At 48.2% G+C, this 60,704-nt stretch overlaps 1 protein-coding gene across 1 annotated transcript; it reads left to right on the top strand.

Moving 5' to 3' along the window:
* The first annotated feature begins 28,618 nt into the window (after positions 1–28,618).
* LOC149346781 (uncharacterized) lies at positions 28,619–58,739 on the top strand. The gene is made up of 11 exons (XM_089541423.1): positions 28,619–28,640; positions 28,707–28,823; positions 32,148–32,194; positions 32,722–32,760; positions 34,888–34,926; positions 37,683–37,779; positions 38,904–39,037; positions 48,071–48,118; positions 51,325–51,360; positions 52,363–52,525; positions 58,681–58,739. Exons 1-11 carry the CDS (start codon positions 28,619–28,621, stop codon positions 58,737–58,739), a joined length of 801 nt encoding a protein of 266 aa, XP_089397549.1.
* The last annotated feature ends 1,965 nt before the right edge of the window (positions 58,740–60,704 follow it).

Here is a 60,704-nt window from a genome sequence, read left to right as displayed (position 1 = left end):
TTGGGGCTCTCCGGGGCTCCGCGAAATCGCTGACGCCTAGCATAGTGTTGCTTCCGCAACAAAAAAATTAGCAGTGGTTTAGCTCTAGTTAAACCAGGTAAATTGCGTAAGCAATGGTGTGCTCGTTCTTCTGTCGATTCTTCGGGGCGTTGCCTTCGCCTGGTAGCATAGCGGCGTTCCTGAGCAGTCAGGTGTTGATATTCATCATCATCATCAGCAGCAGCCTGACTACACCCACTGCAGGGCAAAGGCCTCTCCCATGTCTCTCCAATTAACCCTCTCCTTTGCTAGTTGCCGCCACTGTATCCCCGCAAACTTCTTAATCTCATCCACCCACCTAACTTTCTGCCGTCCCCTGCTACGTTTGCTTTCTCTTGGAATCCACTCCGTTACCCTTAAGGACGAGCGGTTATCTTGCCTTCGCATGACATTGCCTGCCCAAGCCCACTTCTTCCTCTTGATTTCAACTAGGATGTCATTAACCCGCGTTTGTTCCCTCACCCACTCCGCCCTCTTCCGATCTCTTAACGTTACACCTATCATTTTCCTTTCCATAGCTCGCTGCGCTGTTCTTAACTTAAGCTGAACCCTCTTTGTTAGCCTCCACGTTGCTGCCCCATAGGTGAGTACCGGTAGGATACAGCTGTTGTATACTTTTCTCTTCAGGGATATTGGTAAGCTACCATTCATGATCTGAGAGAACCTGCCATATGCGCTCCACGTCATTCTTATTCTTCTAGTTATTTCCCTCTCATGATCCGGATCTGCGGTCACTACCTGCCCTAAGTAGACATATTCTCTTACGACTTCCAGCACCTCGCTGCCAATTGCGAACTGCTGTTCCCTTGCAAGGCTATTGAACATAACTTTGGTTTTCTGCATGTTAATTCTTAGCCCCACCGTTCTACTCTGCCTGTCTAGCTAATTGATCATGCATTGCAGTTCTTGTCCCGTGTGGCTTAGCAAGGCAATGTCATCAGCGAATCGCAAATTACTCAGGTATTCTCCATTAACTCTTATCCCCAACTCTTCCCATTCCAGTCCCCGGAACACCTCCTGTAAGCAGGCAGTGACGAACATTGGCGAGATCGTGTCTCCCTGCCTGACACCTTTCCGTATTGGAATTTTATTGCTGACTTTATGGAGAACTATAGTAGCTGTGCAATCGTTATAAATATCTTCCAATATTTTCACAGAATGACATTGATATTCATCGGTGACCTATGACGTGGAGCCGCTCTGTGAGGTAGAACATTTTCGCAGAGCTACATCCTTAGCACGACGCTTTGCAAGACGTCCTTCACGCTGTTCTGGCGTCTCATGTGCATGTTGTCGCTTTCTCGCTTCTTCCTGCCGTTGTCACTTCTCCTTAGAGGACTGCATGGAAAAGCATTCACCCCAAGGCAAGCGCGCATTTATAGACGCTTAACAGCGTGGAACCATGGGCGCCGCCATATTTGGTCACATAACCATTGCGCGACGCTGCCAGGGAGTCCACAGATTGCCATCGCCCGTTCGGCTGTACGGCTTGCTCGTCGGTAAATTTGTTTTTGAGGAAAGGAAATGTATCTCTCTCACATATATCGGTGGACACCTGAACCTCGCCGTAACGGGAAAGGAGTAAGATGGGAGTGAACGAAGACACCATATTCACTAGACGCGCCTTTATTCTTTTCAAACTATGGAGCTGGCATCGCAGAGTGGTTAGCGTGCTCGTCTGTGACTCCGGAGACCCTGGTTCGATTCCGCTACTCGCGTTTAATTTTTATTTATGTGGTGTGACTAGAAATGAGGCTAATTGCTTAACCGATATTATTCGAATGCCATCGATGCAATGCGCGCCAATGCTGCTAACGCCGGCTTCGAAGCCCAAAAGTGCCGGTCCTCCTAGTGGCGTCATCTGTCGTAGACAGAGCAAACTGCTCGGCGCCGCTGCCGCGTGGCGCGCCGACGGCGCTGCCATCTGCCGGAGCGCGGCTGAAGCAACGTTGTTCAAGGTCAACCGTCGCCACCGCCAGGGCCAACGCAATGGCTCGAAACCTGGCGCAGTATTGCTTACGCAATATAAGCAAATGAGCATGAACTTTGCTTGGATTTGCTCATTCACGCTTTCCGGAGGCGTGGGGAAGAAAGGGTGTGCCATTCTGAGCTCTGCTGCTTGCTCTCCGGGTCGTATTCAAACACCTACGTCTCGTCAAAGGTCACTACATTGTCCGAAAAATCGGGGCACTCATTCACATGATGAACATCCTGGCAGGTCGCTTCCCGGTTCGCCTTCTGCACCTCTAACAACACTCGCGGCATGAACTTCGCGCACACTTTCCTCATATCGCGTCCCTCATAGCCTGAGTCACTTTGGGCAGCTAAACCCCGGTAAACCAAACCAACCATAAATCTTTGAAAACCTTTGCAACTCATACTATATTCTTCCCCTCACTGTACGTACATAATCTCTTTGCCTCTAACTCTTTCCCCAGGTTGCCCCGCCGCGGTGGCTCACTGGTTACGGCGCTCGGCTGCTGGCCCGAAAGACGCGGGTTCGATCCCGGCCGCGGCGGCTGAATTTCGATGAAGGCGAAATTGTAGAGGCCCATCTGCTGTGCGATGTCAGTGCACGTTAAAGAACACCAGGTGGTCGAAATTTCCTGTGCCCTTCACTACGGCGTCCCTCACAGCCTGAGTTGTTTCGGGACGTTAAACCTTAATAAAGCAAACCAATCTTTCCCCATGTAATATTTCATGCAAGACAAGAGACGCTCCAGCGGACCATCCTAGTCAAAGTCGGTGCAAGCCTGTTCTCCACCGGCCCCCCAACCCTGTGTCTCCTGGGACGATTAGACGTGAACAAGCTGGTAAAAGGCAGCTCCGCTGCCTATCCCGGTGCCATGGCGTGTCTGTCAGATGTGGACGTTGACTACGAACCAGAAGAACAGCAACCGCGAGACAAGGATCCTGACGGGACAGTGGCCTCAGCTGGAGCCACTCTGCAATATTAAATACTTTTTTGCTGTCGTCTCATAACGTGTTCGATCCGTCCTGCGAAGTGCTGTCACAGTGACGGGTGTATAGAGGAGTATCTTCAGGGTACATAGGATAGCCTAATGCTGCCGTGGCCACATGCTGGCTGGTAAGAATGCTCTTCAGCTTCGCCGGTTTGTGGGCGCTTTCACTCGACGTCATCCGCGTGTGGGTTGTTCTCGTGGACCATGATCACGAAGGCCGTGAATTGGACTCTGTCTTGTCGGAAATGAGGGAGATTCTGGAAGACGTCCGAAGTTTGAGGGTTGTATTCATGATCCGATTTCCAAATACGTCTGCAAGTGGTAAGGGACTTCACTTGGGGTTTCGTTCGTATCACTACATTCAATAACGGACTCATGGCAAGAATCAATTTTAGACGGATTAAAGCCGCTGCAGCGATAGTTCGAGGGGATGCACACTTAAAGTTCGAGCCTTTAAAGCAGTTTCCAATTGGACGAATGATCGACATGCTTTGTATAGGCGTTCCACCGAGTTTCTCCCTTTACTGCGAGAACGCACAGCTTTCTCGAGTAGCTGTAGCCTTGCCACGAGTTGCCGGGGGATTTTAACGCGATACCGTTAATGGCCCCGTGCGGCAGCGTTGGACGTAAACGAAAAATCCCAGAAGCATTAATAAGTCTTTCTGGCCATAGCATGGATTAGTCTACAAGGTTTTAACTGATCTGGTGTGTTTACTACCAGGACGTCCTGTCATAGTCAAAGCCATGCAGGCTTTCGTCGGTACGGAAATGCGGCTATCGCGTTCGTGGGTGCCTCCACTTTGATCCGAACACAGATGGGCGCTGCCCGCACTGTGGAGAGATCTGCGATATCTTTCACATGGTGTGCGCATGTACTCAGAATCCTCACCTTCCCCCCTCCCCCACCCCCACCCGAGAGGCATGGGAGACTGCCCTCCTCAACTGCTCCACACTGGAGTCCCAAAGGGTTCTAGTAAAGCGGGCGCGAGACGGGGCCTCATCGTGCGGTGCCCCGGACTAAGGATGCCGACCATGTAGCGGAGTCTTCTGATTCCCAAACTCTCTCTGAGTATTAAAGTTTTTCACCACCACCACCATTTGCAAGTTTCCAAGTACACACATGGGGGGAAGAGGGGGTGGAAAAAGCGATGCAAGCACACAGCCGAACAAACATGACACACTGCGGCTTCAACCACTTGCTTTCACACAATCGCGCCCCTGAGACATGAAGTAAAGCACGCGTGAGTGCCCCAGCCATGTTTTAATTTATACTTCCACTGCTCATCTGCATCCTTGAGCCCGAAGGCCAGCACTCCACGCTCGCGTGCGCTGCCTCAACCCGCATATCTCTTACTCTTGCAATTAAGGTTAAAAAAAATTGGCAGTGGCTTAGCTGTGGTTAAGCCTGGATATACAAGCGGAAAGGTTCAGTTACGATTGGATTGACGTCATGGCTGTCGCAGTTCGCGCACAATGCACTGGGAGCACTATGATAACGGTGGAGGCGTTCGGCCGTCCACAGACTGCCCGTACGGAGTCAGAGCAGGAGACGCGCGTGAAACCAATACGTTGCTGTCTTAGAAGGTTGCTTTATAGATGCCGAGACAGTTACTGAGGCATTTCTTTTCCTGAAATACGATTTTCATATTCATCATTACGGCTCCTCTTCCTCTTCTTTCACTCCAACAACCATCCTCTACTGTGCGGTTCAGGTGTCCACCGCGATGACAGAGAATTACTGCGCCATTTGCTTTCCTCAAAAAGCGTTGCGTTCAAAGGGCAAGGCATAGCACCGAACGGGTGGTGGCGTTCCCGTGGACTAGAGCACTGCACGGGCCTCAATCTGATGCCCAAGCCCGGTCCGGGCCCGAGACCTGAAACACGAGCCCGGCCCATGCCCGTGGCTTCAAGCCCAGGCCCGGCCCAGGCCCTCTAAATTATCGCTCTAGCGAACCCGGCCTGGCCCGTGAATCCCGGAGTGAAGCCCAGCCCGGGCCCGGCCCGGCCCGTTTCACAGTAACGCTTGAGATATACTGCTCACTCTGAGCAAGTAGACTGCTACTAGACGGATAAGGAACTGGCCACAAAGGTTCTGAAACCACAGCTTGGCTTGCAGAAGGTTGGTTCTTTCTTCCCGTCTTCTGGACAGTGATCTCGTGTAGGTGCGCAAAGATAAACTAGGAAGTTCCGAAATCCAAATAAAAAGGGCTGCATACGCGCGCAATAGACTACCTAGCAAGCCGTGGGATGACATTTTTTTAGTGAACGCTATCTCACAGGTTGAACTCATAGCCGAACTGGTCGCCTTTCAGCAAAAACGAAAAGCTAAAAGGCTTGAGTATTTTATGGTGTGTGTTTGAAGACTATAAGTGTCCTAAAATTATATGTCTATCCCCAATGCATTTCTAATAGATATGCTTTGGGATGACGAACGATCAATGGCTAATTAATACCGGTTGAATTTTACTCTTACTGGTGGAACAGAAGATAACGCGCGAACCACGTGATAGCTTTCAGGGCAAAACACTTGCCATGACAACCAGGCTGAAGAAGCGAGGAGGGATAGATGTAGTTATGAGATGAGATTTAGAAACTCTCGCGAGCTTTTGTGGCTATTTAATTTACGAGACGTTCCCGTCAGCTGATCAAAAAGAAAACTAAACGCGTTTTAGTTTGTGAATTTTCTCACATGAGAAAAATATAGCTATAAAATAAAAGCTATGTTTTCGGGGCTTATGGGCGCAAGGGGAGTCAGGCTGTGAGAGACACCGAAGCAGAAGGCTCCGGATCATTTCGACCACCTGGGTTTCTTCAATGAGTAATGATACTGCAAAGTACACCGGGCCAAATCTTAAGCTTGCGTGCGTGACGGCCGCTTTTTCTGCGCTCCTGCGCTTTTCTACGAAGCAAAATTGCGGAAAGCTCAATATTACGCACGGGCTTAGTGAGCCTCTGATAAGATTTGATGTTTTCGTAAGTTTGCTACATCATAAGCTGCAGGAGCACGGAAAACGCGGCCATCACGCACGCCAGCTAAAGATTTGGCCGGGTGTACATGGCTGTCATGCTTGCCGTCCAAATATAAATGCGGTCGCCGAGGCTAGGAGCAAACCCTGGTTCCCCGGCTCAGTAACCAAGCGCCTGGACCACTAAGCCACCGCGGCGTGGAAATAGGGAAATAAATGAGTCAATGAATAAAGCTTAGTTTTTTTCTCAGTGCGTACTATAACCCATAGCTCATCCGTGTCGCTGCTCCAATGCAGCAGTTGTGTACTTCACTCTGCAATAGTGAATTAATAGTCGGACACCAGCCGTTTCTGTACAGACCCAAGCCCGGCTGGGATCCGCAGCTTTAAGCCCGAGCCCGGCCCGGGCCCGCAACTTCAGGCCCGGGCCGAGCCCAGGCCCGGCAAAACAAACCATGTCCCGGCCCGGCCCGGCCCGCGGTCCGGGCCGGGGCTTTTAGGCCGGCCCGAGCCAGTGCACTGCACTACCGTGGACTCCCAGGCAGCGCTATAACACGCGGTCGCGTTTTTTTTTTATTTATTTATTTATCTTTTACCCACAGCGCCATTTGGCATTACAGTGGGGGGGGGGTTGATACAGCAACACAGCACATAAATGCAGGTAAATACAAAAAAAGAGAAACAGCAGCCCAAGCATTCACAAAGTAAGCAAAGAACAAAATTGACGCAATGCGCATCTATGTACAGAATTTGGGTACAAGAAAGTCAACTGTGTTGTTCACCCAATAAACGTGCATTTTAGGAGAAAGCACCAACGCAGTAGACATAAAAAAAAAAACTTCAAACGTATATTTCACGCAGGTATACTGCGCATTGACAGGAAGACACAGGTATACACAGTGGAACGCACGAAACGAAGAAGCAGCGCACAGATAACGACGCACCGTCTAGCTATGAAATGACGTGACGCTGTTCAAAGCGGTATAAAAGGATGCATTTGATGAGATGGAAGTAACAACGGCCGGCAAACGGTTCCATTGACGAATGGTTTTCGGAAAAAAAGAGTCGCTGTATGCTGCCGTCCTGCACTTGTATTCACGTACTTTTTGATCATGGTCAAGGCGTGCGGATACGCAATGTGGTATGAAGATGTATGTTTCGCGTGGAATGCCAATGTGGGAGTAGTATATGTTATGGAAGAGTTTGAGCCTCTGCTTAGTTCTCCGCTGTTCTGGCGATTTCCAAACAAGGACTTTTTTGCTATTGTTGCACTGAAGTTGCGTTCACATGACTTACCAAGTACGTATCGAGCCGCCAAGGACTGAACTTTCTCAAGTTTTTCTTTGTCACCTGTGGTAGGAGGATCCCACACTGTGCTAGCATACTCCAACACTGACCGCACATAAGTTTTGTAAAGGAGTTCTTTGGTAGCTTGCGGGAAGGAACGAGTGTTTCGGCGGAGAAATCCTAAGGATTTGGAGGCCTTTCCAACTATATAACCAACGTGCCGATGCCAGCAGAGTGATGACGTGAAATATACACCTAAATACTTAAATTCTTCAACTATTTTCAGATTTGCATTATTTATGGTATATGTGGGTACTAGCTTTGTGCGTTTCCTCGAAAACGCCATGCACACTGTTTTGTCCAAGTTTAGATTCATTTTCCATTTTTCGCACCACTTATGAACAGTGTCAAGGTCGTTTTGAAGGACATCACGGTCAGCATTACATGTTATAATTTTATACAGAACACAATCGTCTGCAAACATCCTCATGTGTGACGCTATATTTTCAGTGATATCATTGATGTAAAGTAAGAAAAGAAGAGGTCCCAAGACGGAACCCTGAGGGACGCCTGATGTTACATCAACAACATCAGATTCAGCTCCATGAACCATTACAAATTGACGTCTCGCGTGCAGATATTCACTTACCCAGGCAATTATGCGAGAATCAATATTATAAGAGTACAATTTCTGTATAAGCAAATCATGTGGAACGGTGTCAAAAGCTTTACGAAAGTCTAAAAAGATACAGTCGACAGTGGTGCTGGCATCTAAGGCTTTGGCAATGTCATGGGCGAATTCGGTCAGCTGTGTGACGCACGACAATCCTTTCCTAAAACCGTGCTGGTAGGGGTTTAACAAGCCATGGGTTTCAAGATGTTTTATAATACTTGAATACACCCCTAAAGGCAAAGCTTAAGTGTCATTGATTAGCAGATAGTTAGTATGTAATCGCTAATTAGCTATTAATTAGCAGTTTGTCATCACTTAGTAATTACTACTTACTTAAGTGTGACATCATCCAGTAGTGACGTCACCAGTGCCACAGAGGCAATGGAAGTGGTGCGGAATAAGCTTTCGCTCTAAGCATTTTAGACAGTCAAATTGCCCCCTCAATATTTTTTGTCTTTCTTGCAAGAGAAAACCCTCCCAGAGAGGGAAATCCCGAACATACTCATACCGCAAATGATCGGTCTTCTATGTACGAGCCCGCCATACCCCTGACCCTAACCACCATTTCAAACACAAAAATTGTCAGACAGATCCACACATGCATCACCATGATGGAGCACGCTAGGAGCACCTTAGAGTGCAGCATACACCCCCACACCCCCCTCCCGCCATCCCCCCCGCCCCCCTTCCCGAAGTGCTCTCTTCTCGGAACACACAGTTCGGTTTGGTTTATTGGGGTTTAACGTCCCAAAGCAACTCGGGCTGTGAGGGACGCCGTAGTGAAGCGCTCCGGAAATTTCGACCACCTGGGGTTCATACTCACCTACGCGGTATAAACATGCTGGACAACGATGTGAGCTGTGGACAGGAAAAAGATAATTTAATGTTAAGATGCAGCAAGAGGGCAGAGTGAGTACGGGAAGCAACGCGGCTTAATGACGTCCTAGTCGAAATCTAGAAATAAGTGTGGACAGGGCATGAAATGAGAAGGCAAGATAACCCATGGTCTTCAAGACTTTATTCGAAGTGAACGCAAGCGTAGCAAGGGGCAGCAGAAATATATGTCGTATTGTAATGATATTAAGAAGCTTGCGGGGGCAAAGTGGCCGCGGCTAGCACATTACAGCATTAATTAAGATACGCCCGAGGTCTTAGTCCTGCACTGGGCATAGTGTGTAAGATGATGGTGAACAATGGAGCCGCAGTAGAATACGCGCTCTTCTGTGTATTGAAGTGTGTGTCAGAAAGAAAGTAATTGATTTTATTCTCTAGTTCAACTACTGCTTCCCTCCCATTCCAAGTCTTCATTGATGCGTGCTCGTTAACTTGTGCTTTCAGCCTTTATTGTATTCCAAGTCGAAGAGGTCTCGGTTGATGAAAAATGTTACAGTCGTTTTACCCTACGGCGTATTTGAAACCGATAAATTTCATCACTTGGAACATCTATTGCAGTTGCATTTGTTTTAACGCGATGGCGGTCATGGCTCAGGGTCACGTCGTTGTCGTTGTCCGTGAGCGAAAAAAAGCACAGAAAATCCTCCGAGAAGCAATCTAGGTGGCGGACGGCTCAGCTTGGTCACGTGACCATGCGACATCATTCCAACGTGCCCGTCGGATAATGAGCAAGTTGTCCTCCCCGGCAGGTTCCAGATCAATTAATGGTTGCTGGTGAGAGGTCGATCGAGAACAGCATTCTGCGTCTCTCAAGTACCCGCCGCGGTGGCTTAGTGGTAAGGCGCTCGTCTACCGAGCCGGAGTACCCGGGTTCGAACCCGACCGCGGCGGCCGCGTTTCGATGGAAGCGAAACGCAAGAGGCGCCCGTGTGCTGTGCGATGTCAGTGCACGTTAAAGATCCCCAGGTGGTCGAAATTATTCCGGAGACCTCCACTTGGGAGCGACCACATGATCGTCGAAATATACGTCCAGACGCCAGACAAGGCGCAGGGCAGTAAGCGAAAGTTCCAATGGACCGACTGGGAAGACTTCAGAAAGAAACGAGACCAAAAAGAATCTGCAGGTGATACAATCACGGACATCGAAGCCTGGACCCGCTCGCTGGTTGCAGACGCCAAAGCGTCAACCAAGACCGTCGAAACTGAGGTTGAAACTGACAAGATGGACAGCCGCCTGGCGCATCTCATCGAGGCGAAGAATTCGATCCTGGCCAGGTGGAAGGGCCAGAGACTCAATCGGAGACTTAGAAAGAAAATAGCTGAGATCAACCGCAACATCGAGGAGCACTGCCGAACGCTCAACCGCCAGCAATGGGACGAGTTATGCAATGCAGTCGATGGACAACTGCACAACGGGAAATCGTGGAACCTGCTCAGGTATCTGTTGGACGAAACGAAGACCAAATCCCACCAGAGTGACTGCCTCGCACGTCTATTACACAGGGAGCTCGAGAAGTACGGTGAAGATGCAGTGACCGACCAGTTACTAGCCAAGTACTTGCCGCACACGTCGACTGCACAACACGGCCCTTATGATGGGGATCCGAATGTAGAATTGGATAAGGACTTTAGTGCAGAAGAGATCAGGACGGCGCTGCACAACCTACACAGCAGATCGGCGCCAGGCCCTGATGGTGTGTCGAATCGCGCCCTGAAGAATCTTGACGACAAATCCGTGGAACAGTTAACGGCATTTATCAATGACTGCTGGCAGCGCGGCACCCTCCCGCAACAATGGAAAACTGCGAAAATGATACTAATCCCGAAACCCGGAAAAGCACCGAGCCTCGAAAACCTTCGCCCCATATCGCTGACGTCCTGCGTCGGCAAGACCATGGAGCACGCATTGCTTAACCGCTGGCAAGCCCACTTAGAGCACAAAGGGGCATACCCACCATCCATCATAGGATTTCGCCCACAATTGTCCACGCAGGACGCAATGATACAACTGAAGCACCACGTTCTTGATGGCAAGACGAGAGGCACCAAAGCAATTCTCGGCCTCGACCTTGAAAGCGCGTTCGATAGAATCGCGCACTCGGCGATATTACACCAGATATCGCGGCATAACCTTGGTGTACGCACGTACAACTACGTTAAAGATTTCTTGACAGACAGGCGAGCTGTTTTAGTGGCAGGGGACCTCCAGCTAGAAGAGCAAACGCTGGGGAGCACCGGCACCCCGCAGGGCTCCGTCATCTCACCCACGCTCTTCAACCTGGTTATGATCGGCCTAGCAGAAAAGCTACAAGAACTGAAAGACGTCCGGCACACAATATACGCCGACGATATAACCCTTTGGGTGCACAAAGGCAGCGACGGTCACATCGAAACGGCACTGCAACTAGCAATCGAGACAATAGAGGAATACCTAGAGGGTACGGGTTTACGATGTTCGCCGAAAAAGTCAGAACTCCTACTCTACCGCCCCACGCAGAGGGGCAGACCACCCGGGAGTGGTCGGAATGCGGCAACGACACAGCGCGAGTACGAAGAGATCAGACTACGTACGAGAAACGGAGCAACCATCCCGATAGTACACACAATTAGGGTCCTCGGCATGATAATCGAGGCCAACGGCGTCAACGGCGAAACGATCACTAAATTAAAGCACAAGACAGCTAACGCCATGCGAATCCTCAAGAGGATCACTAGCAGAAAAAACGGAATGAGGGAGGAGAGTCTCACACGACTCATACACTCTTTCGTCATTAGCCATATTGCGTACGTTGCGGCATTCCACAACTGGTACAAGGGAGAAGAAGCCAAGATCAATGTCCTCATTCGCAGGGTGTACAAGATAGCACTGGGTCTACCCGAGTCTACCAGCACGCATCGCTTGCTCCAGCTCGGACTTCACAACACGCTTAGCGAAATCGCCGAGGCGCAGCGCACTTCACAACTGGAAAGATTAACGGGAACGACAGCAGGCCGCCAGATCATGGAAAGTCTCGGCATCCGTTACCACGTACAACAAGGCCAGAAAGTCGCCATTCCAAACGCGATCAGACAAACGCTAAGAGTCGACCCGATTCCACGAAACGTCCATCCGGAACACAACCGGGGAAGAAGAGTGGCCAGGGCCAGAGCTCTCCTGCACAGCCATGGAGACGATACGGGGACAAGGTTTGTTGACGCCGCGGAATACGCAGAACGCTCGCGATTCGCGGTTGCGGTCGTCGATTCGTGCGGCAAAACGCGCATAACGTCAAGTGTAGCGTGCGAACGCGCAGAAGAGGCGGAGGAAGCGGCGGTGGCACTCGCCCTCACGGATCCGACGTGCACCGTGGTTCTCTGCGACTCGCGTCAGACGGTTAGAAACTTCGCCAAAGGATGGATCTCACAGAGAGCGGCCCAAGTCCTGAGGAACCGGCAAGTCCAGCAGGAGGTAGAATTCCAAACCAGAATTCAATGGTTCCCAGCGCACATGGGAGAAGTATCGAGGACGTATCGCAACCGCAACGAGACGGCACACGCCAAGGCGCGCGAGCTCGCGAACCGCGCCGGCGACCGTCGTCCGTGGAATAGCACCAAGGACTGCTTGATCAGCTACAACGAAATTACCAAGGCCCTCTGCCTGGCCCGCCGAACCTTCCCTCCGCCCAGCGACAAGCTGGACAGGGCGCACGCGGTGACCCTCAGACAACTGCAGACGCTCACGTACCCCAACCCGGAACTATACCACAGGCTTTACCCCGGTACATACCCGACAAATATATGCAAGGTCTGCAACGCCAATGTAGCCACTTTAACTCACATGCTCTGGGACTGCAACAAAAACCTTCACGGTGCTAATTCCGGAACCCTCCCGCCGCGGTTGGCCGCTGCCTTGCGCAGCCCCAGCCTCGGGGACCAACTCTGGGCCGTCCAGCAGGCCCGCGAGGCGACGGCGAGGCAGCGCCTCGACGTCCCCACGTGGGAGACCTAAGGCCCCGTCGGCGAAAGCTCTGCAGGACTATGAATAAAGTTGTTACCAACCAACCAAAAACCTCCACTACGGCACCTCTTTCTCTCTTCCTTCTATCACTCCCACCTCCCTGCCTTCCCTTAGGTCGTGGTTCAGGTGTCCGTCGAGATATGTGAGACAGATACTGCGCCATTTCCTTTCTTCAAAAACGAATTTCCCAATTTTACCTCTCAAGCCACACCGGAGGGCCGTGGTGCTTCGCTTATCCGCTGAATCACTGAGCCAAGAGTGCTATGAGGACTCCCAGGGATGCATATGAAGCTGAGAATGACCGATTCCGCAAGTGTGGCCACTAACCCGTCTACACTATCGCGTCTTAGCCTGAAGGCGCGGCCTAAGTGTTCCCTGTAGTTTTTAAAGGAAAAGTTCAGGCGGGCGCTTTGTTGACCTAAAGTGCGGTGAGGCGAAAGCCTTAAGCGTGGTGTTGCTGCTTGTGTCACTGATCTTTGGTAATATGTTAAGCTTGGCCTCTAAGAGTGAGACGCGACAGCATCTTGCAGCGCTGCCAGGGAGTCCATAGAACGCCATCGCCCGTTTGGTTCTACTATATTCTAGGCACTATAGTTCTACGCCTTGCTCGTCGGTAAATTGTTTTTTGAGGAAAGGAAATGTATCCCTCTCGCATACCTCGGTGGACACCCGAAGCACGCCGTAACGGGATGGGAGGAAGATGGGAGTAAACGAAGAGACAGCATTCATTATAGACGCGCCTTTGTTCATTCTGAACCATCGAGCTGGCATGGCGGAGTGGTTAGTATGCTCGTCTCGCACGCCGGAGACCGGGGTTCGATTCCCAAACTCGACGAGGGAGTGAAAAACATTTATTGTCCAACAGAATGAGACTACCTCACCCAGACCTCCCCTGTCCCATACCCTCAGTTGAGGGAGGAGGATCAGGAGAGATCCGGCCGCATGGGGTAGTCGCGTCAGATGCTGGCCGGGATCTCTTGTATCCCGGCGGCCTCTTCAGCCAGTCGGACGGCGGTGAGCTGGAGCTCAGGGTCCGAGCTCCGGAGCAAGGTCTCTCAGGCGTCTCTACTATTAATGTTCTTCGCCCTGCCTGGGGATTGGCTACACTCCCATATTATGTGGTCGAGGGACCCTCTCGCTCCGCACTTCTTGCACTTATCGTCTTCTATTTCAGGAATTATATGTTTGCATAGAATTGGGTGTGGGTAGACATCTGTTTGTAGACGCCTCCACGCCACCGCCTGTTGATTGTTGAGTGTTATGCTAGGCGGGGGAAAGTGCCTGCGATGTTGTCTATAATATTCTGTAACTTCCTGACAGGAAATTAGTCGCCCTTCTCTCCCGTGATCTACGAGCGGTGGACCGTCGTGTGCAGCTCGGTGGTAGAGATCTCGAGCCACCTCGTGGGCCGCCTCGTTGCCACGGACAGATTCGTGCGCGGGGGTCCAGATTATATTGATTGTTCTATTCAATGTCGCTTGTCTTAAAATTTTGGCAGCGAGGGGAGAGACTCTCCCTCTACTAAAATTTTGGACTGCAGCTCGACGAATTTCCTAATCGGTTTTATTTATTTATCTGGCCTGACTAGAAACGGTAATTATTCTAATTCGGTAATGAAGCAATTAACTAAACTCAGTCCCACTTACAGGGAGCATAACTATACGATCCCTTTAATTGGTTGCATGGTTACTAGCCAAAGTACAACTGGCCCCGTTTGAAATTCGCGCACTATGACTTCACGACCGTTTCGACCAATTCAAAAGCGTGACATTTCTTTCGACAGCTCCTCCTTACAACCATAAGGCATTAAAGGCATCGTCTTTAATAACTGTAGCTCCCGGCAGGACAGCATTGTGTCGCGGCTTTTCCGCACACTATATTTACTTTGGCTAGGATCTGGGTCGCATCCTTCTGGCGTAAGCTTGCGCGGATTGAAATGAAAACAAAGAAACTAAAAACAAAATGGGAAATTTAGCCGCTTTAAGCACCTCATCAATGGCGAGTTAAAACCATGGATTGGGTGTAGAAAAATTCAGGGGGCACTTTGGCTCTCTAAAGTGCTGCAAGGTGGAAGCGTTTCCTGGCCACTGTTTGTTTTTATTTACTTTTTTTATTTTTCATGTTTTGTTTTTTATTTATTTTTTGCCCCTTTCCTTAATTTTATTGCTTTTATCTTTATTTTCACATCTTATATTTATTTTGTTTTTATTTTTGTTTATTTTGTTATTTTTATTTTTTTTTCTCTTTTCTTGACTTCCTTTTATTTTATTTATCAAGCCCATGCATTCACTAGATGCGCCTTTATTCATGTTGGAACCTTGAGCCTTTTAAGTAGTGACCCCGAAAGGCGGACGAATCTGCCGACGCGTCTGTCGGCACTCCTGCCGACGCGTCCGTCGACACGGCTGCCGACGCATCTGCTAACGATAGTATGAGGCATTAAAGGCTTTCGCCTTAAAAATGTACCATATCCATTGAAGCTAGCGCAAATGATTTCAACGCGACTATAAAGGAAGCTTATTTACGTAGTCCTTTCAAAGCACCCATGAACACCATGCGAAAAAGCTACTGGCTTTTTTTGTCACTTTTGATTTTGTTCAGGAGGCTCATGCTGCAAAAATTGTATATGGTGTTAATAAGCCGAAAAGTGACTGGTGTCTACAGCCAGCTTGACAACAACGGGAAAACAGTGAGGCCTTTTTCTTTTTTTTTTATTCGAGCTGTTTGCCATCAGGCATAATTTTAGCACTAACTTCCACTGAAGAAAGCTCGTATTTCACTTCCAAGCAGAGTCAGTTACGCAAGCGATTTTGCGTTTTCTTATCTGGATATTTCTCGTTAGTGGTAATTTTTTGGAATGCTGTTCTGACAACCTAAATATTGCTTTTTGTTCATTCGAATCTTCCTGCTTCACTAGCGGCTGGCCCACAACAACTCGTGTGGACGCATCATTCCAAGAAGAAGAAGAGGTTTCGTTCCGTGTTCAACCGTCCAACGATATTCTAGCCCCTCGCTACTGGTCCTGTAATGAGTAAGGAAGTCTGCACTTGAATAATGTCTGTTATAAATGGTTGTCATGTGAACTTGATGTTAGCGAGCACCTAATATTAATATTCTTTTTCTTAAATGGTGTTTTCACAGCGTGGCAGTCATGTTCTTCACTGAACCGCGGGCGAAATAACACATGGGACCTAACTTGGTAACTTGAAAATGCAGTTCCGTGCAATATAGCCAGGAGTGTCATTGCAATACTGAAATCGCGGGTTCGCGGTCTTACCGGGCAAGGGAACACTAGAACACATATAACGAGTTTATTATTCCGTGCTTGTGTGGCTAAGCTTCTTTTGATTGCTGAGCCACTATGCGCCTCTGTACGACCGAATGAAAATGGTTGCGGCCAAGGTAGCCTTGCGGATCTTAGTTGTTTCAGCTCTTTCCACGCGTGAATTGTTATTGTAACTGCGTCATGTGCTCCGTCCAGCCACCGAAGTCCAATAGGTCCAACGTAACTGCAGAACTAAAACCCTCCACTACGGCGTCTCTCATAGCCTTAGTCGCTTTGGGACGTTAAACCCCATAAACCAAACAAAACCGAAACAACAAACACAGCGATGTGAAGGCAGAATGGGAACGATTCTTGTTTCACTAAAAACTTGGTTTTGGTTCTTAAATCACCTACAACGCGTATGCATCGGCTAGAATGTGGAAATCACGACATGACGTTACGGTGAAGACGCATAGTTTCGTTATAATATTGCATATAAATACAAAAAAGGTGCAACTTTGTTTTCGTGATCATTTCTTTGACACCAACGGGGTAGGAACGGGGGAAGCTTGCTCCAACCCGGTATTTGTGTATCCGTTCTTTTTACATTATTTTTCTTACAATTGCTCGCGTAGGAGTACACGAATTGAAAGCTGTCTCTGTAGAGAACCCTCTTAACTGTGTTGTGAACTAAATGAATCAACAGGCGCTTACAGCATAGTCCCGATTACGGCAGGCTTCCAGGAGTCGACAAATCGGCAGGCGGCCCTACTAGTCTTCTTTCTGGTGCTTTACGCTGTGGAGTAATAGATAAAAGAACACTTTTTGCATGCCTCACATTACAAATGGTGAAAAGCGTAACAAATTTTGCAATTTTACTTCAGTGAACCCGGACCATCCCATGGCTCAACGTGGAGAGCAATCCGATGTTCTTCAGCCAGGTAATGCTCAGCGCGTTGTCTTCACGTCCTCTCTGTTGAGATGCAAATGCTCGAAAAACAATTTTGTTTGTACCCTGCCAGGGCTACAACCTCTCGAGCAAACAATGGGTAAGCAGTCCACAAATGGACAGTTATACTTTTTAACACTGCTTTTACTCCGCACGTTGTGAAATCATTGAGTTAACGGATTAATTAAAGCAACCAATAAAACAGGACTTTTGTAACAACCACCGTTGTAATATTTGGCGATGTTTCCTGACTGTTATTTCAACTTATACCTCGACGCTTACTGTCTTCCAGTGAAAGTCGTGAGCAATATCAGGTACAATAAAGCCCCGCCGCGGTGGCTCATTGGTTACGGCGCTCGGGTGCTAGCCCGGAAGACGCGGGTTCGGTGCCGGCCTTGGAGGCCAAATTTCGATGAAGGCGAAATTCTAGAGGCCCGTGTACTGTGCGATGTCAGTACACGTTAAATGACCCCAGGTGGTCGAAATTTCCTAAGCCCTTCATTACGGCGTCCCTCATAGTCTTAGTCGATTTAGAACGTTAAGCGCCAATAAACCAATGAACCATTAAACTAAAGTTTCAGCATTCATTCAAAAATTGCTCTAACATAATGTCTGGAAAGCCAATTGTTTTTTCTTTTGTAACTTTTTCTTCTGGCGTATAATGTCGAAACATCATTCTCAAATTTAGTAGAGAAATAACCAGAAAATTAGCAACTATATGGAAAATTTTGCTTCTCAAATTGCTTACACCTGTACATGTTTATAGGTGAGCCTCTATAATTTTGTACGCAAAAAACTTATTTATCGGTACATGTTCAAGCCTGCTGCGACGGCAGACGGTGAACAATATATGTTCGGTGTGTACGGGTTGTCCACTCAAAAATCTATATCAGGGCAGCAACCAGTGCTACCGGGTACAAGGGAAAGAGTTCCCACCTTTGTGAGAGCTTATCACCGCGCCTCACCAAACCTGTATATGATAGCACGCCGATATTGTTTTAGGACCAAAATTGGAGCTTGCAACGAGTAAGTACTTTGTCACTGGTTCCATCTTGATCTTCTCATGATCAAGCCGGAAATTGGAATGTATGTCTAGGGTTTTCTTTTCGCCAACTAATGAAAAAAAAATTATTTCAGTGTGGGAGCTAGTGCCATCGGGTCCCGGTAAGAGTCCAGCTGCAGTACGCAGCCATCAAGATCGCCAAGCATTACCGCCCTTCTCGGCGATCGCTAAGTGGCTCATTTTCAGGATCAGAAGGGAATTTTTTCATGCGTAAGTATTCCTCCGTATCACTGTTTTTCTCCTCATGCTGGATACGTTTACATCGATCGGCAGAGTAAAGTGAATGTTGAAGGCGTCTCATGGTTGCCAGCTAATGTGCTAAATCTTGTTTCAGTGCAGCAGCTAATGCCACCTGGCTCTGGTAAGCGTTTAAATATATAACTTCGAGAGAGTATGATGATCTGCTGCATCATTAGACGAGCCTAGAATTCTAAGCAAACTCCTTTTCAGGACCGCAAGGACTTTTCCTCACACCTGAGTAGAACTGCGCTTACATCCATGAGATTTCGCTCCACTAAAATCTAGTCCAGAAAATACTATGCGTGCAAGTCACAGTGGATATTATTGAGAACTTCCATACTGGAGCTCACGTTCATGTGAGTGCATAAAATTTTGCAAACTGGGAGAAAAAAGTTGGGAGTGGCTTAGCTCGGCTATGCTGGGATATTCGTAGCTTGAGCAAACGCCCCGCTATATATATACACCCCCACTGGTACCTCTGCGCATGCGCACAATGAGAAGCGCTATCAAGCGGCTCCTGGCGCAGCGTTAGACTTGGCTACTGCGCAACGGAGGGCGCACAGCTGGGCGCGCGCCGGCGCCAGTGCGTCTGCCGCAGCGATGACGTCACTCCTCTGGAATGCGCAGACCGGCGAGGCGCGCGCGGCGGTTCCTGTGCGCCAGCTGTGCGCCGTGTGACGTCACTGCTCCTCGCGCATGCGTAGCACGGCTCTCCAGGAGCCACGCGAAACTGCTCAATCTCGGCCAGTGTAGCTCACGCTACAAAAAAGAGCCCTGTTCATTAGTGGTCGAGCAATACGATCACACGACTAACCTTAGTCGCTTAGCCTGATTGCAAGATGAATTTCAATTTGTATTTCAATTTCAGATAGCGCTTGGTTACTCAGCCGGTTTTCCCAGGTTCGAACGCGACCGCGGCGGACGCGTTTCGATGGAGGTGGAACGCAAATGGCTCCCGCGTGCTTTGCGATGTTCGTGCACGTTAAAGAACTCTTGATGGTCGAAATTATTCCGCAGACCTGCACTACGGCACTAGCGTCTGTCCTGTGTATTTGTGTTCTTGTCACGCGTGGTCACTAAGCGCTAGCAAATATGATTCCCGACGCTTTCCAACTAGCCCAAGTTTCCGTCTTAATAAGTGTGAGACAATAACTGGACCGTTTCCTTTCCTCAAAAAAAACTTTTTAAGTCAATTTATAGTGTTTTCTACTCGTGCTGCCATGTTCATTCTCACAAAATCATACTTGGAAACTAAGCAGGGAAAAAATAAGAACTTTCGCATGGGAACTGGTGACTGATTTTGTGCAGTTTGAATACGAAGAGCTAAGCTCCTCAACGCACACTTCTGTGCGCCAGAGGCTCCAATCTTTCATTTGCTTTCTTCATGTGCTAATATTTCATTTTATTTAAACGGGATTGTGTGCTTTTTTTACTACAGGCAAAGCTCTCACAAGAGACGACCTTGGTACGTGTTAACTCTCTTCTCAGAGTACGTATATTGGACCATGATTTAGATAAGCACCATCAGATATGGCCTATTGAAAAGAATAAAATGAGCATTCAAGGCGCGACAGGAAAGAGCCTCTAGTTGTACTCACCAGTGAGGCCTTTCTTAGCATGGATGAAAACAGTGTAGGTCTTAATCTCTTGCGCACTTTTTTCTTAATCAAATTGATTCAAAATATTTCACAATGACTCCCTAAAAGTGCTGCCGTACTTGCCATGCCACCTTCATCTTACTGCCTGAGACTTCTTTACGCAGTCAGACACTAAAGCGACAAATAAGTGCAGCTTGCACCTTTTGCAACACTGACAACAAAGACAGAAAGTTGGCGCAGGAATTGCATCGAATCCTTAAAACACCTCGTGCGTACGCGTTCTGGTCATTATTCTCCGGTTGCTTAGTCCATGCGAAAAATTCATCCCATGAAAATTACGCAGCTGGTGTAAAATGAATTCAGGAATTCAGGAAATTAATTCAGGAACATCAGAGCATGGGTACCCACTTGAATTTGATTGTTGTGACAGAAAATATCTTACGAATGTAGATGTAAACTTAAAGAATTAGCCTAATTTATGCTCACAGAATGAAGAGATTCAGTACAATGAGGTGTTGACATACTTTATTGAAACTCTAAATAGTAACAAAAAATTTAGTGCACGGAAAACAGAATGCACGCCTCGCAGCATCGTGGATATGTGGGCATCTACGTTTACACTTTTTTTATTCCGACGATCCTGTGTGTCTGGTAGTTCGAAAATGAGCTCGGCTCTTTTTAGCTTATCTTATATCACGAGCGCTAACATCGAATTCTGAGCAACGATGTTTGTTTCACATGTGAAATTTCGCTCATACTAACGGACCTCGCGCGGCCGCCGCGGTGGCTCAGTGATTATGGCTCTCGACTGCTGACCAGAAAGACGCGGGTTCAATCCCGTCCGCGGCGCTCGAATTTTCAGGAGGCGCAATTCTAGAGGCCCGTGTATAGTGCGATGTCATTGTACGCTAAAGAACCCCAGGTGGTGGAAATTTCCGGAGCCTTTCACTACGGCTTTCCTCAGAGCCTGAGTCGCTTTGGCATGTTAAACACCAATAAAGAAAAAATGCACGTCGCAAACTGCGCTGCTTCGATTTAAGTGCTGTCAATTTCCTTTACACTATAGTAGAAAACGGTCGATTGCATGTGCTTCTTTTGTGAAAACACGTAAGTATAGGAAAGCACGAAGCTGTAAAAGATTTTACGTCTCAAGTGTTATCCTTAGAGCCGATGTTTCAAAGAGAATAAAAAATATGTGGGTTGCCAGAAAAGGGTAAACCCAGCTTCTGCTTTTCGATTCAAGTCGTGCAAGCCTGAAATTTTTCGCTGAACTAGCGCGGGATGAAAATTAAAAATGCGCGCAGTAGTTGAAGGCATTTTCCTCGCAGACATTGCGTTTTCGGAGGTGAATAACGGTGGATTGGAAGAAATTGCCTAAGGAGATGCACTACAGAGGTGTGTTATTCCAGGCCGAACACAAGGGCAAAGCAAAATTCATGCAGTAAAAGTGTTTCGTAAAGCATTTCAACGTCAACAAACTCGAGCGGTTGCTTCTTAGCTTTTTGGTCGGGATTCAAAAAACAGTGGGCCTGAAGTCTAGAATTTTCATAATGTTCTAGTCTTCCGGTCGCTACAGAAATTCACAGCCTCGGGCGTGGGACTACCTTCTTCAAGGACAAGACAGTTTTCTGCGTTCGCCTTCAGGAAAGCGTTCGTGTGTTCTTCATACCAGGCTTGGCAGTCTAATAAACAAAAGAAGACAAACGCTTTGCGCGTTTCCGCTGGCCTGCTCCTTGGCTTAATCAGGGATAAATGCTTAGGAAATCGGTCCTCGACCCCATCTTGAGCAAACGAAAATACCTTGTGACATGGCGCTCTGTGGCTCTTATGTCCTTGCTCCATAAAAAATTCACTATCATCAAATGCTTCGCGCTTCTTAGAGCTGCGGACGATTGCTGTAGCAATGTATTAAACTGCTTGAGGCCATGCCGTCGTCTGTTTCTTCATAAAACTGAAGGTTGATCTTAAGTCAGGAACCATTTGAGCTCCAACTTGTTTCAACATGGCCGCCTCTGTGTTCGCAATGGCGGTCCGTCACGGACAGTGAGACTCAGTGAAGCAAGGCGTACGCCATAATAAACCCCTCAGGTAAGGCATATTATCTGGTGGAGGTTACTCTTATTAATGTGTAAGAATAAAAGTTGAGTTTAGATTGCGAGGAGAAAATAAGTAATTACAGAAAACTATGTGGAAGTCATTCTTTCTTTTTCTGTCCGCTGTCTCTTCTGCATACTGCCTCTCTGCTGTACGGCAGTTCCCAACATTGAATTTAAAAACGGGCTTGAAATAATTCTTTCCCGTTTTCTTTTTCAGAGCACCCGGCGGAGGCGTAAGTTTTTTCAAATTCACAAGTGTTTTTGAACAGTCGATCTAAGAGGCAATGCCACTTGCGCGACTTAAAGGAAAGTAATCAACCTGTTTCGAACAGCGAGCTGATGCGTTTCGGGAACCAAAGGTACAACATAGACTAGAAGAATGGAAGAAAACTGAAGGTTCTTTTTGTAAAGTTTAATTTGTGGTGGTGGGGGTGAAAACATTTATTAAGAAAGGACAAGAGGTATGTTTGGATCAGCCCGTAAGGGATTGATCCTTACAGGCACTAGCTGGAGGTCCCTAGTAAGGGACCCCAGTGGTGGTGGCCGCCGCCCGGGCGCGCTCGACTAAGGCTTGTTGGGCCTGTAAGTCGTGGCAGCCGAGCAGGGTTGCGTCCCAGTCCTCTTGGGTTGGGTTGGGGATAGAGGGATTAGCCGGGTTGGAGGGGCAGGCCCACGTCATGTGATATGTGTCAGAAGACACCGCAGTACAGTGTGGGCAGCTGCCGTTAAAGGAGAGGTCAAAATGTTTTAGTGCTGCCGGGCACAGAAATGTATCGGTGAGAAGGCGGAGAAGGTGCCGCTCATCCGCCTTCTTCAGGCCTTTACATGGGCGAGGGTAAAGGCGATGGCTGTCTTGATAATACGTTGTAATATCTTCGGAGGTATAGATAGGATTAGGATCGGCTTCCTGATCGGGTGGGGAGGATAAAACAGCCCGGGGAGAGAGCGCGCGGGCGGCTGCGCCTGCTGCCTGGTTTCCTGCCAGGCCCTGATGAGCAGGGGTCCATATAAGGCAACGGTGTTCGGGGTCCGTATCCCGTATGCAATTTCGATAGATTCGAAAGGCTAGGAAGGGAGTGCAGCCTTGTTCGATGTTCCGACAGGCCCCTCGCGAGTCGGTGATTATGTATTTTGAATAGGAATGCGAGGCCGCAAGAGCAATCACGACCTCTACTGCTTGTGTTGCACTGCGGGCTCTGAAGGTGAGGCCGTTAACTGTGTTGCTGTTGTGAACCACCGCGACCGTGTACCATCCCCCGTGGTGAGGACCAGAGGCGTCCATGTAGTATACACCTGTTTTGTTGCCATAATGTCGGGCTAGGGCTTCCGCTCGTGCCAGGCGCCGACCATTATTGTCTTCGTGTGACATGTTGGCTGGAAGAGGCCGCACGTGGAGGGCCCGTCTCCACAGTTCTGGGATGTGAAACCTGTCTTCCATGGGAGTGGAGTTTTGGATATGGAGGCGAGCTAGAAGGCGGCGACCCTACTCCGTTAGCGACAACCGCGTGTACTGGTTTGTAAGGTGCTACTCCCGGAGCTCACGGAAAGTATTCACCACCCCAAGGGCTATAAGCCGGCTGTTAAAGTATCGAGGTGTTTAAGATGATGCGTGAGCAGTGAGGATAGACAATAACAAAAAGCTACGTGACATGCCAACATTTTGGAATGTAAGCTTTCAGTGATTGTTATGCACACACTACGTCGTTCGCGCAAAATGACGCCGTCATCATGTGACAAAACCCCGCAATTTCCTGTTTAAGTATTTCTACATGAGACATGATGATGGTTTAGGGTGGTTTAAAGTCCCAAACCGCTCAGGCTACTCCATGAGGGAGGCTGCAGTGGGAGCCCCGGAAATTTCGACCATCTGGTGTTCTTCAATGTGCACTGACGTCGCACAGTACACGGGCCACTAGCATTTCGCCTCCACCGAATTGAAACCACCGCGGCCTGGATCAAACCGGTGTTATTCGGTTTAGCAGCCGAACGCCACAACCACTGAGTCACCACGCCGATGCCGTGATGGTGGATAAATTGGATACGCAACACAAGGATAGCAGCTGTGTGTCTCATGAACTTTATTACGCGACCACGGCCCCCTAACCAGACGCCTCGCCATTGCCTGTATATATCATTACGCTCCTTATGTGGTGACGTAGGAAACTCATTTCTGCTATGAGAAAGGTTCTTCAATCTTTTTATATCCTTCTTGCTTCCTGAGTTTCACGTGACACATTTGGTTATGCACGAAATCTAAGCTGCCACAGCCTTTGATTAACGTGCTTAATAGTTTTCTTGTGTAATCTCTTCGCGAGCGCAAAAACTGCTTTGAATTATTATGCAGTACTCAATGCACGTGCATACACGTCTGAATTGCAAAAGTGCATGCGGCTGCCGCCAGTGTTTTAAATTGGTCAAAATATTGTGACGAAGACGAAGCTGGCAGTGGCGCGGGACGGAGCGCCCGCGCTGGGCCAGCGGCCATTAAAAATCATCTCATAGCCATGGTTTACCACGTCTCATTCTTCGGCTGGCCGCCGCGTAACATTTGGTGTGAGGTGCTGGGGTCCCTTCATCGCCATCCTGGTCACGGAGCTTCGGTGTCCTAGGCCTGCCGTGGACGTCGGCGTGAGTACCTGGTGAGCGCCGCACGGCCGTGCCCCAGCCCGCCCGACCTGAACCGACCTCGACGCTCACCCCAGCCCCGTCCCCCGCCCAGACCACACGACACGACGACCCAAGACCCGACGGACCCAAGACCCGACGGACCCAAGACCCCACCGACCCAAGACCCCACCGACCCAAGACCCAAACATGAAGACACCGCCCCCCTGCCCCTGCCGTTCGGTGCGTCCAGAGACCTCGGCCGTCAGCTCCTGGCACCCTACGGCGTGGATGCTTCGTGGCCCGGGGCTCATTCTCATCGTGGCGGCCAGCACTGCACCATCTTCTACATATTGTTCGATGCTTCACTCAAGACCATCGCCATTTCGCCGTCTGTTCGTCACCGATCGGGACGATCGCTCGGAGGCCCCGGGTAGTGTGACGAAGACGAAGCTGGCAGTGGCGCGGGACGGAGCGCCCGCGCTAGGCCAGCGGCCATTAAAAAAATCATCTCATAGCCATGGTTCACCACGTCTCATTCTTCGGCTGGCCGCCGCGTAACAATATGAATCAATCTTTGCAGAGAAATGCTGTTACGCGCCGCCTTCACGGCTGCCGGGATTTGCGTGGCCCTGGTGGTAATCATCTGCGGGCTGGTTGTCATCATGCACGTGGGTGAGCAAGACGTCGACCTAGTCATAGGCGACGTCTCCTATGTTTTCAATGTTTCCAAATTATCCGGTTTCCAGTGGAAGCAGCATGGACGCCTCGTTCACTGGACATTCGCATGGTGGGTCGGCAGTACCGCAATGCGTCAGTCTGGCTGCGGATCCATGAGGCCCTTCCTATAGCCTCCGTAAAGTGGCGAAGCTCGCTGGCACCCTATCTGAGCACCATTAGCCGGGATGTCGAAAATAAACATATAGTCGAATGCGGCTCAAGTACGAAGCTGCAAAGATCTCTGGCGCCGACCAATTGTCGTGACCTAGCCGTAAATCCCAATTCACGGTGGGACCTGTCTGCCACCGCCGCTGTCAGGCGTCGTTCTTCAGCTGCATTACATTATAGGAATTGGGGAAGGGCAAGCGATGGGGACAAAAAAAAAGAACTAAATCCCCATTCTCGAATTGCTTGACAAGTATTGAAAAACACCGAAGATGTTGCCCCAGATACCGTGGGGTGCTGGGCGGAATCACTCTGATTTGTAGCCACTGCAGTGACATTTTACGGGAGGTTTCAAGGCTTCGTTGGATGTGCGAACGAAACCGTGAAATGGCTGCCAACATTCGTATGGTTAGAAAAGCTTGGTATGAAGTGATTTACAGAAACTGAAAGACGTCGAGGTACGCTTGCACCCATTTAAACATTCCATTATTATCACATATCCTATACTTGTTCCAGCCCATATCGCTTTTCTTAAATGCCAGATCGGAGATTCTAAGGACCGCCCTACATGTTTATCTTTCTGGAGCTCTCTGTTCTGACTCCTCAGTTCCCTCCATCTCCACATTAGTAGTCCTTGTGCAATCTCTTCCCTGATATCAATTTATACAACTAGTCTTACAACATATGCCTCGTCGCCCCGCATTAAATGGCCAACCGAGAGCAGCCTTGACTCCTGTAGCTTTCCTGCTATCTGTGTGACCTTACCTCTGCTAATTGGTCATTGTGAATTTACGCTATAGCCGTTAATTAACGAGACTACTGATAGCACTGACATCGCACAGCACACGGGCCTCGAATTTCTCCTCCAAAGAAATTCAACCGCCGCGGTTGAATTTCTTTGGAGGAGAAATTCGAGGCCCGTGTGCTGTGCGATGTCAGTGCACGTTAAAGAACCCCAGGTGGTCGAAATTTCCGGAGCCCTCCACTACGGCGTCTCTCATAGCCTTAGTCGCTTTGGGACGTTAAACCCCATAAACCAAACCAAACCAATAGCGAAAAAGATTACCGAACGCTCTAATCACCTGAGCCTGCACACAATGCGCTTGGCTTACCATAATTTGGTATCAAGTAGAAAAAGAGCAATGAATGTGAAAACTAACTAAAAAAAAAATTTCCATCCGTGGAATTTCAGATTGCGTGCACTCATTGCAGGCTACTGAGAGGCTACTGACATCTCCACTGACATTGCGCGACTCAAGGGTGTTTTCCCGTTCTCGTACATCGCCATACTCTTGCTGCGGCAGAGATTTGATCCCTCTATCTTCGGCTCAGCAGCTGACTGCCATAGCCGCTTCGCTATCACAACACTTCCGTATCTGAAATACTACTACAACTAGCCAGAGGTGAAGACATATAAGAGACAGCCGCCTCGCGGACTTATAAAGGCCCTCCTAGTATTGAAATAAATGTTGTGATGCTGCCATGATAATGAGCTACGTGCCAAGCTAGGATGCATAAAGGCGAGGCGAGGGGGGGGGGGGGGGGGGGGGCTTGTGTTTTGCCTGAGAAGGTTTTTTACAAGGCCACAACACAGCTAGTTCAGCAGGAGAGTTCGCAAGACACAAAAAGATATATTTACAAGGGCATCCAGAACCTCCGGAGAGATACCCTATATATCGTGGTCTTCAGTGTATCGATTAAGGTGCTGCAAGATTATAGTGATAAAATATTTGAGACAGGTTAGCAGGACAGTCTAAGGATTAAGAACATGCAATACATGTAGTGACTTTAGAGAAAAAAATAAATCACGTTAATGCGCGTCAGTGCGCGTCAATGTAACATAGCCGTCGGGTACGCTTGACTGTATCGCCAAGCGCATGAGTAAAAAGGGTGGCTTCTTGCTATGAAGACCACATCGTTGAAAGCTTCTGTGAGTACGAGGAATCGGCCATGAGCGAAGTAAAAACACAGTGCGCCGTACATATGGGCGACTTTAAAGCCAAGGTAGGCAAGAAGCACGACAGAGACCAGGCAGTGGGAGACTATAACACAGGCTCTAGGAATTCCAAGAAAGAAGAATTAGTAGGGTTTGGAGAAAAAATAATATCTTACGGATCAGGAATACCCTCTTCCGCAAACGAGAGAATACGAAATGGACGTCGAAAGGCCCCAGTGGTGAGAATAAAAAAGGAATACACTTCTGTCTCTGTCTACGGTCATCAGGTTTTCAGATAGCTCATCGTTTTCAGTGCATGGCCTTATTAATGGCAATGTTATTCTAGTGAACCGTGCAGGCATTGCGATTGGTAATTTTGCTCGGGTTACCACTCGCTCGTTTTCGCAAAGACAAAAGAGCTTAAATTAAAAAAATATATCTGTAAACATTTTTGGGAATCTACCGGGGCGCATACAGCAGCCTTGCAGCTTTTGTTTATTTATTTACTTATTTATTCAAGGTTTATTTATTTATTCAAGGTACATGTAGGAGCATTTCCCTAGGTTTATCGCGTTTCGGTAATAAAAACTCAATCGAAAAACACCACCCAAATATTTCGGTCGTCAGAGCGTAATTTCTGTATAGTTTTCTACCAGAAACTTGTACGAACAACAGAAATGTTTGTAGCAACAACAAAACTCTGTGTAGGCACAACAGAAACGGGCTGCAGAACTACATACTAGAGAAGTACTACAGAACTACCGACTACAGAAATACTGCAGAAAAAACAGCCGTGCTTCTGAAAACTACTACAGAGGAGGAAAGTCTGTCGTTACGAGAGATACGAAATATTTCGTAACCGCAACGGTATCTGAAAACTAAAAAAATATTTCGTGGTGGTTCTGCCACAGCTTTATCGTTTTATTCGACTTAGAATTTCTTTTGAATCCGTTTAAAACAATAATATTTTGTGCAATGCGCTTCGCTCATTGTTCTTTCTCCCTTAGGTGCCGCAGAGGAAACACCACCCACCGACGCTACCGAGGCGAAGGCGTATGTCTCTTCAATGTCGACAGAGGTGGTAGTGCTCACCTTGAGGCCCATGCTGCCCTCAGCCACTACAACCAAGCGCCTCCCTGTGCCATCCGGTAAGTTGGACGGTGATGTCTCCCCGTCGCTTCAGCGGTTGTTGAGCGTGTAAGGAAAAATATTTCAAGGATTGCGAAGAGCTTATTGAATTTCGCCCTTTAGATACTACCGAGGGCGCTTCAGCCAGCGATGGTGCCGAGACGGAGCCGGGTACTTCTACAGTGTCGACAGTGCCCTCAACAACTGTCACTATAAGCACGCTACCTCCTCTTCCGTCTCGTAAGTGCAGTAATGTGTTCAACATGCTACAGAAAGAAAAATTAAGAAATCGGTCGGCAATTTTGCATTAATGACCAGTCGCCTTTTTAAAAGGTACGACACTCTCAAGTGGTCTTCGATTCAATCGGAAGTTTTCGTGACAGCCGAGACTCTCCAAACACCACAAAAGAAGTTCGCAATGGCTTAGACTTAGTACTGCAAAAACACATTCATTAAATTATCAGGCACGAACATGTTTTAGGCTTCAACTCTAAAAGGAAAGCTAATGATACCGTGTGTAGTAAATTCCACTTCTGATACTGGCAAGTATAAAACGTTTTGCACACTTTTTAAACCTGTTTTGAAGAACAAGCTGTTTAAACAAGCATTAACATTTCGTGCAATATCAATCAAACCAGTCTATGGCGGTCGATGAATCTCCATTCAATGTTACTTTTTTCAACATTGTCCTTGCTATCGCTCAGGTGACTGCAAACTTTACTAGGGTCATATTTAAGAAAAATAAAAACCAGGTGGAAAAGTACAAATCCTATGATTCACGAACGGCGCACTAAGGAATTTTGTAAGCGTACTAATAAGACGGACTGACGGTTGTTTTTCTAGGGCCGTTTCAGTTTACGCTCACTTGAATAATCTTATGCGTCATCCTAGGTGTGTACTTGTGAACTTGTTTGTACTTATTTGGCACGAAGGCATTTATAGACCACCGACAGAATTAAAAAATCGCTCCCACAGCTTACAGACATCATCATTAGTATCAAAAGTTGAAGAAGTTTCCATATGTTCAATCACTACTGCCTAACCATACCTTCAAAAGTACTTGGAAAAGCATACGTGACTGATTCAGAATTACCGCATTTCATGAAAGCGGTCTCAGCACACACCTTTCATATTGAAATTAGCTGTTAACCCTATTTTTTCACTTTGAAAATGAGACACACGACCCTTTAGTTTAACAAGGTTGTCGCGCGTGGCGTCTGTAGCATCAAGATAAATGAGGGACCCCGCAAAAAATTTCATGTAAAGCAATCCAGGCTCAGGAATTTTATGTACGAGGACGCATAACCGACTCTTTTAAAAGAACGACCAAGTCGCCACCGCTAGAGGCCTTCTACTTGCGAACAACCTTGTAATGACTAGGAAGCACTTGGTCATGGGCCAAGCCTTCATGCAGCCAAGTTTATGAGAGGACTGTTATGTGAGGGTCACACTCCAGGAGTTTAATTTCAAGTGAGTCTTCCTTGTTTTTAACCGCTGTGTGTGTTAATATTTCAATTCTTAGACACTTTTTACTATATTTCATCTACTCATTCTAGCATACCAAGCTATTCATGTTAGTGTACAAAAAGCTGTAGTAAATTGATCGCTCACGTTTCTGGCCTGCGGTTTCGCGACTGAGCAATACTTCGCATCAAAGGATCAAGGACCGGTTTACTGTTATGCACCCGTGTTTTTGAACACTCACTTAATAATTTTTGGCAGTCCCAGAAATAATGTACCTTATTAATGTATGACTAATTAAGCAACAAGTAATTCAGTTCTTTGTTATCACTTTTTGACTTAACACTTTCCCACAGTTTCTTTCTTACATCAAGCACTTTGCATGAAAAATCTTCACGAATTAAATAATCTTTGCCCTTTAGTTTTTCTCCTCTACCAAGCAACGCAGTTTTATACGCAGTGGCTAGAACATTAAAATTAGAGAACGCGTTTTGTCATATACCGGCTTACTTCACCTATGCTTTCGCTCAATTGGTATACGGTAGAATTCTAAAATATGTTACGAAATCATTTTATGTTCTTTTTTTCAAGCGATTTAGTCGTGTTCACTACAGTTTCCGGGACGCCTTAAACGATCAGATTTGATTTCCTGCTATGATTTTCGAGATGGCCTAATCTTGCTTCGAGCCTTTCAATCGCTGTAGTCATCGTATTATTTTGTTCTTACCCGGAAGGCTTCCAAACTTCGACGGGGCATCTGATATGGTCTCTATATAAGTAGTCAGCTCTCTTTTATATACTTTACATCAAATCTAATATCCTTCAGTTGTCGTAAAGTTTTGGTTATGTTAGGGCCTGGTTTCGAGAGAAGATTCTTCTCCCAGCAATAATAATTTCCTGAGAGAGAACGTTGGATCTAGTAGCAAGCAACAAAGCCGCGAGTAGAGCAGCACCTGTAGAATAGCCTACTCCGGCCGGTATCAGCTTTCTTACTTAAACACGATAACTAATGTAGAGCCACTGCATGCTTTAATTTAGTGTATGACATATACACTTCACACTTCTGTCTATATTATTTTGATAAGGTTCCTCAACTTCCTGAAAGTGAGAATTAGAGTCACTGCTGCGACCCGCACTGGGAGAATGCGAATGCATCGATGCCTCCTCGGCACTCGTCGCCTCTCTTTGCCTCTCTTTATCATGTTCTTTTTGTTGGTTAATCTAACTACTGAATTAGCGTAATTATCTTAAGCTTTCATGAAAGATAAATTTATTTACTCTATTTATACCTTCTTTTATCTCAGTCAACCGTTTTGGCTTTCCAAGTTTGGCGCTGTGGTTGCTTTCCCGTCCACTTACTGTATCTCCGTCCAGCCTCTTCAACCGTCCAGCCTCTTCAACCATCCAGTGGTTTCTGCTGATAATTAATCAAGTAATTAATTATGTCAATGAAACTTTTTGTTCGAATAATGATCACGCATCAAATACATTTCACTTCAGTTCAAACTTTATTTTCACTCCTTGGTGTATTTTCCCACCATTTCGCCGTCCACGGCTGTTTTCCCGTCCACTCACTATATCGACGTATACAGTGTTTCGATGTTTTTCGACAGTTTTGGCTGTAATTCATTAGCTAATCATCGTACTGACATATCTTTTTTTGCGCAGCATCCTCACACCATCCTCTATCGATCACAACCATTCGTTTGATGCTACCCCTTCCGAGAACGTCACAGCTGCTGCGGATACGTTTTGGGGACACGTTTTGGTGACACGACCCTGCCGACATAGCCTAGAAACGCTTTCGCATTGCATTAAAAAACTCGGCTACGTTTCTTGCAGACCATCGTGATGATCGTATTTTCTTTTATTTGTAGTTGGCCCGTGTTTTTGTAAAAGATGTCTTGTTTTCTACCCAAGTGAAGGGTGGGAAACTTCTCACACGCAGGACAAAAAGAAATAACAGTTCTCAAAGAAAATGCAGTGCTCTCCCTGACGACTATGTTTTGCAGTCCTACGTCGGCTCAAGTTCAATTTTTTTCGAGAGTGAATACATTTCTCTTTTCGGAATTCGCTACCTATTTCTTCGCATTATCTTTCCAGCCTCCTGCATCAACATCACCCTCAACAACATACTCGACATCGGAAATGTGAGACTCACGTTCATGCGGTCTGCGCATCTTTCACGCTAGATAACACAGAAAAGTTTTCAGTAAAAGATAAAATATCCAAACAGTTCACCGCTTTTGTATAGCGACAAGTGTAAACACTTTGTCAGATTTCTGATGCATGAGGATGTAACGTTAGAGTGTGGGTTAATAAGCAGAAGTTTAAACAAAATTTGCTACAACAGAAAAAGGTAGGTAAGAAAAGAAATAACACCACAAAAAAGTCAACATAGATTGTGGATAACGCGTCTAATACTTAACAGAATCTTTCATAAAAGTCAAAAAGAGGTACAGAAAGTACTGATAGGGTCGCAGCATGTCTGGTACGCTGCTAAGAGCGAAGAGGGGTGTCCATCCCGTAGAGTTATAAGCACGAGAAAAAATGTATTGGTATGGTTATGGAAGCAGTGCGTTAACTGCACCATGACTATGTAGTTTTTGCTTTCTTTTTTCAGGTATGGACTGAAACAGCGCCTCTATATGTTTTTGGTGCTTTTGTTCTGTTTCAGTGCGTGGGCACTTCAACAAACTTCTGCGGTAGTACAAGCGTAAGTTTTACCGTTTTGGGACTAACAATCTGCCGAGCTGCCTCCGTGTTCTTTTTAATTCAGTGTTTTTTTTTTTCAAGCGTTGACTAGTAAGCCAGTCAGTCTGTCAGTGAATAAGTCGGACAGTTGATCGGTCGGTCGGTCGGTCGGTCGGTCGGTCGGTCGGTCGGTCGGTCGGTCGGTCGGTCGGTCGGTCGGTCGGTCGGTCGGTCGGTCGGTCGGTCGGTCGGTCGGTCGGTCGGTCGGTCGGTCGGTCGGTCGGTCGGTCGGTCGGTCGGTCGGTCGGTCGGTCGGTCGGTCGGTCGGTCGGTCGGTCGGTCGGTCGGTCGGTCGGTCGGTCGGTCGGTCGGTCGGTCGGTCGGTCGGTCGGTCGGTCGGTCGGTCGGTCGGTCGGTCGGTCGGTCGGTCGGTCGGTCGGTCGGTCGGTCGGTCGGTCGGTCGGTCGGTCGGTCGGTCGGTCGGTCGGTCGGTCGGTCGGTCGGTCGGTCGGTCGGTCGGTCGGTCGGTCGGTCGGTCGGTCGGTCGGTCGGTCGGTCGGTCGGTCGGTCGGTCGGTCGGTCGGTCGGTCGGTCGGTCGGTCGGTCGGTCGGTCGGTCGGTCGGTCGGTCGGTCGGTCGGTCGGTCGGTCGGTCGGTCGGTCGGTCGGTCGGTCGGTCGGTCGGTCGGTCGGTCGGTCGGTCGGTCGGTCGGTCGGTCGGTCGGTCGGTCGGTCGGTCGGTCGGTCGGTCGGTACGTCATTTTATTCTTTACACAAGCATTCGTCTCATGTAGCAGGCTACCACGTAGTCGGTCTGTCGGTGAGTCAGCCATTTCTTTATATAAGTATTCGTCTTATGCAACGGGCTACCCCGCAGTTACGAGAGTGTAACATTGTGCGTCCGAAATATTTTTCTGTTATATGGTCTTGGTGGACTGGACTGTTCTAATAATCGGGCTTTTAGCCCAAAAGCACTAATACGCTCACCAACACCGAACTTACATGCGTGCCATCTTGTGCCGTTGCCTAGCAACCCGAGTTACTCGCGTAAGTTCGGAGGAGTCTCGCGAGAGCTGCACAAGCGGCTGCTCGGCAAGAACAGCATGGGTCGCACGATACCTACGGCTGGCTGTGATTGGAACAGCCACCTTCCAGTACAGTGGCGCATCTTTTAACCGCTGCGCCACTGCGCGGGTAGTGGTTTGAGGACCCGCCGCTATCCATTAATGTTATTCAGCTAGAATTTTCAGTTCTGCATATATAGTCATTAAGCCTCTAATGATAGCACGTTATACCGTTAAGGCGGAGCTGACGTGCTCCTCGAACTGAAGAATGAACATCTGCTTTCGCGCGTCTACTCGGTTGAACTTCGTTCGACCCCTACCAATTTCATCAGTGTCAATTTGAAGCGCTTGGTTACTTTTTTATTACAGTTAACAAAAGAACGTTTCTTTTTCCTTTTCCTTGTCTAAAAGAGGGGTTGCCCAAAATACAGTTTCAGGAGTAAAAGTATATGTGGTTATGCAATGGCTTGTCCGCTCTCGTACCGGCGGGTCGTAGTATCGAACTTCTTGAAACTGTACGAATGTTATTAGACTAAGCTTTGGTTTGGTTTGGTTTACGGGGTTTAACGTCCCAAAGCGACTAAGGCTATGAGAGACGCCGTACTGGAGGGCTCCGGAAATTTCGACCACCTGGGGTTCTTTAACGTGCACTCACATCGCACAGTACAGGGCCTCTGAAATTTCTCCTCCAAAGAAATTCAACCGCCGCGGCCGGGATCGAACCCGCGTCTTTCGGGTCAGCAGCCGAGCACCATAACCGCTGAGCCACCGCGGCGGCAGACTAAGCTTTGTATAAGAGGACGGCCTGAAGTCACTTTTCAACCAGCCGGTGCTATTTCGCTCATCTCGACCGGCCGCAAATGTGAAGAAACCAGACTCTTCATTTATTATATGTCTCGCTTGGGACGACTCGTTTATAGCTGACACATTAAGCGGCGGCCATGGCTGTCCTGTTTCATAGATACAAAGTCTGTTTCACCCTGCGTTAGTAAATATTAAGCGCATGTAAAGGTTTATACGGAACTAATTAAGCATATTTGCAGCTAGTATGCAACCCCAATTCTCTGTTCACGTTTATGACTGCAGGCGATCGGAACCACTCAAGGAATAATTGAAGTCACCAAAGTAAGTTTCGACATTTTCTTGCGTTCTGTTCTTCCACTTCTCGCCGCTTTGTACTCATTTGAGTCGGTAACGCAGGTGTAGTCGGCAAGAAAATATTTTGTTTTCATTTCCGTCGGAATATTGCACTTTGCTGTTCAAAGCTTGTGTTTTCCGGACGTTTTAAAGTAAGTGTCTTTGCCATTAGATTTCTTCACTGTCGGCAGGGGTCACTTCCAGTCCAGCCGGCCAGCGGTGATTTTCGGAGATTATGGTATCACTCGGCTTAATTTCCGAGGACGACTGAAGAACCTACCGCCTAGGCTATTTGGTATTTTGTATTGAATTGGAGAGCACTAAGTTTGCAAAAGAGCACTGAAATTAAAGGTTACGAACCACCCTGTTAAGAAAAACCACCGTGATAAGCAAAATCGAAAAACATATAAGTCCTGAAATAACAGAGGCCACATCTATTGCAACAATGAAAGAGCACAAATATGTCAGCACTCCGTCCATTTCACCGACCAAGAAAGAATCTTCATATCTGAAATCAAATAGGCAAGAAAGCAAATGACCCAATCCCAGCCATTCGCTCCTGCTATAGTTGCCAGTTGTACCACTCCACGTCCTCTCCTCCGCCCCCCAGAATTGTTTTACTTAAAGCCCCTTCCGCTCTTAAAAATTTCTCATCATCATCAGCCTGATTAGGCACACTGCAGGGCAAAGGCCTCTATCATATCTCTCCAATTAACCCTATGTCGTGACACCTGCGGCCACCATATCCCCACAAACTTCATAATCTCGTCCTCCCACCTAACTTTCTGCCGCCCCCTGCTACGCTTGCCTTCATTCGGAATCCACTCCGTTACCCTTAAGGACCATCGGTCATCTTGCCTTCGCATTACATGCCCTGCCCAAGCCCGTTAATCTTCCTCTTGATTTCGACTAGGATGTCATTCACCGGCGTTTGTTCCCTGACCCACTCTGCCCTCTTCCTGACTCTTAACGTTACACCTATCGTTTTCCTTTCCATACATGGCTGCGTTGTCCTTAAGTTGAGCCCTTTTCGTTATGCTCAATGTTTCAGCCTCATATGTGAGTACCGCTAATAGGAAGCAGTGATATACGTTTCTCTTGAAGGGTATTGCTAAACTGCCGTTCTTGATTTGGGAGCACCTGCGAAATTCACTGCAACCCATTATTATGCTAGTTATTTCACTGTCGTGATCCTGATCTCTGGTGGCTATTTGCCTTAAGTAGAATATAACCATACCGCTTCAAGCATGTCGCTACCAAATGTAACTGCTTTTCCCTTCTGAGACTGTTGAGCGTTACTTTAGTATTAATCAAATTAATTTTTGACCCCCCGTTCTGCTCTGCAGGTTGAGCTTAGTGATCATGCTTTGCAGCTCAGCCACTGTGTGACTTAGCAAGGCAATGTCATCAGCGAATCGCAGACTGCCAAAGTATTCTCCCTTAACTCTTTTCCCCAACTGCTCCCATTTCAGGGCTCGGAATACCTCCTGTTAGCAGGCGGTGAATAGCATTGACGATATCGTGTGTCCTTGCCGGACACCTTTCCGTATTGGAATTCTATTGCTGACTTTATGCAGAACTATGGTAGCTGTGCAATCTTTATAAATATATTCCAATATTTTCACATAACACTCTTCTACACCCTGACTCCGCAATATCTGCATGACAGGTGAGGTTTCCACTGAGTCAAATGCTTTCTCGTAATCAATGAAGGCTATATATAGGGGTAGTTATATTTTGCACATTTCTCTATCACCTTACTGGTATTGTGAATATAGAACATTGTCTGGTAACCTTTACCATAGCCTAGCTGATCATTTGTTTTCTGTAAATCTAGGTTTGCCCTGGATCTATTACCGATTACCTTAGTAAATACCTTATTGGCCACGGGCAGTAAGCTGATCGGTCTATATGGTTTTAAGTCCTTGACCTTTCATTTCTTACGGAACAAGTTTGTGTTAGCGTTTTTCCAAGTTTCTGTTTAACTGAAGGTGATAAGGCATTGAGTATACATGGTGGCTAGTTTTTCTAGCACAATCTTTCCTCCATCCTTCAACAGATCTGCTGTTATCTGATCCTCACCAGCTGCAGCTGGTAAGGATCATGCTCACCAATGCAAGCCTTCATATAGATCATGTGTTTCCTCAGCCAGAGGCTGAATTAACTTAACACATAAGAAAAGATCTTTGGCGCCTGCGGTGGTTTTCAATGCCTATTTAGCACTTTAAGCGGTCGCTAAGATTTTTCTTGATGTCTTTCTGTATTTCGCCATGATCTCGCTTTTAAGCTATACTGCTGTTAAGGAAACAACAGGTAATTCTCGTTGCACCGTTAGTTCACCAGTCAGCTTCCGGCTTTGACCAACATTCCTAACAGTACCGTTAAATGCGACAGAAAAGAGGGTGAGATTATTATCAAGAGGTATTCCACACGTTGACGTCAACAGGGAAAAATTACGTTGATGTGTTTTTTGCTAAAGATTCACAGTTCAGCGTTGAAATTTTACAATTTTTGGTTTACGTTGTAGTGTTATCGTACGCCACTGAAAAGCGTAGTGACTGCAGAACAGAACCTTGCGGCACGGGGTATTATCTTCGCTAGAAACAACATTTTGTACACCCATAAAACTCAATCTCAAATTCTTCCTTGAAACCTCAATGTTCTGCATCGCTTCTATGCTGGAAGTTAAGCGAATGACAGCGGACTTATATCGAGAAAAATCCGTCGTGGCGTTCTTCTTGCAGTGCGTCATTCAGGGAATATACCAGCACGGATCGCCTCAAGGAACCATCAGCGCCTTGAAGCCTCTGCTGCTGATCATAGCGAACCGCGGCATTCCTAGTGAGCACACTGCAATTTTTTTCCTTTTAATATTGGGTGAATTCTTTGATCCAAAGAGCCAACTTATTTTGGTAGAGTAGCCGAGAAAGTAATATTGCCATGTGCCTACCACCACGCAGCCTCCGCGCGTAGTCGAAACGACGACAAAGCTGCGGTTGGCTCGAGAGGCACGCTCGGGCTAGACCTGGCCCTAGGATTAAAAGGACCGACCTTATTCGTGGGTTCTCCCCTATGCCTACCTACAAGGCTCCATTTGGGTCGCGGCAATATTATGCAAGCACAAGCTACAATAGACAGCTCTTTTTCAAAGATCTTATTTTGTCATCAATCTCCTCTTTTATTTATTTATTTGAAATACCTTACACGCCGCGGCCTTCGCACCGACCACACGAGGCAGATGATTGTGCGAATCCGTTTGCTTTTACATAAATCTATTCTTTATTCTCTGTGTTAAAGTCAACGTATAAATAAGATCTCAGACGACTTGGAGGTTCGAAGTTTCTCCAAATGCTGAACGTCGATGTGTTCATTCAATCAAAAGTGCTAGCAGTTAGGAGCAATGAAGTGGCTCATGACGAATATAAATTTGATGGTATAATTTGTAGTTTGCAGTTTTTTTGCGTCACATTTCGGGATTGTCGTGTATTGGATGTTTACGGGAAGAGGGAACTTGCAAACCATCCATGAACTGCAAAGTTTCAGAGATATTATCAAAAGTCATGTCACAGGGGACACTTGGTATATGTAATTAAAATACCGAACAAATGCCCAATGCAACGCTAGGCATTGTGTACTTAGCTGACCCCCGTAAGCAGTAATAATCACAGAGGACGTAGGAATGATTTTCGTTTTTCTCAATAGATGATATTTTATCATTACTGTTAATATTGTTATTATCATTATTATTACTGTGGTTGTTGGCGCCGTTGTCTTCGTTATTGTTGATGTAATTGTTACTGTGTCTGCCGCTGAGGCGTACAATTTTCATCAAATCAGCCAGCGCAAGCTTAGTATGTCCTTAGTTTCACGCTTCCACTTTTGTACCGGGAACAAAATAAGCAGAAGTATTGGACTGCTAATATGCTAATATTTCTTCTTTCTCTAAATCGCACGTAATACTGAAGCCGGTATCAACCTAGGGGTTCTGGGTAACTACGAGCTCTGCAATGCAAGTGGCTGCCTCAGCTTCCTCGTGAAGAACGACTCGTGTGTTGGCTCGATCAACATTGGGCTGCCTGACGTTGGAGAGCTAAGCTCGGTAAAAACCCTTCGTTATTATATGCGAGCATTACTAAGATTAGAGAGAGTTTATAATCGTCTAATCCTTAGTTCTTCTGAACAGTCTTGATTATCAGGATCATCATTAGGGCTACGTCAAGTTTGATCAACACTAAGCTGCCCACTGCTGAACTCATTGGCTCGGTAAAATATTGCCCGTACGCCTTCCGCCGGCCCTAGATTTCGCTGGCGCACTCAGTATTTGACCAATAATCACTTCTATATCATCATCTTCATTATAATTACCCCGGCTGGGTGAACTGCAGAAGAAAAAAATTGGTTGTAGTTTAGCTCTGGTTCAACCTGGAGTAACGCGAGAGCTCCGCCGAGCCGACACCTCTCCCCTTCTCCACTCCTCCTCCCCCCCCCCCCCCACTCTACACGGCGCATGCGCACAGCTGTTGCCGCTCGGATTCGCTGATTCGCTGGCGCTCCACTAGCTCCACGCCGCCGACATCAGCAGCTGCTCCGTAACACGTGACTATTCTAGTTCACTATACACGTGACCAACGAGCTCAAGGCCACGGCGCCGCCACGGAGCTCAAGTAAAGCCCCTCGATAATTTGAAAGTAGCGACACTCTCCTCCACTCCGGCGTTTTCCTCCTCGAATATCCTCGCCCGCCGGAGGCGCGCGCTGCACTGTTGGCTGCACACGCCACGCTTTTTTGGCCATCGCTCGCTCGCCGTCCGGGCAGTTAGCTGACACATGCGCGCGCTCTTTAGTTCGCGCTTTTTCCACACTCTATTATTGAATAAAAACACGAGAAAGACATGCGACACGCGTGATTATCACGAACCACATAAATTAGCGTCTCGTACGCGCAATGAAATTGCCAATTACGAGCGCTTGCGGCACGAAAAAAACCACTTGCTGCATATATCTCACATTCTTTTTGACTTTTCAATACCGTCTGTCTCAACACGGCATAGTATATGAAGAATAATATTTACAATATATTTGAACACTCCTGAATATTTTCAGCATACCAATGTTAAGTTAAATGTAGATTCACTTCGAACTAATTATCGTGGAAGTACAGTTTATGAAGTTCTTCACGAGTGGAGTTTCAGTAGTGCGATGGTTGCTGGGAACAAGCAGGGGCATTTGCTTCGATGGCCGTCCTAAAATTTTTCATTAAGGTTCAGTCTGAGTTTGGCACCACGCAGTGCACATGCAATGGCTTAATCGTTTTTTTGTCGAGAATTTTCGCGGCGGCTTGAAAACGAATATGAACTTTTTTCTATTAAGCATGAAACGACTTCAGCTCCCGCTGTCGGCGACCTTGAGGTGATGTCGAGCCGACGCCAAGAGCCAAAGATCCGCGCACCGATTTTCCGTCATCCAAGGAAAGTGCCCGCACCCCAAAATTACCCCAAAATTTGGCCCTCTCAACCACCGAAATTTGACCTTCTCCGAATTTCATCAAAATTGGTGTCAAGCCTAACTTTAATATGACCAATTCAATGGTGAGCTCCAAAATTAGGTGGGCTATCCCAAAATTTGTCTCTCTGGAACCCGTGCATTTGACGTCGTCCATATTTGACCAACATTGGGGTCCAACCTAATTTTACTATGGGAAACTCAGTGTTGCCTCCCAAATTTAGGTAGACCACCCACAAAGTTTGGCACACTTGGGTATTTTCCACCCACATTCTATTCCTTTTTAAATCCGCTTAAAGAGGTGTTACGTTAGGAAAGAAAAAACTGATAGCAACGACCGTGACAAAACCCAAGAGAAAGTTATAGGGTCTTAGCAATTTGGTCAGCCACAGTCAAGGCTATCCTAAAGCAAGTGCCAGACTAATATCAGTCTTGAGTATAAATACAGTCACAATATGACACACAATCTTTCAGATGCAATGTTTACTACAGATGAGTCGTGTAGTTTTACGCCGAAAATATACATAAAAACCACGAATAAGCCAGGTGTGGACATCTGTCAACCGTTGGGTGCAGTCCTCAAAACAAAACACAGAAAACAAAAACATACTAAGGGATTTGAAACAGCTCAGATGTAGGCCTATAGTTTTTGAGCGGATGATGTATTCAACAAAAGGCTGCGCGACCGTGCTCAACTAAAGCAAATGATCACAAACTGTAGAAGTGAATATACAAAAATGGCATGCATTGAATATTTGCAATACTTGAGTACATTCAGGCAAGAATGGAAAGCACTAAAGTGATTAAAAAATGTACTTATGTGAATGCAATATGAGGTCTTTTCCGAGAATGTGGCATTGATAATCTCACCTTGTAGAAGCGTAAAGGTTCAGCAAAACAACAAATAAGCGTAGATCGTTAGACAAGTTGCATTCATAAAAAAAAATCTAGGTTAAATTTCGCTCGGGACATGCGCCGCATTACTGCGATGTGCATCATTACCAGAGGTTCGAAAAATTTACCGCACCGCGGATACCGCTGCACACATACCAACACTTTAGCTTCCACACTTGCTAACACATGCACACACATTGTATGCATCAGCCGCCGCTATTATAGCACGTTGAGCGGAACCATGAAGTGACAACAATAACACGCATAACGACGCAAAATGATCAGTGAATTAAGTGAGGTTGTTGGCTTTGTGATGCGCATGCATGCAGTTTCAGTATGCACAGTCGCTTGGACGAAATGCACAGTTGCTCGCAGAGGTGGGCACTCTTCGTCGGGGTAAAGTTCTTGCGGCCGATGTTGTGCAGCCGCTTTCTTCTTATAATGCTGTCTTTCTTGCCGCTCGGAAACGTGAAAAAATCAAAGGCTTTTTCACGCCGGCTTGTGCACTGAAATGCGCAGCAACTCGGCATAGTGCTGCGCTAAAAGAGCGCGAATAACGCGAAGTGCAAGCGCGCAATGCCAGGGAGCTCGGTCGTAGCAGCGGCGGCTGGCTAAAAAATGGGACCGACGAAAAATGAAAACACAAAAAGAGCGAACTTTCCGCGCGCTTTTCCCCGGAGACGCCCGCGGAGCCAATCACCGTTGAGAAAAGCGCCGATGGGAGAGGTGAGAGAGGAGGATCGGCGAGGGTGCGCGGCGCGGCGGCATAGTTCACAGAAAGACGCTACTTTCAAATCATCGAGGGGCTTTAGGCTCATGGGGTGCTACGCTGAAGGCTCGAAGAGATGGCGTAGTGTAGCTTTCGCTACCAAAATATCTCGCGAGTAATCTTCCGTGAATTCTGCCATGAAATAGGATGGGATGGGTAACTGTGGCTGAGCACATCATCTGCTTGCCTACAGCCACTGTCTACGCTTTGTTCATTGCGGATTCCACTCTCACTCACACCGGGACACTGCCAAGTGGACACTAACTGCGCAGAGAACATAAGCGCTGCCTTAATTTCAAAATGAGCGTTTCAAGAGAGCCAAAACTGAGAGGCTAAAATGCTGAAAATTGTTGGTGCAAAAGGAGCGTACAGCATTCATTTTTTCGTCATCGGTATGCCATATACAAGCTGCTTATATACGACGACACCTGCCTGTCTGGCAAATGAAATTTCGTCGAAAACTTCCGAAGCAAGCAGGCTTACGCCGCGATAACACTCACTCAATGTTCTCGGTGCAACCCTTAACACAGCTTGGACGCACCTCGATTTAACGAACTTAGCAGTTTAGCGAGCACGTTACTACTCTCTCCTAACTGGCGCCCAACGTGATAAGTCATTGGCGCTTACGCCTTTGATGACACATTAGCCGAGCAGGTCGCCTTGCCGATCACGCTTGCGCACCATGTCTACCCCCAGCGGGGCACTCGGCAGCTACATGTCGGCTCCCTACGGAGTTGTAGCGTCGTTTGATCCGCTGGCTGCTGTTCCTTCGAATAGCCAGACACCGTGGTTGGCCGCGGCCCCCGTTGGGGTTTACGGCGCCACAACCCAAAATGTCGACCACGCGGCTCCCATTGGAGCTGTATCGGAAGCACCCTGCGGTGCATCCGCTGGTCACATGCCTCAGCTGTGCACGCTTTCCGCCCAGTGCGAAAGCAGTTCGTGTCACGCTGCCGCAACCGGCAGTTTCGAACAGCAGCAGCCGTGCCCCGCGAGCAGTCAATTCGGCTCTGGGAACGGCGAGGCGCTGGCCCGGTTCCCTGTGGAAACCACGCCGCTCATCGAACTAGGAGCCTTGCCTCCCTCGTTCGTGCAGCCCGCCCAAGCCTCCACTGAGGCAGGGGTGCAGTGCGCTCAGTTGGCTGATGCGGCTCCGCGAGCCTGCGGGTCGGCTGGCGCGCTGGGCTCTCCTGATACAGCATTACGACTTTTCGGTGCAGTATCGAAAGGGGAGCACAAACGTGGTAGCTGACGCGCTATCCCGTGCCCCACTCGCCAGCGGCGCCTTGACGCCTGTAGGCGGAGGGGGCGAAACAGCGGACGAGCCGCCGGGCGGCAAGGAGGGGGAACCCGCAAACGGGTTAACCCATTCCGCTAACCAGGCGAGCAGCGCTTCGCAAAGCGGACGAGAGGCAAAGCTCTTCGTGAGCGCCTCGGAGTTTCCGACGCGAACGGAAATTTTGGCTGCAAACCTGAGTGGGGACGAGACCAGGCTCCCCTCTGGGATGACTGGAATCGTTTTCAGCCGTAAAGAGCTACTGAAAGCCCAGCAAAATGACCCCTTTTGTCGCGAGGTGAGCGACGGTCTCAGGGAGACGGAGCGCCGTGACGCTACTGGTATTGTAGCGGGCGCAGGGGGGCAGAAGCCAGCGTGTGTCGCGGCGAACCCCGGGGATTCATATTTGCTGCACAATGACGGGCTCGTGCTGAAGTACATAGCCACCGATGACGAGTCCATCGACCCGTTCAAGGTGGTTATCCCCAAAAGTCTGAGAGGCGCACTGCTGCGATTCTCTCATGACGAACCACTGGCCGGTCATCTGAGTGGCTCCAAAGTTTTTGCAAAACTGAGTCAATCGGTGACGTGGCCCGGCATGAAGCGTGACATTTTCCGCTATTGCCGTTCCTGCCATGTCTGTCAAGCGGTGAAGTCACGGGGCGGCAAGCCGCCTGGAATGATGAAACCAATTGACAGTGTGCGTCCGTGGCAGATGGCCACCTGCGATTTGATGGGGCCTTTCCCCAGGAGCAAGCAGGGGTTCATTTACCTGATGGTAGTCGCTGACCACTTTTCCAAATGGGTTGAGTTGTACCCCCTTCGGAAAGTGTCAGCACGAGCGGTGCTGGATAAACTCCAGGAAGTGTTCTGTCGGTTCGGCTTTCCGGAAAGACTGATCACGGACAATGCGTCCTATTTCACCGCTCGGGTGTTCGGTAACACGTGCCGTTCCCTCGGAATCGAGCACTACACCACTTCACCCTACCAACCCCAGTCCAACTTGACCGAGCGAATCAACCGAACGCTCAAGCCAATGCTGGCGGCCTTTGCCGGGTGTCAAAAGGATTGGGCAGACCATTTGAGCGAGTTCGCGTTCGCCATCCGAACAGCTGAAAATCGCTCAACTGGTTTCTCTCCCGCCTTCCTCAATTTCGGGAGGGAGCTGGCGAATCCGATGTCAAACGTCGTGCAGAGCCAGCTCGGGGATGAGCAGACGCGGGCAGACTGCTCTGCTTATGCGTCGACGCTTCGGGACCGGCTTGGTCGGGCTCTCAACAGAGCAAGGCAGAGTTTGGCGGCAGCCAGAGCCCAACAGAAGGCTCAATATGACCGCAAGCACCGCCGCCTGACTTTTCAGGTGGGTGGTCTTGTCCTGAAGCGCAACCACGTTCTTAGCGATGCGAGCAAGGGGTTCTCAGCCTCGCTCGCTCCTAAGTGGCTTGGTCCGTACCGAGTGGTCAGAGTCTGGTCTCCACTCGCGTACCTGCTGGAGGATCCCCTTACGGGGAAAACCAGCCGTGCCCACATCGCAGACCTGAAGGCCTACGCGTCACGGTCTGACGAGCTTGCGCCGGTACCCATTGGTATCAAAGGCAAGCGCAAAGGCACAACTGGTGCTGCGGAACGCAAGCGTACGGAGCACCGGTACAATCTGAGGCGACGGTCACCGGTGTGATTTATGCCGGACGGCGGACTTTTCCGCAACCGAAGGCACGCAGCCTCAGCTAGCTGGCGAGCTTTCTCGTCAGGCCCTACCCAGGCGAAGCACGGTGTGTTATTTTTTTGTTGTTGTTGTTTTGGCAGCATGCTCAGTTCCAGCCTTGTGTGTTTATCAGTTTATTTATTTGTTCGCTTACGTCAGTTTCTAGCCACTTTCGTTTCCTGCTTGTACGTCTGTTTTCGTTCTAACGTACCGAGATTGTACATAGGCAACATGCGTCAGCATTGGCGTTCAGTTTTTTTTATCAGACTTGTACATAGGCAAACTTCAGCCCGCTCGTGCTTGCTCTTATCTCTTAGAAATTCTAGCCCGGCCGCGGCGGCTAGAATTTCTTTGGAGGAGAAATTCTAGAGGCCCGTGTACTGTGCGATGTCAGTGCACGTTAAAGAACCCCAGGTGGTCGAAATTTCCGGAGCCCTCCACTACGGCGTCTCTCATAGCCTTAGTCGCTTTGGGACGTTAAACCCCATAAACCAACCATCTTATCTTCTAGAAGGAATAGATTGGATTAGGTGTCGTTTGTACAGCGCGCCTTTTCTCATTTCCGGCCCGACTGTGGGTGGTTGGCTCGTTAAGGAGCCGTGTGTCGCGTTGCGAGTTTTGTGCGGCCCGTATGGAGGGGAAGTTGGCGGGGCGTTTGGGGCGATGGGGGGCGGGAAGTGCACCCTTTGACCCTCGCCTCGGCGCCTCTGGACGCTTCTGATGAGGGAATCGTTGTCGCCGACCAGCGTCCGCGCACGTGCCGGTGTATGCGTGTTTGTGGCTGTGGCTGTGTGCGCGCGTAACCATGAGCCAAGGCGACGCCTGTGAGTTGTGCCGTGTGCTTCTGCGTGAGCGCGAGGATGAGAAGGACCCCTCGCTGTGGCCAAGGTTACACATCAGGACGCCGCCGAACGTCCTCGCCCGTTTCAGCCGGCGTGAAGGGGGTGCACTAACTGTCTTGTGCCCGAACGTGATGTCGTGTCCAAGGGCGCGAGGTCAGTGCTCTGCCGCGGCCCCGTCGTCATCAACGCACCCTACATCAACGGAAAGAAGACCGCCATCAGTCGTCGGCCCTCCCAACCTGTTCAACTTGAAGTCTGCGAGCGGTGAGTCGCCGACAGGCCCACTGGGCCGCGCCACCGAACTTTGAGGCTGGCATCCACCTGTAACATAGTTGTACAGTTGTATTCACATCTTCTTGTGTACCGTGTATATAATCTGCAAGCTGTTTTGATTTACTGAAGCGTATGCAAGTGTTGTTTGCCTTGTTTTTCCTTTGTTTTTTTACATTGTTCTGGCTGGAACTGAAGTGTAGCTAGTTTTTTTGTGTATTCATTTCTTTATTTTGGAACTGAAGTGTAGTTTTTTTGTGTATTGATTTCTTTATTTTTGGCCGCGTGCTTTGCCGATGGGTAGGAGGGCATTTAAGGAGAGGGGGATGTGGGAATCCTGGCTTTGCGCCGTCGCCTTTGCGCGGCTGTGCCGGCCGCCCGCGTTGTTTCTCCTCTTTCCCTTGCTCCCGCCTCAGGCGGTGGAGAGGCGGCTGGGTGACTAATCACTGTCATTTAGCCACAGCTCCGCCCCGGCTCCCCAAGGGCCTTTGCCATTGGCGCCTTTTGGCGGGAATTCGGGACCCCGCTTTGGGCGGCCGCGCGCCGCGCGACCGTCCGAGCGGGGCCCAGAGAGAGAGATCCCTCCAAGACAGCGTAAGGTGCGTACGTTACTGTTTGTCCGTGCCGGCCTTTGCCGTTCGGACCAGTGCATACTCGAGCTCGCCCGCACGTGTCCTCTGACCTGCAGCGGCTCGAGCCTGTCCAGCGGGGTCCAGCGACCTCAGACAGGCGTACCTTGCGTTGATTGCCCACTCTCTCTCGCAACCGGCCCAACGGTCGACACGAGAGAGAGATCACAGCACTGCCGCGGGGACCCACAAACCCACAACTGGCCTGTGTCCACGTAGAAACCCACAACTGGGGCCCAACGTGGGGCCAGTTGTGGGTTTCTACGTGGACACAGGCCACCACCCACCGCGGGTTCGAGCTTCGCGCGAAGGAAGGGCCCCGATCAGCCGTCACCACACACACACTGGGACACCGATGCGGTGCACTCAACCTCCGCTGGGAGGAGAGCGATTCGCCGCAAAGAAATAGGCCTCCAAGTTCACAAAGGAGACGTTTATTCACGTCGTCCTTCAGCAGTACACACACACTCAATCGTCACCCCGTCCCGGGGGCGCGCGAGGAGCAAGGCTCCGCTGCGCGCACGAAGCGACTCGAGCAATATGCGCCGCTAGCACGCCGCTGCAGGAGAATGTCCCCGCGGCAGTGCTGTGATCTCTCTCTCGTGTCGACCGTTGGGCCGGTTGCGAGAGAGAGTGGGCAATCAACGCAAGGTACGTCTGTCTGAGGTCGCTGGACCCCGCTGGACAGGCTCGAGCCGCTGCAGGTCAGAGGACACGTGCGGGCGAGCTCGAGTATGCACTGGTCCGAACGGCAAAGGCCGGCACGGACAAACAGTAACGTACGCACCTTACGCTGTCTCGGAGGGATCTCTCTCTCTGGGCCCCGCTCGGACGGTCGCGCGGCGCGCGGCCGCCCAAAGCGGGGTCCCGAATTCCCGCCAAAAGGCGCCAATGGCAAAGGCCCTTGGGGAGCCGGGGCGGAGCTGTGGCTAAATGACAGTGATTAGTCACCCAGCCGCCTCTCCACCGCCTGAGGCGGGAGCAAGGGAAAGAGGAGAAACAACGCGGGCGACCGGCACAGCCGCGCAAAGGCGACGGCGCAAAGCCAGGGTTCCCACATCCCCCACCAATGAAAGGCGGAGTGCGTTCTCGATCAAGCGAACATTTTCATTTGACCGGCCATCGTGTTTCTTGGGTGAAACTGTAGTTTCACGTCCACCGGAAGTTTCTTGTCGCAGCCACCATTGCTTACCCAAAGCAATTCTTCTTTTGTAACTATTATCGACATCTTCTGTGTGTTTTGCAGTGCGCTGGAAGTACGACTATGATATGCACCGCTGGATCACCTACCACTGTAAGTTATCGGTTACTTTGACTCAAACATCCTTAGCTGTTGCGCTTAAGACTTTTTTGCAGCATACGATTGGGGGATAAAAGGAAGTTAGAGCTCCGCAGAAGACCAAAGAAATGACATCAAATAGGAATAAAGGAAGAAGAGAGTTGCGATTGGGTGACTAAGGAGTCATTATTGCTGCTAAAAACTTAACAATGCTGCTTTACGCTGGACAAGCAAACTATGCGGCCCGTCACTCTAGTTAACTATTCACAATAAATCTAAAGGATGCGCTTCTGTTAAGTTTTCTTTCACCTGTGCTGTCTTCCCGCGCTGCCGTACATTGAATCTCAACGCAGTTTATCGTGGGTTTCTGTGCGTCCAGCCATGTGGAACCAGTGAAATAAGAGAAACAACCAGGCCCAAAATGAGAGTGGGGCACATCGGTGTCCCGTTGTCAGCCCCTGAGGTTTGTAGTATCTAGTGAAAGCGGAAAAAGAAGCTTTCTGCCACAGATAATTTTCAGAACTTCGCGATAACCTAAATGGCCGGCTAGGGCTGTAAAGTTGAGGAGGAGGACGGTAACACTACGTAGAAAAGCAGTTCAACCTCTTTTGGCATGAATTTACCGTACTGCTCAACGGATTATTAAAATTCCCTTTACACAGGATTGTGCTATCTTGACTTTGAGACAAATAGAACCAAATAATTTAGAAAAATTTTCGGGGTATATATGGGTTCGTAGCGTAGTGTAACCCGATAAAGCCACAACGAGTCAGAATTAACGACATGTTTATTTGCACACATTTTCATTGCTCTTGTTTCCGAGTGTTACCACTGAGTACTTCGATTGGTGTGGTAGAAAAGCCAGTCATCGAAATTTTGTTTATACGATTTTTTTATACGTTAAACCCCAGTAAACAAAACCAGTTTGTATTGGTGGGTGCCTGTGAGTCATTTAGTGTTGCACCTAGTGTTGTGGCCGTAACTAGCGCCACCTGGTGTTGTGCCAACTGAACAGCTGCATAGGTTAGCAGATGATCATCTAGGTGGCGCGCGGGACTTGGACTGGACGTGGTGGCCGAGTTACCGGCATTAGGGTATGAGCGACGAGTGATCGCCATGCTGGCCGCATGTATTCCATTGTGTTAATAAACCATGTTCTCTAATTGTAACACCTAGCGAGCAAAGCCACTCGCGAAGTGAATAAATGCTGTGCTTCGAGGTGCAGCATTGTACTTCCGGGTTGCCAGCTTTCAGGGGATGAAGCTTTCCGTCACGGCTAGTTCATCTCGATAATTAGCAAGCGACAGAGAAACAGAACAAGAACCTAAAATGTAAAGAAAACACAAAAGAGGCCATCTGTACTTGCGGGATATTCATGAACGTCTTTTCATCGGCCTTCGCAAGTGAACAGGCAAAGCAAAGCAGTGTAAGTGACGGCTTTATTTTACCATAAACACTCACACTGTTCTCTAGGCGAGAATTCGCGTTACCGCAATGTACTTTTGGACGGGTTCACCTCAACTTATATTATCTCTCCAGCGCAGAACGCTGATGTGGAGAAGCAAAAAAAATTATTGAGGATTGAAACCGGTTTGCTTGGTTTAGTTTATTAAAGTTTAACGTCCCAAAGCGACTCAGGCTATGAGAGACACCGCAGTGAAGGGCTCCTGAAAATTCAACCACCTGGGGTTCTTCAACGTGCACTGACATCGCACAGTACACGGGCCCGTAGAATTTCGCCTCCATCGACATTCGGCCGCCGCAGCCAGGATTGAACCCCCATCTTTCGGGTCAGCAGCCGAGCGCCGTAACCACTGAGCCAACGCGGCGGGTTTAACCCGGTTTGTAAATGCGTTATATGTGCGGCAGCAGTTTTCCACCCCTGTGCAGCCCTGTCAGGCTACAAAGAATTCTGTTGAGACCCATGACCTAATCTTCCAATCGAAGGGCTCTCTGCTTTGCAGTGTCTGAATCTTGCCGACCTCGTATTTCGACAGCGGGCCCCGCGGAAGTCTTCCACATTAATTTCCGCTTGTGGTTAAGGACATCTGCATGTAGTCGGTGCACTCGATCTTACGCAGCTTAAACTTGTTGTCTGGCCAGTTTACACAGTTGATGATGCACCCCCTCTGCTTCTCGCTTCGCTAAGACTGCAGGGTCTGATGACTGATGCTGTTGTTGTGGTCTTTTACTTTCCGTTCACCTCGTCTTGCTCGGCGCAAAGCGCCTGGCTGGACACTAGAAGGTCCGGCGTGAAGCGAGCGCGAAGAATGTACTAAGCAAGCGTGGTAGCAATCAGCTCCGTGAAAAACACACATGGCATACCATTCAGCGCAAGTGTCATTCAGTCCTGAAGGTGTCGGGGATCGGGCCAAAAAGTTCACTCAAAAGAACGGACCCTTCTTTCGTGTTTAACAGTTAAGCGCCCCCATCCCCCTCTCCCAGTTGCCCCTAAGAGTTGGCAGCTGGAGAGGAAGCGGCGATCAAGCAGCGGGATTACTACAGAAGAACCACTCTGAGCCGCCATATTTTAGGTTTCCAGAAGCAACGGTACAAACCCTCGTTTAGTCACCGAACTACTAAGCCCCGTAACACCATAAGGTGACCAAGGGCCGTCTCCTTTTTATTCCCTCCCTAGCTTTAGATGCAATGATGGCTTTAAAGCCAAACGCGGGCCCCTAACTGTTCAGAATTTGGTCTCCCGTTCGTAGATGCCCAAGTGCCTCGTTGCAGCCATTCTTATTCAGTCGCTGAAAAGAACAGCGTCATCGAAGCCGAGTCAGAGGAAGTTCCCTGCCACACTGAGCGAGTCACGTGACCCTTCTCTGTCATCCTTGCGCACGCCGCTCACCCTAGCACCAGCTGGGCCGCAGCGTCACATGGCCCTCTGCACCTCCGCCAATCAGCGCGCGAACGCGCCTCTATTCTCCGTTCCTCCACCTTCGTCCCGACACAGGAAGCCTTTATCGCAAGGTACCCATTTAGTGCTATCGCACATAGAGCACCACAATGTTCTCTGCAGTGACTTCTTTCTGTTCCTCACCTGTGCTGCTGGATACGCTCGAGTTCCTGACGTATCCAGTTGCACAGGGGACGTATCTAGTAGCACAGGAAGAATGCGGTCCGTTCTCACGCACAAATTGTTGCTGTAGTCTATAAATACATTGGACAACAAACTACTACTCACCTTCTTACTTCTCACGGTGCTTTTCTACTCACAGACCAACTTGGTTCAGTCCACGGTGCAGTCTATTGTGGTGAGTATAACAACACTGTTCTCATACAGCTCAGCGGTCTTCTCTCCTCTCTTGAAATTAAATTATTTTTTTCATCTCCTGATGCCGGAAATTCTAAAAACTTTCCTGAAACGCCGGCGATTATGAGAGCTACATTTCGATATTCCGTCGCCTAATATCAATAAATAATTAAATAATTTAATTATCAGGATAGTTCCACGTTCTCGTACCCGTCCGCGACAGTGGTTGCTTTTTGCACGACATGAATGGACACATTACACATTAGGCAGCAAACATTGGCCAAGAAACGCAAAGTAAGGTGCACTTAAAAGGGAAACTCTCAACGTTAGGCATCGAACCTCAAATGAACACTGACGGCAACTCCATCCAACTATTGTTCACTCTCTGGACTGATATTGCACTTCTCTGGCAGAGTTTACGTTTATCCGGCACCAAAATATGCATTTAATGTCGAGAGAATAGAATTTCAAAACTCTGCCATCACTCGGTTCCCACTTGTGTTTTCCACACCGGGAAGCATTGATTGCCTCCGTTGCCGCACTGATTGCCGTCTTTAGTGTCCTCGCAATAAGATTTTGGTGCCCATGCAGGCAGTCAACTTGCAAAATAGGCTGGTTATATTACACCTGCATTTTGTTGTTTTGGTATTTTCTAACTCATGGAAGCAATGTTTTCGTAGCAGTGGTCTTTTTGTCGTTAGGCAGCTCTCGTGTATCGAAGCAGGCCAACTTCATTTTGTGCTAATTGTCGCTTAAGTATTGATTACGTTATCTGTATACTACCTGACAGTGCCGGAGATCTATTGGTAAGAATTAGCATGTGCAGTCGCTATAAAATAGTCAAGCCGATTAACATACTTCCCCGCGGGGTATGGTTCCTACATTTGAAATTTAAGCTACTCTATACTGAATAGGTTAATGTTTCCGCTGGTTTTTAACAGCCCATTCACTCTGATGACCGCCCTTGAAGACCTCCCACCGGCTTGCATTTCGTTGCCTACAGTGCATCCTGAATCAACTTCCAGCGGACCAGTTCCGCACTGTTCTTGGCGGCATCGTCTGCCAGCTGATCACTGCCATTAACCAGGCGGTACAAGGAAACTTCGCACTACGGGTGACTTTCGCTTTCTTCAGAACAGCCATCACCTTCGCGCTTGGCGTCACGTGTGAGTGTTTCGAATACTTCCTTCTGGCCTGAGAAAGCGCTTAGTAAGCTATCATATTTTCCGGATTATAACTGGCACTTACGTGTGCTCTGCAGGAATCCATACGTGCTGAGATTTCAAATTGACTTTTCTCAGGCAGCCCGCACTAATTGTCAAGTTCTGTGCATGCATAGAGCTTGTTCGTAGATGTGTAGTATTTAAGGGGCAATCTATATATCGTCTGCACGCAAACGTAATTCACAAAAGTAGCTGCCAAATAGCACCTGCCTCTGTTCTTCGATCCTTAGATTTGTAATTCAGGTATACTGTATTACAAAGTGTTTAAAGTACGAGGGCCAATCAGTGTTCCTTCTTTTATCACTCGCCATTGCTGCTTCTTTGCCAATAGTGCCTGATGTCGCTTTCATCTTTCCTCAATTCCAGGCCCTTAACTAGCTAAAAAAGACAGAAACGAATCTTTACTGCGGCAGACGGCGATGACATCGTTCTTGCTGCGTGACTCGACGCTACTCCACTTTTCTCGAACCGCAAACAAAAAAGAAGGTGTTGGCGTGTATTTTATAAATATCGCGCAATTATTTCACTGGATTTCACTCATTGCTCGACGGTGGTATAGCAGTTGTGGTGAAGTAAGTTTCAAGAACAGCGAGAGTTGAAACAAAAGCCATCGGAAAAGGTTCGCCAAATTTCACGCGCGGCTCTGTGTTTTCAGCGGCGTTCAGTATTTGGTTGAGGCGTTCAGGGTAACACAGTATAGTCTGTGAGCAACGTTCTGTGGAAGTGTTTGAAAGCCACTGGAATTTGTCGGCTTGGGATAAGAAGCAACAAGGTGACTGTGATGACTTACAACAGTTTTGTAATCCACTCGGACAGGCAGATGCCAAGGTCCCATTATTTTGCAACTAAAGTTGGGCTTGCGAGGGGCTAAACCATGCTAAACTATAAAAAAAAGCTTTTCAGTCGAATGTGAAACCTCTTCTGGACCCCGAATGGCTTAAATAAGAAGAAATTCTAACTAGAAACATCATAGACAAATGAGCGTGTTGATTCTATGCGACACTGAGACACTTCAAACGCATAGCAGAGCGGCTAGTTCGCATCGAACCAGTCACTAATTAAAAGGGACAGTCTACTGTCGCAAACAAGCGTAATAACATGACACTCAAAGTTCCCTTCTTTCTCTAGCGCTGCTGCAGCCTAGAGCTAATTCTTTAACTCGAATTTCCCAACCCTGGTTCGTTCCATTTTTTCGCACTCAGTACAAACTGCAATCATTAAAACACAACCTACCAGTCTTGCTAAATAAACTCAAACAAGTAACCTTCAAATCACCATATGGCAATAGCGATGATAGAACTCTCTGTTTAGGTAGGATTTCGAACTGGCAAGCGGATTCAATTCAATTCAATTCATATTTATTTACCAGAATACTGGACGGCCTCCAGGGCTAAAAGTTGCAGCCAGCAACTTGACTGGGCCCTGGAGCCGTTTACAAAGGCAACAGCAGACGTCGGTTCCGAGCAGCACAACAAAAATATTCACAACGCTATGAACAAAAATGTGCAAAGAAATAGAGACATGGTAGAATATTTGTCATTGCAATCATACTCTCATTTACAACTGTGAAAAGTGTATTCGTAGTTGCTTTGGCGATTTGAAGGTTACTTGTTTGAGTTTATTTAGCAAGACTGGTAGGTTGTGTTTTAATGATTGCAGTTTGTACTGAGTGCGAAAAAATGGAACGAACCAGGGTTCGGAAATTCGAGTTAAAGAATTAGCTCTAGGCTGCAGCAGCGCTAGAGAAAGAAGGGAACTTTGAGTGTCATGTTGAGAAAAATAGAAAACATGCAACAAGCGATGTTCATAGTGATGGTCAAAGCTAACAATATTATATTCTGCAAATAAATGTCTTGTTGTAGACTGACGGTCAACGTTAGCTATGTTACGAATGTACCTTTTTTGAAGAACTATTATTTTGTCAGTATTTGCTCTTGTCGTGCTTGCCCACACTAAACTACAGTAGCTCATGTGCGGGGCAAATAATGCATTATATAGTTGAAGTTTAACCTTTTGGGGCAAGAAAGCACGACATCGAGATACGGCTCCAGTCACTAAAGAAATCTTGTTTGCAACATAGTGTATATGAGTGTCCCAACTCAAATGGCAAGAAAAATACACACCAAGAATTTTATGAGCTTCCACAAGATCAATACTTTTGCCACGAATCATTAGGCACCTTTCAAGAATCAATTTCTTATTACGGGCTCGAAATAAAATAGCTTTCGTTTTCTGAGCGTTTATTTTCATGCGATTTGACTGGGACCAAACAACAATTTTTCAAGTACATCATTACAATGTAGCACAAGATCATTGGGATCGTTTCCAGAAATAAGGACACTACTATCATCAGCGTATATGATGAACTGAACACTGTTGTCAATATGAATTATGTCATTTATAAACAAGTTGAACAGAAGCGGACCTAATGCACTTCCTTGTGGTACCCCACAAAATATTGGAAGTAAGGATGACTGTTCGTTCTTAATGCAGACAGACTGGCTTCTATTGCTGAGATACGACTTAAGTAAAGCATGAGGTTTTCCGCGGATGCCATATGAAGTGAGTTTTTCAAGAAGTATGTTATGATCAAGACAGTCGAAAGCTTTGCTGAAATCGACAAAGAGGCCCAGCGTGTATGCTCCATTGTCAATGCTCTGCAATATACTTTCTTTTATCATGAGCAGCGCCGTTTCAGTCGATTTGCCCTTTCTGAAGCCAAATTGACAATCAGTCAAAGCTTTAGTCTTGTCTAGAAATTTTATTAGGCGTAGGTAAATGATCTTTTCTAGTCCTTTGGAGAAGACAGGTAATATAGAAATCGGTCGATAATTAGTTACTTCATTTTTGCTTCCACCTTTAAAGATTACAGCGACTCTTGCTCGCTTCATACCCTCAGGAAAAACAGCCGACTCTATTACTAGGTTAAATATATAAGACAGTACTGGACTAAGATATTCAATTACATATTTTATTGGCTTGATTTGTACGTTGTCAAAATCTAGGGCCTTACTGTTTTTTAAGCACAGAAACGATCTCTGCACTTCATTTTCGTCTGTCGGGTGAAGGAAGATGCTTTCAGAGGTACTGGTATGTATCGTGTTTAATGTTGCTCAGCTGTAATTACCGTAATTTGAGACATTAGTAAAGTGACGATTGAAATGATCAGCAAGAGCTTTACCACTTAGGTCAATGCCATTAACTGTTAGGGTTTCTGGCAATGAATCACATTTTTCTCTGCCAAGAACGTTATTTATTGTTTTCCAAATAATATCCGACCGTTTTTCGCCGATGTCGGAGAAAAGATACTCGTAATAAGCTTTCTTTGCTTGCCTAAGCATTGCATTTAGCTTATTTCGGAATGTTTTAAATTCTTTCAGGCTTTCCTCCGTTCGCGTGCGAAGAAATTGAAAGTATAGACGATTTTTCTGTTTGATTTGCTTCAGATGCTCTCTGGTCACCCACGGTTTTTTTGCCTTTTTTGAACGTTTCAGTGTTCTAAACGGGAAGTGTGCAGCGTAAACTCGTGTGAAAATTTCTTTGAACTTGTAGTATGCTTCGTCAACCTCAGTTTCATTAAACACAGGGCTCCAGTCACACATGCTAATAGTGTTTTTGAATGACTCCAGTGCATTGCTCGAGATATGCTATATATTATTAATAGTCTACTGCGTATTTGGTACGGACGAAGTCAAGCTCCGCCAGCTTTACCTCTAGTTAAAAATTCTATGGTGCAGACCCTATAGTGACATCAGCAAAGTTTTTTTGTGGGTCTAGGCCGTGATACACGGCCACCCACGTGTCCCCACTGCTCACGGAGTCCCCACTCTTCATGTCACGAATTTTATTCAGGTGTCGGGAAAATAAAATCTCCTTTCCTGAACCCATCTTTAGCCAAAACAAATGTGTCTTCTGCCGCCGAACAATATCAAGAAAGCCAGAATAATCCAAATAATTTATTCTAACCTTCCGCGGGATCTCAGCGGATATAGCGTTCGAATCTGTGGGGACGCCTTCGTCCCCTGCGTTCGCTTTCCAGCAACGCACAAATTTCCTGTGGTTAGCTCCCCCCGCAAGGCACTCTTCTCAGTTGGGTTAATTTAACTAACAGGGGAGGGCGCTAGTGTCGCAGCGACACCAGCGCCACGGATGGCGTTTTGCTGCGCGCGCGCGGGGGATAGCCGGTGCTCTTCTTCTTGGCACCGGGAAAGCGAGCGGACGTCTCGCTCGCGGCTCCGCTCGCCGGCGGGCGAGCTCGTGTGGCAACATGTTCCCCTCAGCTCGTCCCATACGAACTCGGAGTTTTTCCCTCTGCCCTACCATGGGCGAACATTCGCTCCTAACCGTGCTGGTGAGTCGGACATCCTCGATTCCTCAGTGTGTTTTGTTGCTAGCTGGCGTTATTGTTGCTATAGCAATTAATTCCTTGTTTGTGTCAGCCAGTGTGTCGTTCCTTTGTTCCCGCAGAGCAAGGCCCGCCGTGGTCGCCATGCGCTCGGTAGCGCTCGCGACCACGGGGTGGGGTCCGCGCGGTTTTGAACTGTGTCAGCCGCTGTTAAAAGGGGAGAACGTGTTTATCTTCCCCAGTTTAAAATCCACAAATCACAGCCCATGAACGCTGGTTAGAATCCTGGCTCCGACAGCCGCATTCCCGGGGAGGCAAAATGCAAAAAACTGTCGTGTGCTGTGAGATGTTAGTGCACGTTAAAGAAGTTCAGGTAATGTAAATAAATCCAGGGCCCTACACATCGGCGTAGTTCATTGCAAAAGTGCAGTTTAGTACCACACTTACCACAAGGTCACCGAGAAATGGTTGACGTACGTGGGACAGGTTTACTTAGACGTTTTGGGACGCACAAGGCAGCAGGGAGCTCGAGAGAGGAAGACGACAAACCTTTAGCCACTATAATGGCAAAGGTAAGTTCCAGATAATACAGTTCAACATGGTACGGCGCCACTAGGGGATTAGTAATGTGGCATTACTCTCTCTCTCTCTCTCTCTCTCTAAGAGCACCCAGCCGACGCCGCAGCAATGGGTAGGGGGTAGGGAAGGGGTGTCGCAAGTGTGTGGTCCTGGTGTAGATGCGCTTGAGGTGATAGTGGGCGTGGTACGACTTCATCCGGGTAACGTGGAGTCCAGCCGTCTAGAGGACCAAACTGTCCGTTGTAGGAGACCTTTGTAGTTTTCATCACTCATTTGGCGGAGCACTTCGCATGGGCCACAGTATCGGCGTAGACGCTTTTCAGAGCGCGTTCGCATGCGAATAGGCTCCAAACCCAAAATTGCTCGCTGGGTTGCTGACTCGCAACTCTGCGGCAGAGGCTTTAACGTGAGCGTCGCTTGCTAGCTGGGGCTAGATTCGCTGTCCAGCGAGTTGGCGGGCGGCCTCGGCGTGTCTAACGAATTGGTCAGCACCCGCAACAGAGGAGTTAGTACTAGATTGAAGCAGCATTGCGTGAAGCATGGTGGTTTCGCGGCTGGAGCTCAGTAAACGTAACGTCGTTTCTTGGATGGCAATGTTGTATGCAATGGTGACGTTATGGAGTACTGCATCCCAGTTCCGGCAGTCCGCGTCGACATACATGGAAATCAAGTCGGCAATCGTCTTGTTGAGCCGTTCAGTGAGTCTGTTCGTTTTAGGATGGTTGGCTGTTGTTTTGCGGTGACATGTCCCGCTCAGTCGCATAACCTCGTGCGTATGAGCAGAAGTGAACGCTGTTCCCCGGTCATTTAAAACTGTCGTTGGCGCGCCGTAACGAAGCATAATGTTTTGTATGAAGGAGGTCGTGATTTCATCCGTTGCAGCACATAGAAGAGCCCAGGTCTCACAGTATCGGCCGAAATAGTCGTTGGTGGCCACAATGTAACAGTTACTAAGCAAGCACGCCTGAAATCGCCCGAGTTAAGTCATGCCCACTTCGTGGAAGGGAACTCGTGGCGGATCAATAGGATACAGTAGTCCGGCTGAAGTTGACTTAGTCGGTGGCGTCTTGAGACGTTGTCATTCGAGGCAAGTTTTGGCGTAACGTTTCGCAACTGTTGCTACGATGGGCGAGTTTTACTTTTGGCTTTGTGCCAACGTTCGGGAAAAACCCAGGTGACCAGAAGATGCGTCATCATGGCACGCCTGCAGGACTTCGTCGCGAAAGGCCGTAAGTACGACGAGTAGATAGACAGCTTTCCTCGGGCTTTAGTCATTCTTGAACAGAATGGCGTCTAGTTTATACAGAACGACCAAAGACCGCACGAGAAATCTCGCGGAGGAGACCGAGTGCTTCCTTCAAAATGCTCATTTTGGGGCCTTAGTTCACTATCGTCTCTTTGGTACTGAGTATGAATGGGCGTGGGAATGGCGCTGAGAAAAACGAAATCGTTTTCGAGGTCAGCTCTGTTTTCCTGAATAGGAGGACGAGACAGACTTCCGGCGTCATGTGCTTCCTCTCGGACTTGTAGACGACGGCGACATCAAATTCTTGCGGTCGAAAACTACAGCGTGCAAGCCGTTCTCAGGTATTTTTGAGGTTCGCCAACCAACACAGCGAGTGGAGACTTGCGTATGCGGTTGCTCATTCGAGACCATCCTCTCACTGCTAAAGGACAGCACCGAGCCGAATGTTCCTAGCGTCTGTGCGCCGTTCAGTAACGGCGTTTACACGACGGGATTGAGTTGAGGGGTTGAGTTGGAAACCGGTTACTGGGTTCATGTAAACACGGCAGAGTCGGGTCCGGAAGTCGAGGCAGCGAGTCCAGTCAACTGCGCTGCAGGGGGTGGGTTGACTCGCTCGACCCCAAGGGCAGATGGCATGTAAACCAGATCGAAACGAAGAGTCGGGTCAGAGGGAGGGGAGATGATAAATGAGAAGCTGTTTTTCGCTTACGCCATCGCGCCTCGAAGACAGTGGTGCGGTGGCGCAATCCTGGAGGCTGCCCCTACCCTCTCCCACTGCGCTGCTTGACGCTTGTTGTCGCTGCAGTTGAACCGATCTCGACTCGCTAAAACCGAGTTCATGTGAACACGCAGAGGTCGAGTTGGGCTGGCCTTGCTAGACTCAATCCCCCGACTCGACCCGCCGCTGTCGGGTTTCTGTAAACGAGGCTAGCGTAGACTGACTCGTCGGAGTGTACAAGTATGGGCGTACCTTGGAGACGAGTTCAGAGGTGTTCGAATGACTGTTGTGACTCCTGGCCCCAGCAAAACCGTTCGACATCTTTCGTGAGGCGTGTTAGGGGCTCCCCGATAAGGGACGAATTCTACATAAAACGCCGCTTATACACGCAGAGACCCTGAAAGCAATGCACACTTCGCATATCGGTTGGGACGAGAAAAGTAGTGACAGCAATCCCGTAACTAACTCCCTTAGCTCTCACGATGTGGCCCAGGAACTCCAAATTATAGAAAGCGAAGTGACACTTTTCGGGGTTCAGGAAAAGACCAGCCGAACGAACTGCTTCGAACACAGTGTGGAGGCTCCTCAAGTCCTCTTCGAACGCGTCGGAGAAAATGGCAATATCCTCCAGGCATAGAAGGCAGGAATGCCATTTCAGAGAGATGGAGAGAAACTAATTTAATAAAAAGAAACGTACCGCAAGTACGATGTCCATCATCCGCTGGAAGGTTGCAGGAGCCGAGCACAGGCCGTAAGGAATCACCCGGAATTCGTGCCAACCATCCGGGGTGATAAAGGCGTGTTTCCTCGGTCACGTTCATCTGCTTCGGTTTGTCAGTAGCCAGTGTGTAAATATAGCGATGAGAAGCATGTGGCATGGCGTAGCCGGTCCAGAGAGGCGTCAGAGCGTGGCAGAGGATAAATGTTTTTTTTGGTGACTTTGTTTAGAGCGTTGTAATCAAAACAAAACCATACGCTTTTATCTTCCTTTGTCAGAATAACAGGCAATGCCCACGGCTTCGTCGACGCCTGTATCTCATCTTCATTGAGCATTTCTTGAACATGTCGCCGTATGGCACCACGTTATTTCGAAGAGATTTGATAAGGTGGCTGACATGACGGTCGGTAGATTTAGTGGACTATAAACCGGTGCTTTGTGCGCTGAGTCTGTCTATGCTTAGAGATCTAGGCGAAAAAGCCGCGGAGAGATTCGTTAATGCCCTCCAGGCAGTGT

The sequence above is a fragment of the Amblyomma mixtum genome, chromosome 4, assembly GCF_055824585.1.
Source record: "Amblyomma mixtum isolate Tamu chromosome 4, ASM5582458v1, whole genome shotgun sequence".
NCBI lineage: Eukaryota > Metazoa > Arthropoda > Arachnida > Ixodida > Ixodidae > Amblyomma > Amblyomma mixtum.
The sequence above is the reverse complement of the archived record's forward strand: the minus strand, read 5'-3'. Positions and strand labels throughout refer to the sequence as shown.

Excerpts from the sequence above, each read along its gene's own strand:
- LOC149346781 (XM_089541423.1), top strand. The coding sequence starts at position 28,619 with ATGTCTCCCCGTCGCTTCAGCG. Across the intron at positions 32,761-34,887 it reads ACTTCTGCGGTAGTACAAGC|GCGATCGGAACCACTCAAGG; the intron begins GTAAGTTTTACC and ends TTATGACTGCAG. Across the intron at positions 37,780-38,903 it reads AGCGAACCGCGGCATTCCTA|CCGGTATCAACCTAGGGGTT; the intron begins GTGAGCACACTG and ends GTAATACTGAAG.